The 72,089-nt window shown below is 36.8% G+C and overlaps 4 protein-coding genes across 4 annotated transcripts; 3 read left to right on the top strand and 1 right to left on the bottom strand.

The window, feature by feature from the left end:
- Positions 1 to 17,628: 17,628 nt before the first annotated feature.
- LOC130879592 (olfactory receptor 478) lies at positions 17,629 to 18,573 on the bottom strand. Its single transcript, XM_057778272.1, has one exon. It carries the CDS (start codon positions 18,571 to 18,573, stop codon positions 17,629 to 17,631), a length of 945 nt encoding a protein of 314 aa, XP_057634255.1.
- Positions 18,574 to 34,468: 15,895 nt separating this feature from the next.
- LOC130879023 (olfactory receptor 10T2-like) lies at positions 34,469 to 35,428 on the top strand. The gene has a single exon (XM_057777001.1). It carries the CDS (start codon positions 34,469 to 34,471, stop codon positions 35,426 to 35,428), a length of 960 nt encoding a protein of 319 aa, XP_057632984.1.
- An 8,848-nt stretch (positions 35,429 to 44,276) lies between these two features.
- On the top strand, positions 44,277 to 45,242 carry LOC130879928 (olfactory receptor 10T2-like). Its single transcript, XM_057778749.1, has one exon. It carries the CDS (start codon positions 44,277 to 44,279, stop codon positions 45,240 to 45,242), a length of 966 nt encoding a protein of 321 aa, XP_057634732.1.
- A 14,634-nt stretch (positions 45,243 to 59,876) lies between these two features.
- On the top strand, positions 59,877 to 60,815 carry LOC130879546 (olfactory receptor 481). Its single transcript, XM_057778184.1, has one exon. It carries the CDS (start codon positions 59,877 to 59,879, stop codon positions 60,813 to 60,815), a length of 939 nt encoding a protein of 312 aa, XP_057634167.1.
- Positions 60,816 to 72,089: the final 11,274 nt, after the last annotated feature.

Genomic DNA, 72,089 nt, shown 5'->3' with positions numbered 1-72,089 from the left:
GATTCCCCAGAGGTGCAGTTACTGGTGATTGTTGAGTTGTTAGAGATAAATGTTGGAAACAGAACATGGTCTTCTGAAAGAGAAGTAAATGTTCTAAATTACTGAGCCATAACTCCTGTCCAACGACACTCATCTTTTGACAAACACTTCTAATAGTGTATGGGAACATTGGCGGTCCATTTTGACTGCATGAGACATGGTGCTTTAGTTGTGTGAATCCCACTTCTCTAGGCATAAAGGCTATCAGAAAATCAGCGAAGGATGTACACAATCTCTGTACTGAAAACTCTAATATATTAATGAAAGAAAGTGAGAAAAACACTGACACAGAGACAGACGTTGCTATACATGAGCTCGAAGATTTCAGTCTTTAACATAGCCATACTCCACAAAACACTCTTCAGAATCAATGTAACTCCCATCATAACTCAATGCTTTTCCTACAGCAATGGTGAAAATAATGCTTAAATTTCTATGGATTCAGAAAGACACCAACTAGGGGAAAAAAATCTTAAGTGAGGGATAAAACTGGAGGCACACTTTTTCTGATTTCACATGGCTTTATTGAGTCATGACACAATGAACTGTGGATGCTCAGGTTTCTCAGGTGACAGTCATAAGTTGTTCTACTGAGCCGCAGTGAGGAAGAGGTTCAAACACCTTTTAAAATAACAGTTGTATATCTGAAAGACTCAAGGATCATTTTTCTATTTCTTCTGCAAATGGGCAATAAATCCAAGTACCAATTTCATTCTTTACTACTCTAGCCTTCTATCTCAAGGCTCCTTTTAAATTTGACTCAAAGGTTATTTTAATTAAGAAGTAATATCAGAACATTACCCCAAACTAACTAGATAAGCAATTAAGTTCAGTGGCAAATATTCTTCTGGGAGGACATGTGCTGTCTCTTTCACTTTCAGTAAACAAGTACAAATGAATTCCATTGGATGCTAAGACATGTGGGTGTCACCTGGGGAGGGCAAACTAGGACTTAATGAATCACCTGGTTCCATAAGTCACTTCTGTTCCAGAACCCCATTGACTTTTCTATTAATAGGCATGCATGCAGAAATGATCCCTAAAAGATTGCCTTGTTAGATTATAGCTTTTCCTCCCCTTAACATGCATACAAAGACACCCAACCTTGTATTTTCTTCAAGTGTGTGGCTATGCTTTTTGACCAGTGAGTGTATTGGTGGTTCACATTGCAGTTTTGAGATCCCCACTTTCTCTACAAAAATAAAATACATCCACTTCATAAAGTCCTCACTAGGTTTTATGTCAATATTGACTTTAAATGGTAAATGAAAGACTGATAGACTTCATTAGGATAGATTTTTAAATAACTGAAGAATAAATTGAAAATTAGTAATGTACTTTTGAAATCTTGACCTCTGTATAAACCATGTCCTCACCTAGAGATGCTGTGTAGTGGTTTCCTACATACATAGACTGGTTTTTCTAAGGTAGGTGGGTACTGCATGGATGGCTCGTGGCAACCATTATTGTTACTAGAGTTCAGGAACTGTGACAAGAAGAGAAAATCAGAAGCAACAACCTGATTTCAACTAGGTAAGGTTCATTGACCTTTCTCCTCTATTTCCCATTAATAGTGACAGATCCTTTGAGGAACAGGATTTTGAGTGCTCAGCATTCCTGATCTAAGCTGATAATCAGGAAAGCCAGTTGAGTCTCCAGCAGACACATGACTTCATCTACTCTCTCTCTATATCTTTTCCAGCCTGGTTACATTCTGTTAAGTCATTGACTGAAAGCAGCTTCTTTATTCATTAACCAGTAAAAGCACCACATATACAGAAGAACGTCCCACACCATTCCATTTTTCTGTTTAAATAAAAAGGAAGGTTTTAACATCAACATAATAAAATTACATATAACAAAACACGTATCAAGTGAGAATCACAGTTACAATATTTACAGTTACTTTACCTTTTATCATAATTAAGGAAAACTATAATTATAGCTATATATTCTTCAACTCTCTCAAAGACTACAGAAGGGTATAATGTTGCCTAAGAAAACAGGAAGTGCATTGTAAGCTCTATTAACCTGTATTTCTTGATTATTCATTACATTTTAAATAGCTGCACAAACACAATACCTCAATCAAGAACAGAAATATACATACAACAAAATTGATCTAAAATTGGTATCCATAGACCAAGATACATACCAATGCAAAGTATTCACATATATAGCATATCCCCATTTAAATGTCAACAAACATTTATAAACAATATTTGGGAATTAGTACATAGTTCTCCCTAAACTACTTCCTGCTGTTTATTTGGCAAAGTAATTTTTGGGGTGTTCATGGAAACCTTTTAGGTGGTCTTGGTCCATTAAACCACATTAGCCAGTAAGGAATCAACAGTTTTCTATCCTCTGTGGAAACAAAAGTAGGATCTCTTTTCCAAAGCAACATACCTTTAGACCCAAATTTTGAAGACAAGTTATCTTTAAAATATATATGTGGGTTTACAATGAAATGTCTCTCTGTACTTAGCTTATTCACGGTCAAAAAATTCAAAGGAAACATAATAGTATACATAATCCAGACTCTCTGTGTATATTCCATCTTTACATGGCTTATTTTTCTTACTCTACAACTTTTTCTACAAGTTTAATATTTATTTTATTATCTTTACTATTTTAACCTATGACTGTACTCTTTTATATTATAGCTGTCTATACTGTTCCCCCCCAATTATTTATTCAACAATGTTATCCATTTAGAGGTCTTTTTCATCTGAATCTGTCTTTTTTTGCATATCTGTAATCCTTTTCTGACCAGGACCACTTTATTATTATTATTTAAATCACTGCTTGGCCAATTGCTTAAGAGTATTGCTAGCTAGCTCTTATATCTTTGGTTAACCCATTTCTATTCATTTATATTTTTTATGAGACTTGTGCCTACCAGCAAGGTTCTGGCTGGAAGCTCGCTTCTTTCTCCTCTGGTGGATCCATGGCATCTCCCTGACTCTGCCTACTCTCTCTCTATTTCTCTTTCAGTGTGGCTTTATTTTGTCAAGCCATTGGCCGAAAGCAGCTTCTTTATTCATTAATCAACCAATAAAAGCAACACATAGATCAGCTCCACTGTCACAGTGGGTGGGTGCACCCTTCGTGGTCCTGACTTCCTTGCTCATGTTCTCTCTCCTTCTGATCCTCATTTGGACCTTGGGAGCTCAGTGTGATACTCAAATGTGGGTCTCTGTCTGTATCTTCATCCATCGCCAGATGAAGGTGCTAAGGTGATATGCAAGATATTCATCAGTATGGCTATAGGATAGGGTCATTTCAGGTTCCCACTCCTCATTTGCCCAAGGTACTAGCTGGGGACATCTCCCTGGACACCTGCGAGCCCCTCTAGAGTCAAGTCTCTTGCCAACCCTAAGATGGCTATATTGGGAGCTCACCAAGGCCAGCTGGACTGGGACTGAATAAGAATGGGATGAAACCAGACTCTCTGAATATGGCAGACTATGAAGGCTGATGAGAAGCCAAGGACAATGGCATTAGGTTTCGATCCTACTACATGAACTGGCTTTGTGGAAGCCTAGCCTGTTTGGATGTTCTACTTCCTGGACCTGGATAGAAGTGGGAGGACCTTGGACTTCTTGTAGGGCAGGGAATTTGGACTTCTCTTCAGTTTTGAGAGGGAGGGGGAATGGAGTTGGGGGAGGGGGAGAGGAGTGAGGAGACAGGGAGGGGAGTGAGGGGACGGGGAGAAGAGTGGGAAGAGGGAGAGGGAAATGGGAAACGGGGAGGAGGCAGAAATTTTTTTCAACAACAAAAATAAAAATAAAAAAAAGGTCTGAGCTCTTAAGGTCCAAATGAGGAGCAGAAGGAGAGAGAACATGAGCAAAAAATCAGGACCACGAGGGATGCACCCACCCACTGTGACAGTGGAACTGATTTACTGGGAGCCCACCAAGGCCAGCTGGTCTGGGACTGAATAAGCATGGGTTGATTCCGGACTCTCTGAGCATGGCGGTCAATGAAGGCTGATGAGAAGCCAAAGACAATGGCACTAGGTTTCGATCCTAATACATGAACTGGCTTTGTGGGAGCTTAGCCTGTTTGGACGCTCACCTTTCTGGACGTAGATAGAAGGACCTTGGTCTTCCTGTAGGGCAGGGAATTTGGACTGCTCTTCAGTATCGAGAGGGAGGGGGAATGGAGTGGGGGGAGGAGAAGAGGAGTGGGGATAGGGGGAGGGAAGTGGGGGAGGGGGCAATATTTGGGAGGAGGGGAGGGAAATGGGAAACGGGGAGCAGGTGGAAATTTTAATTAAAAAAGAATAAAAATTAAAAAAAAAAGGCAACACATATACAGGAGGACTTCCCACACCAGTGGTGCACTATGGCATCTCATAGACATTATGATGTGTCCTTGCTGCATAAAGGGCTAAAAAAATACTTAAAAGCAATTCATCATTTTTAGCCAGAGAGATGCAGATTAAATCTTCTTTGAAAGTCTATTTTAGAGCCGGGCGGTGGTGGCGTACACCTTTAATCCCAGCACTCGGGAGGCATAGGCAGGGGGATCTCTGTGAGTTCGAGGCCAGCTGGTCTAGAAGAGCTAGTTCCAGGACAGGAACCAAAAAACTACGGAGAAACCCTGTCTCAAAAAAAGAAAGAAAGAAAGAAAGAAAGAAAGAAAGAAAGAAAGAAAGAAAGAAAGAAAGAAAGTCTATCTTATCCTAGTCTACTGGGTTTCTATCTAGAAGAGAAATGTAAACAAATACTGGCTAGAATATGGAAAAAGGAACCATTATTCACTGTTTGTGGGAGGAAAATTGGTGTACCCATTACCAAAATCAGCTTGGTGGCTTCTCAAAAATCTAAACCTAGAACTGCCATACTACTTAACATCTGGAATATACCCCAAGGACTCTGTGTTCTATGACAGAGATGCTTACACATCTATGTTTATTACCATTTTATTCACTATACCTAGGAAATAAAATAAGCCCAGATAGCCATCAACAGGAGAGTGGATATAAAAGTGTGATACACACACACACACACACACACACACTAAAATTTAACAGGAAGAAATATACTCAAAATACATTGCATTTAAAAGAATTTGAGTTAAAAATAGTAAAAATTTTGCAGTAAAATAAAAGAATTTGGAAAATTTATTGAGTTAGCTAGATAAGAATAAAACATAAGAAATATGTTTTTTAATATTCCTAAGGGTTTTATTAGTAATATCCTGTGATGATTAATCTTTACTTTCAACTATATCGCATTTATTCATTAATTTATTTTTCTTTTTTGTTTTTATTGCACTATACATTTTTCTCTGCTCCCTTCTCTTCCTCCCCTCTTCCCTTCTACCCTTTCCCATGATGCCCCATGTTCCCAATTTACTTAGGAGATCTTGTCTTTTTCTCTTTCCTATGAGATCCATGTTTATCTCTCTCTGTTGTCTAGGTTCTCTGGGATTGTGGACTGTAGGCTGGTTTTTCTTTGCTTTATGTTTCTGATGTTGACTCTGGGAATGATGTTTTTCTGTTTTCACACCAGAAACTCAAAACCGGACTCTCGGAATGTGGCGGACAATGAGAGCTGACGAGAGGCCAAGGAGAATGGCACAGGAACTTTCAACTGGCGATAGATCGAGAGAGAGACAGAGACCCAAATTGGAGCAACGGTCTGAGCTCTTAAGGTCCAAATGAGGAGCAAAAGGAGGGAGAACATGAGCAAGGAAATCAGGACCACGAGGCGTGCACCCACCCACTGTGACAGTGGAACTGATCTATTGGGAGCTCTTCAAGGCCAGCTGGACTGGGACTGAATAAGCATGGGTTGAAACTGGACTCTCTGAACATGGCGGACAATGAAGGCTGATGAGAAGCCAAGGACAATGGCACTAGGTTTCGATCCTAATACATGAACTGGCTTTGTGGGAACTTAGCCTGTTTTGATGCTCACCTTCCTGGGCCTGGATGGAAGTGGGAGGACCTTGGTCTTCCTGTAGGGCAGGGAATTTGGACTGCTCTTCAGTATCGAGAGGGAGGGGGAATGGACTGGGGGGAGGAGAAGAGGAGTGGGGATGGGGGAGGGGAGTGGGGGGAGGGGGCAATGTGTGGGAGGAGGGGAGGGAAATGGGAAACGGGGAGCAGTTGGAAATTTTAATTAAAAAAGAATAAAAAAAAATCAAATACAAATATTAAACTAAAAATATTTTACACATCAAACAAAATAACATAGAAACAGGAAAGGCAGTGTACAGAATTCGGAGAAAATATTTGATAACTGCCGAGCAGTGGTGGCGCACGCCTTTAATCCCAGCACTTGGGAGGCAGAGGCAGGCGGATCTCTGTGAGTTCGAGACCAGCCTGGTCTACAGAGCTAGTTCCAGGACAGGCTCCAAAACCACAGAGAAACCCTGTCTTGAAAAACCAAAAAAAAAAAAATATTTGATAACTGATATATGATTATACTTAACATCTGAATAGGTGAGAAAATAACAGAACTCAGTAGCAAGAAAAGAAATAATTTGATCTGAAATTTACAGAAAGCTGAATAGACATTTTTCTACAAAAGACACAGAAATGGCAATGAGAATTCAGAATTTTTTAAAATTTATTTATTTATTAAAAATTTCCACCTCCTTCCCTCCTCCCATTTCCCTCCCACTCTCCCTTCTCCCTCCCATGAGAATTCAGAAATTTTTAATCTGTGTTCATAGTCATCAGGAATAGTGAAGCCAATATAAAGCTATTGTTAAAACCTGCAGTGGAGGCTGAGGAGTTCCTTGCGGATGGGCGAGTGTGTGCTATCCAGGGGCAGACTGTCCCGGAAGAGAGCACAAACCCCCCTCCCCCAGCTCCTGCTGCAGAACCCTTTTTCTTACACACGACCCAGCCCCACAGCTCCCCCCCCCCCCAAGCCTGCCCTGCTGTCTGCTAGGTCCTCTGCTCAAGAACAATTTTCCAGTTTCTACACTAAGGCTACCCACCCAGAGCGGTGAGTGCCTGCCTACTGCGCAGGCCTCAAGGTCCCCTGCAAGGGAGCGTGGGCACCTTCAACTTGGGCTGCAGGGTCTGCTGTGCTCTTCAGGACCCCACCCTGCCAGCCACATTCTTCCTTTTGTCCCTGGCTCATTGGGCTACCAAGCATCCCTGTTTAGGTGCTGAGGAGTTCCATCTGGATGGGTGAGTGTGTGCTATCTAGGGGCTGACTGTCCCGAAAGAGAGCACAAACCCCCCTCCCCCAGCTCCTGCTGCAGGGCTTTCTTTCCTACACACGACCCTCCCCCCCCCAAAGCCTGCCTTGTCTGCAAGGTCCTTTGCTGAGGAACAGCTTCCTGCTCCTACACTAAGGCTACCCACTCAGAGTGGTGAGTGCCTGCCTACTGGGCAGGCCTCAAGGACCCACAAAAGGGAGCACAGCACCTTCAGCTTGTGCTGCAGGGTCTCCTGTTTTCTACTCAACCCCACCCTACCCCCCACATTTGCCCTTTTGTCTGCGGGTCATTGGACTACCAGGCATCCACGTTTTGGTGCTGAGGAGTCCATATGGAAGGGAAAGGTTCCTCCTCCTACACTGAGGAGATATACCCAGGGAGTTAGTCACAGCAAAGACTGGACCAAGACACCAGGACTCTCCTGGCTCCATTTGAATGAAGAAATGGGCAGGCACCAATGCAAGAATTCTTCCAACAACCTGAAAGGCAACATGACATCACCAGAATCCAGGAATCCAGAAATAAGAAGAATTGTACACCCTATTCCAGAAGATTTAGAAGAATTCAACTCAAAAGTGACTTATATGAAAATAATAGAGGACCTTAAACAGGAGGTGAAAAATTGCCATAATCAATTAGAGATTACAAACAAAAAGGTAGAGGAAATGAATAAATCTCTCAAAGATACTCAAGAAAACCAAGAGAAACAAGAAAAAGCATTCAAACAGGTAAGGGAAACGGTTCAAGACTTGAAGAATGAAATAGAAGTAATGAAGAAAACACAAACCAAGGGAAGGATGGAGATGGAAAATCTGGGTAAACAAACAGGAACTACAGAGACAAGTACTACCAACAGATTGCAAGAGATAGAAGAAAGAATCTCAGACACTGAAGATACCATAGAGAAAATAAACACACTGATCAAAGAAAACAGCAAAACCAACAAATTCTCATCACAAAACATTCAGGAAATCTGGGACACAATAAAAAGACCAAACCTAAGAATAATAGGGATAGAAGAAGGAGAAGAAGTAGAGCTCAATGGTCCAGAAAATATATTTAATAAAATTATAGGAGAAAACTTTCCCAACCTTAAGAAAGATATTGCTTTCAAGTTCCAAGAAGCATACAGAACACCGAATAGACTGTAGACTGGATCAAAAAAAAAAAATCTCCTCGCCATATAATAATCAAAACACAAAACATACAGAATAAAGAAAGAATATTAAGAGCTGCAAAGGAAAAAGGTCAAGTTACTTATAAAGGTAAACCTATCAGACTTACACCTGACTTCTCTATGGAAACCATGAAAGCCAAAAAGTTCTGGATAGATGTACTACAGAAACTAAGAGACCATGGTTGCAAGCCCAGACTACTATACCCAGCCAAGCTTTCATTCACTATAAATAGAGAAAACAAAATTTTACAGGATAAAAACAAATTTAAACAATATGTAGCCACAAATCCAGCCTTACAGAAAGTAATTGAAGGAAAATCACAAACCAAGGAGTGCAACAATGCCCACAATAACTCAAACATCTAATGACCCTTCACCAGCACAACTCTAAGAAGGGAATCACACAAACTCTACTACCAAAAAAAAAAAGAAAGAAAGAAAGAAAGAAAAATGACCGGAGTTAACAACCACTGGTCATTAATATCACTTAATATCAATGGACTCAACTCACCTATAAAGAGGCACAGGCTAAGAGATTGGATATAAAATCAGGATCCAGTATTCTGCTGTTTACAAGAAACACACCTCAACCACAAAGACAGACATCTACTCAGAGTAGAGGGCTGGGAAAAGGTTTATCAAGTAAATGGACCTAAGAAACAAGCAGGTGTGGCCATACTAATTTCTAACAAAGTTGACTTCAAACTAAAATCAATCAGAAGAGATGAGAGGGACATTTTTTACTCATATCAAGAACAATTCATCAGGACAAAGTCTCAATCCTGAATATTTATGCCCCTAATATAAAAGCACCCACTTATGTAAAAGAAACATTACTAAAACTCAAGGCAGTCACCAAACCACACACACTAATAGTAGGAGATTTCAACGCTCCTCTCTCACCAATGGACAGGTAAATCAGACAGAAACCTAACAGAGAAATAAGAGGATTAAGGGAGGTAATGGATCAAATGGACTTAACAGACATCTATAGGACATTCCACCCAAATAGGAAAGAATATACCTTCTTCTCTGCAGCTCATGGAACCTTCTCGAAAATTGACCACATACTCGGTAACAAAGCAAACTTACACAGTTACAAAAAATTATTAGTAACCACCTGTGTCTTATCAGATCACCATGGATTAAAGTTAGAATTCAACAACAATGCTACCCCCAGAAAGCCTACAAATTCATGGAAACTGGACAGTCAACTACTGAACCACACCTGGATCAAGGAAGAAATAAAGAAAGAAATGAAAGTCTTTCTTGAATTCAATGAAAACAAAGACTCAACATACTCAAACCTATGGGACACTATGAAAGCAGTGCCAAGAGGAAAGTTCATAGCACTAAGTGCCCACTTAAAGAAAACAGAGAAAGCACACATTGGAGACTTAACAGCCCATCTGAAGGCTCTAGAAAAAAAGAAGCAGACTCACCAAGGAGGAGTAGAAGACTGGAAATAATCAAACTGAGGGCTGAAATCAACAAAATAGAAACACAGAAAACAATCCAAAGAATTAATGAAACAAAAAGCTGGTTCTTGGAGAAAATCAACAAGATTGATAAACCTCTATCCAAAAAAATCAAACAGAGGAGAGAGAATAAGCAAATTAACAAGATCAGAAATGAAAAGGGAGACATAACCACAGACACAGAGGAAATTCAGAGAATCATAAGGTCTTACTACAAAAGCCTCTATGCCACAAAATTGGAAAATGTAAAAGAAATGGACACTTTTTAGATAAGTACCATATACCAAAGTTAAACCAGGACCAAGTGAACAATCTAAATGGACCTGTTAATCGCGAAGAATTAGAAGTTGTTATAAAAAACCTTCCTACCCCTCATGGTCCTGACTTCTTTGCTCATGTTCTCCCTCCTTCTGCTCCTCATTTGGACCTTAAAAGCTCAGTCTGTTGCTCCAAATTGGGTCTCTGTCTCTATCTCGATCCATCACCAGATGAAGGTTCTAAGGTGATATGCAAGATATTCATCAGTATAGGATAGGGTCATTTCAGGTTCCCTCTCCTCAGTTGCCCAAGGAACTAGCTGGGGACATCTCCCTGAACATCTGCGAGCCCCTCTAGAGTCAAGTCTCTTGCCAACCCTAAGATGGCTCTCTTAATTGGGATATATATTTCTCTGCTCCCGTATCCACCCTTCCTATATCCCAACCATCCCATTCTGATCTATTGGGAGCCCACCAAGGCCAGCTGGACTGGGACTGAATAAGCACGGGTTGAAACAGGACTCTCTGAACATGGTGGACAATGAAGGCTGATGAGAAGCCAAGGACAATGGCACTAGGTTTCGGTTCTAATACATGAACTGGCTTTGTGGAAGTTTAGCCTGTTTGGATGCTCACCTTCCTGGACCTGGATAGAAATGGGAGGACCTTGGTCTTCCCGCAGGGCAGGGAATTTGGACTGCTCTTCAGTATCAAGAGGGAGGGGGAATGGAGTGGGGGGAGGGGAAGAAGAGTGGGGATAGAGGGAGGGGAGTGGGGGGAGGGGACAATATGTGGGAGGAGGGAGAGGGAAATGGGAAATGGGGAGGAGGAGGAAATTTTAATTAAAAAAGAATAAAATTATATATATATATATATATATATATATATATATATATATATATATATCCCTACCAAAAAAGCCCAGGTCCAGACGGTTTCAATGCACCTATACTCCTTAATGTATTTCACAATATAGAAACAGAGAAGTCATTGCCAAATTCCTTTTATGAAGCTGCAGTTACTCTGATACCAAAACCACACAAAGACACAACCAAGAAAGAGAACTACAGGCCAATCTCACTCATGAGCATCGATGAGAAAATCCTCAGTAAAATACTGGCAAACCGAATCCAAGAACACATTAGAAAAATTATCCATTATGATCAAGTAGGCTTCATCCAAGGGATGCAGGGATGGCTCAACATACGTAAATCTATCAATGTAATCCATCATATAAATAAACTGAAAGAAAATAACCATATGATCATTTCATTAGATACTGAAAAAGCATTTGACAAAATTCAACATCCCTTTATGATAAAGGTCTTAGAGAGATTAGGGACACAAGGGTCGTACCTAACTATAATAAAAGCTATCTATAGCAAGCCGACAGTTAACATCAAATTAATTGGAGAGAAACTCAAAGCCATCCCACTAAAATCAGGAACACGACAAGGCTGTCCACTCTCTCCATACCTCTTCAATATAGTCCTTGAAGTTCTAGAGATAGCAATAAGACAACATAAGGGGATCAAAGGGATTTGTATTGGAAAGGAAGAAGTTAAACTTTCATTATTTGCAGATGATATGATAGTGTACATAAGCGACCCCAAAAACTCCAGCAAAGAACTCCTACAGCTGATAAACACCTTTAGTAACATGGCAGGATACAAGATAAATTCCAAAAAATCAGTTGCCCTCCTATACACAAAGGATAAGGAAGCAGAGAGGGAAATCAGAGAAGCATCACCCTTCATGATAGCCACAAATAGCATAAAATATCTTGGGGTAACTCTAACCAAGGAAGTGAAGGATCTATTTGACAAGAACTTTAAGTCTTTGAAGAAAATTGAGGAGGATAGCAGAAAATGGAAGGATCTCTCTTGCTCTTGGATTGGGAGGATCAACATAGTAAAAATGGCAATTCTACCAAGGGCAATTTATAGATTCAATGCAATCCCCATTAAAATCCCATCAAAATTCTTCACAGATCTTGAGAGGACATTAATCAACTTTATATGGAAAAACAAAAACCCCAGGATAGCCAAAACATTCTTATACAATAAAGGAACTTCTGGAGGTATTACCATCCCTGACTTCAAACTCTATTACAGAGCTACAGTATTGAAAACAGCTTGGTATTGGCATAAAAATAGAGAAGTTGACCAATGGAATCGTATAGAAGACCCGGATTTTAACCCACAAACCTATGAACACCTCATTTTCGATAAAGGAACTAAAAGTATACAATGGAAGAAAGAAAGCATCTTCAACAAATGGTGCTGGCAGAACTTGTTGTCAACCCGTAGAAGAATGAAAATAGATCCATATCTATCACCATGTACAAAACTTAAGTCCAAATGGATTAAAGACCTTGATATCAGTCTGTACACACTGAACCTGATAGAAGAAAAAGTGGGAAGTACTCTACAATATATGGGCAGAGGAGATCACTTCCTATGTATATCCCCAGCAGCACAGACATTAAGGACAACATTGAATAAATGGGACCTCCTGAAACTGAGAAGCTTCTGTAAAGCAAAGGACACTGTCACTAAGACAAAAAGGCAACCCACTGACCAACCCTGCAACAGACAAAGGTCTGATCTCTAAAATATATAAAGAACTCGAGAAACTAGACTTTAAAATGCTAATTAACCCAATTAAAAAATGGGGCACTGAACTGAACAGAGAATTCTCAACAGAAGAAATTCAAATGGCCCAAAGACACTTAAAGTCATGCTCCACTTCCTTAGTGATAAGGGAAATGCAAATTAAAACAACTTTGAGATACCATCTTACACCTGTCAGAATGGCTAAAATCAAAAACACCAATGATAGCTTTTTCTGGAGAGGTTGTGGAGGAAGGGGCACACTCATCCATTGCTGGTGGGAATGCAAACTTGTGCAACCACTTTGGAAATCAGTGTGGCGATTTCTCGGGAAATTTGGGATCAACCTACCCCAAGATCCAGCAATAGCACTCTTGGGAATATACCCAAGAGATGCCCTAGCATATGACAAAAGCATTTGTCCAACTATGTTCATAGCAGCATTGTGTGTAATAGCCAGAACCTGGAAACAACCTAGATGCCCTTCAATGGAAGAATGGATGAAGAAAGTGTGGAATATATACATATTAGCGGTAAAAAACAATTACATCGTGAATTTTGCATGCAAATGGATGGAAATAGAAAACACTATCCTGAGTGAGGTATCCCAGACCCAAAAAGAGGAACATGGGATGTACTCACTCATAATTGGTTTCTAGCCATAAATAAAGGACATTGAGAATATAATTTGTGATCCTAGAGAAGCTAAATAAGAAGCTGAACCCAAAGAAAAACATATAGTCATCCGCCTGGATAGGAGAAGTAGACAAGATTGCCGGGCAAAAACTGGGAACTTGCGGGTGAGGTGGCATGGGGCTAAGGGGAAATGGGGTGAGAAACGTGAGAAGGGAAGGATGGGGGGAGCTTGAGGGAATGGGATGGTTGGGATATAGGAAGGGTGGATACGGGAGCAGAGAAATATATATCCTAATTAAGGCAGCCAACTTAGGGTTGGCAAGAGACTTGACTCTAGAGGGGCTCGCAGGTGTCCAGGGAGAGGTCCCCAGCTAGTACCTTTGGCAACTGAGGAGAGGGAACCTGAAATGACCCTATCCTATACTGATGAATATCTTGCATATCACCTTAGAACCTTCATCTGGCGTTGGATCGAGATAGAGACAGAGACCCAATTTGGAGCAGTGGACTGAGCTCTTAAGGTTCAAATGAGGAGCAGAAGGAGGGAGAACATGAGCAAGGAAGTCAGGACCACGATGGGTGCACCCACCCACTGTGATAGTGGAACTGATCTATTGGGAGCTCAACAAGTCCAGCTGGACTGGGACTGAATAAGCAAGGGATGATACCTGACTCTCTGAACATGGTGGACAATGAAGGCTGATGAGAAGCCAAGGACAATGGCACTAGGTTTCGGTCCTAATACATGTACTGGCTTGTTTTGGAATTCTCTAAATGGTGATAACTTTTCTTTCTTTCTTTCTTTCTTTCTTTCTTTCTTTCTTTCTTTCTTTCTTTCTTTCTTTCTTTCTTTCTTTCTTTTTTTTTTAAAAATTCTTTATTATGTATACAATATTCTGTCTGCGTGTATGTCTGCAGGCCAGAAGAGGGCACCAGACACCATTACAGATGGTTGTGAGCCACCATGTGGTTGCTGGGAATTGAACTCAGGACCTTTGGAAGAGCAGTCAGTGCTCTTAACCTCTAAGCCATCTCTCCAGCCCCTGGTGATATCTTTTCAATAGTGAAGCAGCCTATCAGAAACAGATCTTATGCTGTGGCTTAAGATCCAGGCCTCTGAGAAAACTGTCCCACTCTGCCCCCTAAAAGCCTCAGATTGCCCACCAGTAGATACAGTTCCTTGAAGAGTCATGACTCAGAGTGGTCACCATTTAAAGCAAGCTTCCTCCTGCTTCCTCACTTGTGAAGATGAAGAGATTCCTTTATTGTGGCTTTTTGGATACATTTTTTGTTTTGTTTTGTTTTTGAGACAGGGTTTCTCTGTCTGGAACTCACTCTAGACCAGGCTGGCCTTGAACTCAGAGATCCGCCTGCCTCTCTGCCTCCCTAGTGCTAGGATTTAAAGGCATGTGCTACCATCACCAGACCTGAAAAGTTCTTCAGCAATAACAACTGAGCCCTCTTCCCTTAATTATTTCCTGGCAAATTAATCTTCTAAAAGAAGGGCACAAGCACTTAAATACCATGTATCTTATTACTGATGAAAAAAACTTCAGACATTTGGAACCTAACTTTAAAGACACTGGCTCCTATAAAAATGTACTTCTATATACACTATGGAGAATTCACCAGAACACACGTCACCTTCTGCTGAGAAACAAGAGTATGTGGAGACACTATGAAGAGATCTATACTTGTCTGCGTTCCACCCTCCACATCCAGAGCTTACCACAAACTGTTCAAATCAGCTAATAAGTCTGATAGGCACTGAAAAGCATTGTTCAGCATCAAACCTCAGCACACACATACAGACACTAGCGACTGTTTGTAACAAGCAGTAACATTGAAGTTGTTGCTTTGCGGGAACTGAAGAACTCAGCACCCGGCCCAGCAATAACTGACCCAGTTCTCCGCGGTTCTTTCTCGGGGAACTATCCCACCTAGCACAGAAGCCCAAGTGGTAGATCCTCATGCCTTCTTGGAGATTCTCTACAGGGAATCGTAGGACAGACTCAGAAAGAAAACCAGAATCACATGCTCTGTCTTGTTTCCTCCAATTGTTTAGATCAGCTAAGATCGTCAGGCTCATCCTCTGATGTCAGTGTGAGCGGTGCCTCTGGCCTAGCACCACAGGGCTCTGATCACCGCAACAGCTTCAGATTCAGTTTTCCACTCTGACCAGATGGTTGTTGTCCTCTGTGCTTGAAATTCTTTGGAATTTTTTCTTTGTTGATGACTGTGGCTTATATAAGTTTTGGTTTTGCCCAACCACTGGGCATGCTTTAGTGAAACCTTTCACTATTAGGATAAGAATTTGTGCTGTAGCAAGCTGATGGCAGAACATGCTGGCCTTTCAGGGGAAGAGGCTAAAACCTGGTTTTAGCCTATGGAAAAATGATCTGCCATAAATCAAACAATGAAGGGAAAGCTATATAGTACACACTGTAAGTAAAGCATAGGTCTCTGAACAAATGAAGATAGGTTTCGTCTGTATCCCAGAATCTAAACAATATTTATATGTATAATTTAGCTGTTGTTTGGTTTAAATGGGCTTTATTGGGAAATGTTATCATTTTTACTATTTTCTACAGAGAAAATATTTTCCAGTTTCAGATAACTCTGGATTTTGAATTATACCTGTTTTTCTGTTCAGGCTGTCTGTGTATTGTACATAAACTGTTTGTACCTTCAGATGACTCACTGTATAAAGTACTGCATTATGCCATAATAAAGATACTAATGCTAAAAAAACAAAAAACAAAAAAAAAAACCAAACAAACAAGCAAACAAAAAAAAAAAAACCAAATACATGTACTGGCTTTGTGGGAGCCTAGCCTGTTTGGACGCTCACCTTCCTGGACCTGCATAGAAGTGGGAGGACCTTGGACTTCCCACAGGGCAGGGAATTTGGACTGCTCTTTAGTATTGAGAGGGAGGGGGAATGGATTTGGGGGAGGGGAAGAGGAGTGGGGAGAGGAGGAGGGGAGTGGGGGGAAGGGGCAATGTGTGGGAGGGGGGGAATGTGAAACGGGGAGGAGGCGGAAATTTTAATTAAAAAAATAAAATAAATTAATTAACTAAAAAAAACCTGCAGTGGACTTGCTAGAAGGAAGGTGACTGGTGAACACTATGATGCTTTCTGGGACTCATTATCATCTTCCTCTCCTGCCCAACTGCCTGAAAATGATTCATCATTCCCAGGAGCTGCTTCAGACTGCAGCACTCAGTGAAAACATGCTCTTGTTCACATTTTCATACTTCCTCCTCCTGTTCAAATATCCTTCGGAAAGGGAGCTGGAATTTGATCAACTATTGTTGTGTAGTTCTCTTATGAGTTTAAAAGTAGAAACCAATTTTGACACACCAAAGAAGATACAAAGGGGCATGTGTGATGAGAGTTTGTATGGTATAAAAAAGCCCTTTTACATTGCTGCCATACACATAATTGACATGGTCATTATGTGAAGTGTATGGAACTCTTCAAAAAGCAAAAGTAGAACCTTCATATGTCCTAGAGATATGGAGTAGCAATCCCATTTATAAGTATACATCTAGATGAAATTAAGTCAGTCATTCATGAAGATACCTCATCTACCACAACAATTTCATTCAAGACCATCAAGATACAGAAGCAACTTAAGTGACTGACAGTGATCATTGGAGTACACACACATAAATACACCCCATACATACACTAACTTTGTTCAGCCTCAATAGTTTCCTTTCATCTGCAGCAATATGGATGGAATTTGAGCTTTTTGTGCTATTTAAAATAATACTTATGCAGAAAGAAAAACATTTCAGAATCTCAGTTGCATGTGAAATATTTTAAAAATCAAACTCATAGAAAGATGACACTGTTGGTAATTGGATAGGAGATGTGGAGAAAGGGATACACAGGACAGAGAGGACAAAACTGCAATTAAATAAAAATAAATGTGTGGTGACTTACAGAACAAGAAGAGATAGTTAATCATATTTTACTTTGTTATAGATTTTTTGAAGAGTAGGCTACAAATATTTCTAATGTAAAAAGAAGTGAGATGAAAGCTGTATTAATTTCTGTGACTTGATATTTCTTAGGTGAAGGGAAAAGTACATTTTAGGTAGAGTTACCTCAGGCAAAGCAGTCTTGAGGCAGTGAAGAATGTTGGTGTATTAAAGATTCAAAGGAAAAATATTTAATTTTAGAGCTTGTATATATTATCACAGTAACACATTCCACAGAATAACATGTGTCTCTAAGAAAATATTTTCCTATCAAGCTGTCTCTTCAGAGCACCCTTAATCTCATTATTCCTAAGGCTGTAGATGAGGGGGTTCAACATGGGGATCACCACCATGTAGAACACAGACACCACCTTGTTCTGGTCTGTGGAGTAGCTGGACTTGGGCATCACATAGATGAACGTGATGGTTCCATAGAACAGAGTGACTGCAGTGAGATGGGAGGTGCAGGTGGAGAAGGCCTTGTGGCGGCCTTCAGTAGAGCTCATCTTCAGGATAGTGATGAGGATGTAAATGTAGGAGATGGCTATGACAAACACTGTCACCACAATGATGGAGCCAGCCGTGAATGAGGGAACAACTGCAGGGACACTGACATCAGAACAGGAGAGTTCTACTAATGGAGAAAAATCACAGAAAAAGTGATTGACTCCATTGGGGCCACAGAAGACTAATGAATAGAAACATGCAGTAAAAGACCAGGAGTTAAGAAAACCACCTATGTAAGCAACTAGGAGCAACTGGACACAGACTTGTGTGGACATTTTGGTTGAATAAAGCAGTGGGTTGCAGATTGCCATGAAGCGATCATAAGCCATGGCAGCCAGAATGAAGCACTCAGTTGATCCAAAGAAGACAACAGAACCAAGTTGGATGGCACATCCAAAGTAGGAGATGGTATTTTTCTCCACCATAAAGTTGACAAGCATATTAGGCGTGACAGAAGATGAATAACCTATGTCAGCGAAAGCCAAGTGACTGAGAAAAAAGTACATGGGATGATGGAGCTGGGAAGAGACCCTGATGAGAAGGATGGTGCTGAGGTTCCCAGACACAGTCACCAGGTAGATGCACAGGATGATGATGAAGAGGACAACTCTAAGGACTGGGTCTTTTGTTAAGCCCAATAAAATGAACTCTGTCACTGCAGTGTTGTTCCCGTACTCCAGGAGAGCCATGGACAGTGTAATTGCTGTCAGATCAAGGCTGTGAGGGAGACATTACACAGGTATTCATAAATATACTGTATTTATTATTTCATAGATGGAAATTTTATAAACAAATAAGTTATTAAAAACCACTTAGAACTTTATTTTATTTTGTAGTAAGAATTGTGTTCCAATGTTTATGTTGTGTGTAATGAATCTCTATAGTTCAAAAGTTTTTGCTGAAGCAACAGGAATCAGGCTTCAAGTACTGTGAGTTTTCATAGATATGCATTAACTGAAATGATTAAAAAATGAAGCTTTTGAGAATATTTAAAATTGTCTTGGCATAGCAAAAATATCTTGTGTGTCTAGGATGGGACACTGGAACCTGAGAAGCAGCTAATATTTATGCTATGCTTACTAGATGATAGGCATAGACTTACCATTTTATATCTAACTCTATTCAAATATTCATGAAATTATTTAAGTCTTTTTATTATTCCTAACTTATAGTTGAGGAAATTAGTTTGGAGAATGCCCAGTAACTTACCTAAGACTATTTATGTAGTAATGAAATCACAATGTAAATCTTCAGGTTTAATTTTGTTAATTCCTTTTGAAACTATTCCTCAAATGAAATTAGTTAGTAGTTGTAATAGAGTTGGATATATTGTAAATGAAAAAAAAAATAGATTGTCAGTTCTGATGGCCAATGTATAAAAAGATCCCTAGTCATTTATATAGTTTACAATGTCTGCCCGTTTAACAAGACTTTGAAAAAAATCAACAAAGTTGTACAATCTTATCAAAATGATAATGAAGAAATAGAAAGAAATTTGAAATTAAGTCTTTGCATAATATTACCATTCTAAATAATACCAATTAAGTCATTACTTTATTTTCCCACTTGAAATATCAATCTATTCATTACACAAAATATCACATGAATATTTAGACTAGTATTTTTGACGCTGTTTATTTTTCTGCATAAAAATCTTTTCCTAGTACGAAAATAGTCTCTAACTGCAGCATATGGAAATAAAATAAGGTAAGTTTCAGCATAGTTACTAAGGAATACATTTTGGTATTAAACAATTAGAGTGGACTAAGGTTCACATAGCTAGGAGCCAGGGTGACACACTTCCTAAGATTTTTGCCTTTGTATCTTAGTCATTATTCAAAGTGTCTAGTGTTTACAATGCTAGGGGGACTCAGTAATACTCAAAAATGCCTTTTCAGACATAGAATTGTCAAATCATTTCAAAGACTAATTTTTTAAACATTATGTTTGAGTGCTAAGTTTAGATGTGGTTAAATGTATGTAGAATTCTGGTATTATACTTGTATAAATGAGAACTATTGGCAAACTGAATTATGCCTACCTAACTACAATAATTTAATTTGATTCAAGCTAATATGAAGAAAATTTTAACTCAATCAAAGATGCCAACTGACTAATTGATTATGTCTATTTCTAAATGTTAGCTTGTGGACACAATTTTGAGAGTACATATACATATTTTCAAACAGCAAAGAGAAATAAATAAACCAGACTCATTCACAAAAGCCTAAATCTCACCTCATAAAAATGAGAATCAGTTCAGATTGCAGGCAGAATTCTGAAGTTATTAAAATATACGACTCTAAGCTTTCTTTTATTGTTGTTTTCATTGTTATAGGATCTCTCTGATGACTCTAGAGAGTCAAATGTGACTTGAAACACACCAGGGATCATTATCACATTCTCTAGAGTCTATTGAGCAGTATGTTTCCCAGAAGTATAATAATCTTCACGGATGCTGTCAATCCTTATTCTTGCTTTTGTCTAAATACAAGTGCACTTCCATTTGTTAATTATAAGATATAAAAAATTATCTGACAGACTGAACAGTTTTATGTATACATCAGTATTTCAGATTAATGAGTACTCACTGCATATACAAAAGAATAGCATTGGCTTTCTTTCATTTACTATCTCTAACTTTTATAAATAATTATTTTTATTAATTATTTGAGAATTTTACATAACATATTTTAGTCAGTCACCCCATCTCCTCCCACATCAACACCACCTCTTCCTACACACCCAACTATGTATTATTATCTTTTTATAAAACCATAAATCTAATTTATATTTCCCCTGACATCATTTGTGTGTGTGTGTGTATCTATCCTTGTACGGAATCATGCCATTAAAGAAAATTGGTTTTTCTTACCTCAGCAGCTAATAATTTCTAATAGACTTCAGCAAGGGGTGGGAATTCACCCCCATCTCTCCTGTCCATGCTAAGGTTTCATCTGGCTTGAGCTTGCACAGGCCTTGTGCATGCTATCACAGTCACTGTGGATTTACATGTACAATACAGGATCTAAGCTACTAATTGCACAAGGGTTTACATGCCTCAGGAATGACCAGAATTTCCAACATTGCTTCTGGTCTCCCCACTGTGGCAAAAAGGCCCTAAAAGACCCAGATCCTTTAAAGTGACCACATCTAATGTCACTAGCCATTGCTTAGGAAGCTGATTGACATCTCAGGGACCCACCAGCTTACTTGCCATAGACATGTCCAGTTGATCTTGGTTCCCATATTCCTTTAAACTATACAGCACTCCAACTTTACATTGTAATCATTTTCTTAATTGATTTTCCTATGTTTTAGATACCTTTTTACATGAAAGACAAAGTTACTAAAGCACTTTAAATTACACATTTTGTTTCCATCAACTAATTCTATGTAGTTGAATGTCTCATATAAGAAACACAATAGTCTTACCTGTTAAGCAATCTCTCTAGTCAACTGAATATCAACATGTAGAAGAATGTAAATAGATCCATATCTATCACCACACACAAAACTCAAGTCCAAATGGATCAATGACCTCAACATAAAACCAACCATACTAAACTTCATAGAAGATAAAGAGAAAAGTAAACTTGAATGCACTGGCACAGGAGACCACTTCTAAATATAACCCCAGTAGCACAGACCCTGAACAAAACTATTAATATATGGGACCTCTTGAAACCGAGATGCTTCTGTAAGGCAAAAGACATGGTCAACACGACAAAACAGCAGCCTTCATATTGGGAAAAGATCTTCACTAACCCAACATTGAACAGAGGACTAATCTTTAATATATACAAAGAACTCAAGAAACTTCACATCAAGAGAATAAATAATCCAATAAAACATGGGGTACAGGCCTAAACAGAGAACTCTCAACAGATGAATCTCAAAGGGCCAAAACACACTTCAGGAAATGCTCAATAAACTTAGTCACCAGAAAAATGCAAGTCAATATGACTCTGAGATTCCATCTTACACCTGGAAGAATGGCCAAGATAAAAAACACTGATGATAGTTTATACTGGAAAGGATATGAAGTAAGGGGAACACTCCTTCATTGCTGGTGGGAGTGTAAAGTTGTACAGTCACTTTGGAAATCAGTATGATGATTTTTCAGAAAATTAGGAAACAATCTACTTCAAGACCCAGTAATACCACTGTTGGGTATATACCTAAAGACACTCAATCATACCACAAGGATATGTGGTCAACTATGTTCATAGTAGCACTAATTGTAAGAGCAAGAACCTGGAAACAACCTAGATACCCCTCAACTGAAGAATGGATTAAGAAAATGTGGCACATTTACACAATGGAGTACTATGTAATAGTAAAAAAAAATGTCATTTTGAATTTTGCAGGCAAATGGATAGATTTAAAAAAAAAAAACATATTGAGGGAGGTAACCCAGACCCAGAAAGACAAATATGATATATACCCATTCTTAAGTGGTTTTTAGACATAAAACATAGAAAAACCAATCTACAATTCACCATTCTGTAAAACATAGACAACAAAGAGAACCCCAAGAGAGACATACATGGATCTACATATGAAGGTGAAAAAGACAAAACCTCCTGAGCTAATTGCTAGCATGGGAATCACAGGAAAGGGCAGAAGGAGAGAGGGGAGGAAGGAAGCAGAGTGGAGAAAAATGTATAGCTCAATAAAAACAAACAAAAAGAAACACAACAATGGTCTGGTAACCTATATACTTCAATTTTTTTCTCTTTACATAACTGTTTATGTATCTTATTTTAATTTTGATGTGTCACAGCCACCTAGAAATTCATTTCTTTTCAATTTTTCAGTTAAATGAAATGTAACCTTTCAAAGTTCTTCTATTTTCTGAATTTCATTACTATCTATTGTAATGTCTTTCTTTTCATCTCTAATTTTATTAAGATGTATTTTCTCAACCTATTTTAGTTACTTTGATAGTATCTGACTATCTTGTTTATCCTTTTGAAGAAACAATTCTTTGTTTCATTGGTTTTTAAATTTGTTTTTAATTTCCATTTTATTAATTCATTGATGATTTCAATTATCTTTCAATATACTCATTTTGGTTTGGCTTTTCTTGTCTTACTAAGGCTTTAATATGTACCATCAAATTATTAATTTGATATATTGCTTTTTTTTCTTATTCTATAAAGCCGAAAAATGAAAAAAATCATCAAATTCTTTTTATGGAGCCAACATTATCTTGATACCCAATCAGATAAAGACCTAACAAAAATAGAAAGCTATAGGGCAAAATCTCTGATAGACACAGGCACAAAAATTCTGTAACACGAGGAGGGCCTGCTTGTTGGGGTTTCTGTCCTGCTCAGTTCCAGCAGCCAGTGAGCCCCAAAGAAAATCACACAGAGAGTCTGAATTAATTTTAAACAGATTGGCCCATTAGCTCAGGCTTCTTATTAACTCTTATAACTTGTATTAACCCATTATTCTTATCTATGTTAGCCATATGGCTCAGTGCCTTTTTTAGTGGGACAGATCACATCCTGCTTCTTTGGTGGTCTGGAAACGACTGCAGAGAGAGCTTCTTTCTTTCCAGAACACTCCTGTTCTCATTGTTCCACCTCTACTTCCTGTCTGGTTATCCTGCCTATACTTCTTACCTGGCTATCAGCCAATCAGCGTTTGTTTATTTAAAATATAATTGACAGAAGATAGAATTGTACCACATCAAAATTCTAAGAAAAAAACACTTGCAAATCAAACTCAAGAACATATTAAAAAGATTATCCACATTGATCAAGTAAACTTCATCCTTGAGATGTAGGGAGGTTTCAACATATCTAAATCATTAAATGTATCTTTTCACATAAATAAACTAAAGGACAGAAACAACACATTAGATGCAGAATAAGCCTTTGATAAATTTAAACTCCCTTTATGATAAAAGTATGAGACAATCTAAGGTTACAGGGAACACATCTCAACACATAGTAAAAACAATACACTACAATCCTACAGCCAACATCATGCTAATTGGAAAACTCAAATCATTCATATTAAAACCAGTGACAAGACAAGGGTGTCCATTCTCTCCTCTCCTGTTTAATATAGTGCTTAAAGTCTTATCCTGAGCAATAAAACAATTGAGAAAGAAAAAAGAGATATAAATAGGAAGGGAAAAATTATACGATTCCTCTTTGATTTGATATGATTCTAATGACTTCAACAGTATTTCCTCTAACTGGGAAAGTAGCAGAGTACAAAATTAACATTAACATACAAAAATCAGTAACCTTTTTTATACAAATGATAAAAAGCTTTATTTATGCAAACAAAAGGGGTTATGGGAATAATTGCCATTCACAATGACCTTAAAATCCCTTGAAATAATTCTATTCAAAGGAATAAATCTAAACAAAATGCTTATTCCATTTTATGAATGAATATCAACTAAACTGTAAAATTCCCTTGATATTTCTGGGTTTTAAACATAATTATCAATTTCTCTCTTAGAACTCATTTTATTGTATCCCACAGATTTAGTTGTATTTGGGTTTTATTTAAATTTAGTTTTGGAAAATTTCAAATTTCTTTCTTGGTTTCTTCAATCACATATTCATCATTAAAAAATGTGGTCTTCAAACTCCATGACTTAATGTGTTTTCTGTCATTGATTTATAGATTTATTCTGTTGTGGCCAGACAGAATAGAAGAAGTTCATTCAAGTTCCCTATATTTTTAATGACTTTATTTGTGTCTTATTGTGTTATAGAGAAAATTTAATGGACTCCTGAGAAGAGTGTGCATTCTAGTGTTTGGAGGGAAAGTTCTGTAGATATCTGCTAGGTTCATTTGATCTATGATGTCGTTTAAATCAAATGCTTCTTTGCATTTTGTTGGGATGATCTGTCTCATGGTAAGAATGGAATATTAAAGTCATCCTCTATTACTCTGTTAAGGATACTATATATCCAAATATATAGTATTGTTTTGTGAAATTGGGTGCACTGATGTAAAATGCATATCTGTTAAAGAGTGATACTATCTTCTGATGGATTTTTTTTTTACACCAAAGGACACCATTCTGTGAAGACGCAGGCTATAGAATGGAAAAAAAAAAACTTTACCAGGTGTACATTTACAGTGGCTTACTGAACATCAAGAATATAGACAACACAATTAAAAGTAGGGCATGAAACTGAATAGAAAGTTCTCAAAAGATTAAATGCAAATTAATGATGAATAATTTTAAAATTATACAGCATACTTCACCATTATGGAAATAAAAGTCAAAAGTACTTTGAGATTTCATCTTACCATAGTTAGAATGGCAAAGATTAAGAATAATGATAACTAATGTTGCCATGGAAGTAAGGAAAAGGGACATTTATTCATTGCTGGTGGGAATATAAACTGCTTCAGTCACATTGAAATCAGTTTGGCGGTTTCTCACAAAGCTAGCAATATATGATCCAGCTATATCACTCTTAGGAATATGCTTAAAAGACTCTATATCCTACTCCAGAGATACTTGTTCACCTAGTTCATTGCTACTTTATTCACAATCTCTATAAAATGACATCAGCTAAGATGTCCATCAAATGAACAAGCATATGATGAAAACAAGGTACATTTACAAAATGAAGTACTATTCATCTGTTAACAGTGAAATTACTCACAAGTATGTGGGTAGAATTATTTTGAGTGAGATAACACAGACCTGGAAAAACAAATCTTGCATATTTTCTATCATATGTAGATGCCAGATTTTAATCTTTAGATGTGTTTTTCAGTTGTGTTACCTGATAAAGGCCAAGGTCAAGAAATTATTGAAAGGCAATGGGGATATTCAAATATGTTATAAATGTAAAAAAAAGCCAAACTAAACCACCACACAGATATAAACAGTGAAGATAGAGTAAAAATTAATGGAATAGAAATCGAAACATTACAAAGAATGATTAAATAAAATGGTTGGTTCCTAAAAACATAATAAAACAAGCCATTAGCCAAACTAACCGAAAACAAAGATGAAATTAGAGAAGAAAAGAGATACATAACTACAGACATGAAGGATATCAAGATAATAATTAGGGAATAGTTTGAAAACTTAACATTATAATAGAAAGAAAATTCTCAATGACATATTACCCACCAAAATTAAACCAAAGGATATAAAAATAATTTGGAAATATGTCTATGTATAACAATGAAACAGTAATAATAAAAAGATGTGAGGATATGGCTCAGATGGGAAGCACACTTTTTCTGCAAACATGTGTACCCAAGTTTGATTCTGTACCATCCATATGAAATTCTAGCAAGGCTGTGCATGTCTGTAACCCCAGCACTGGGGAGTGGGAACAGACAGATTCTGAGATCTTGCTTGTCGGCCAGCATAGCTGAAATGTGAACTGCCAGTTCAGTTTGCGAAGTATATATCCTATCTAAGGGAGCCATCTTAGGGTTGGCAAGAGACTTGACTCTTGAGGGGTTCGCAGGTGTCCAGGAATATGTCCCCAGCTGGTACCTTGGGCAACTAAGGAGAGGGAACCTGAAATGACCCTATCCTATACTGATGAATATCTTGCATATCACCTTAGAACCTTCATCTGGCGATGGATCGAGGTAGAGACAGAGTCTCAATTTGGAGCAACGGTCTGAGCTCTTAAGGTCCAAATGAGGAGCAGAAGGAGGGAGAACATGAGCAAAAAATCAGGACCACGAGGGATGCACCCACCCACTGTGACAGTGGAACTGATTTATTGGGAGCCCACCAAGGCCAGCTGGTCTGGGACTGAATAAGCATGGGTTGATTCCGGACTCTCTGAGCATGGCGGTCAATGAAGACTGATGAGAAGCCAAGGACAATGGCACTAGGTTTCGATCCTAATACATGAACTGGCTTTGTGGGAGCTTAGCCTGTTTGGACGCTCACCTTTCTGGACGTAGATAGAAGGACCTTGGTCTTCCCGCAGGGCAGGGAATTTGGACTGCTCTTCAGTATCGAGAGGGAGGGGGAATGGAGTGGGGGGAGGAGAAGAGGAGTGGGGATAGGGGGAGGGAAGTGGGGGGAGGGCAATATTTGGGAGGAGGGGAGGGAAATGGGAAATGGGGAGCAGGTGGAAATTTTAATTAAAAAAGAATAAAAATAAATAAATAAGTAAAAAAAAAAAAAAGTAAAAAAAAAAAAAAAAAAGACCCTACCTCAAAGCATCAACGTAGAGAGCAGTAGAAGAAAGCATCTTATATTATGCTCAGTCTTCCACATGTATGTACATGGACATGCAAGCCTATATACTCACAGGAATGCAACATACACACACACACACGTGCACGTGCACACACACACACACACACACTCACCACCCAACTGAAAAAAACCAAGGTTCATATTGATTCAAACATGAATTTTTGCAGACCATTGAAAAAATAACTGACAAAGTCAAACTTCCAAAAGTATTCTGCCAAATTCATTTATAGATGTTGTAGTTATATTCATAACAAAACTGACAAAGTACAAACAAAAGAAACTGACAGAGCAATATTTCTGATGAAGATGGATGTAAAGTTTTTCAATAAAATGCTTACAAATCCAACACAACTACAGGTTGTGGAATATTTATTTTAAGACGTGTTACATTTATTTATGCAATGGAACATTTGTTTAATGATGCAAAGATGTACTGCATTCTTTTATGCTGCATTTAACTCTGTGAAGCCTGTTTAAAGTACTCGAGTGCTCTTATAAAGAGCCGAACAGCCAATAGCTGGGCAGGAGAAAGGACAGGTAGGGTTGGCAGACAGACAGAATAAATGGGAGGATAAGTTTGGGAAGAAAAGACCGAGGAGCAAGAAAAGGAGGAGGACATGAGGGGCCAGTCACACAGGTATACAGCAAGCCATGGAATAAGAAGTAATAAAAGCTATATATAATCGAAAATGATAAAAGCCCACAGACAAAAGATAGACGGGCTAATTTAAGTTAAGAAAAGCTAACTAGAAATAAACCAACCTAAGGTCGGACATTCAGAACAAAGAACAAGCCTCCATGTGGTTTATTTGGGAGCTGGGTTGTGGGCCCCCAAAAGAGCCAAAGAGAAAAATATAACAACTATAACTAACATAAGAAAGATCATTCATAAGGGCCAAGTGGACTAATTTGAATGATACACAAATGCTTCAACATAGGCAAATCAGCAAACAATACATCACATTAACGAACTCATGGACAAAAGAAATCACATAATAATAGTAATTCAATATTCTTCCTTTAATATTACTTTTTAAATAAATGTTCTAAAGAAATTAGGGATCAAAGGAAAACATGCTAATATAATAAATGATACATAGGAAAAAGTTATAGCCAAAAGTGTACCAAGTGGGGAGTATTTTCACTGAAATCAGACATTAGAAGAGGTGCACTTGAGTCTTACTCATTGCTGTCCTTGAAATCCCAGCTTGTACCAGTGCACAGTATAGAGAAATAGAATAGAGATAGAGAAGGAAGAAGTAAAATTATCACTATTTGCAGACAATGTGATCAGACATGAGAGACAGCAAAAACAAAACCAGAAATCTTTTAGAACTTCATCCAGGAGCAGCACACAAAATTGACAAATAGAAATCATATTTTATTCATTTGGTTGTATTAATATTTTATTTATTTATTTATTTATTAATTTATTCATTTATGTATTTTGCTTTTTCGAGACAAGGTTTCTCTGTGGTTTTGGAGCCTGTCCTGGAACTAGCTCTTGTAGACCAGGCTGGTCTCGAACTCACAGAGATCCGCCTGCCTCTGCCTCCCAAGTGCTGGGATTAAAGGCATGCGCCACCACCGCCCTGCTGTATTAATATTTTAAAATATTACTGTGGTTCTCCCAATTCCTTATAGAAACATGAAACATATGGACACAGAGCGAGACAAAATTAAGCAGGAGACTAGGATAAGGGAGAAGAGAGGAAGGGGAAAAGCTAGCAGGAGAAAAGAGAGAGGAAGAGGAAAGTAAGGGAGGAAATGGTATTGGGTGAATCTGGTAGAAATGTATGATAAGCTTGAAAGAAACCTCTAAGGTTTCACAACCTTTAAGGTTTCATAAGTTCTTTGAAACCTGTTGCTATGTGTAATGAATATACACCAAAAGAAGGGAAAATCTTGTAGGAGTTCTAGATCGTTGTTATATACACCTGTGCATCAGATGCAGTGTCTGTTTCCAGTGAGGTTTTGATACTCAGTGAAGGCCACCCCAAGTGCTCCTTCCTAATAGATTGTCTTTTTAAGTTGTAGACTTCCTACCGAAGGACTATGCTTTCTGTCTCTGTTGTTTTGTATTATGCAAACTGAAGTTTCTTGGATGAAGTGTGATTTGTTCTGAACCAAAAAAGGAAAAAGACAGTGATCAAACATTTGTAACGATTTATAGCCACAAAAAATTGTGTAGCTAGAAAAGGGGATTTTCAAAAAGAAGAAATGCAGAGAGGAACAAAGGAAATGGAGAATTTAAAACAGAGTGTCAAATGGTCAGCAATAGTATTAATATTATAACAGTAGACACTGGGGGTCAGACTGGAAAGAAAATTGAGGCCACGTGTTAAGACAGTAAAGATGCTGAGGGGAAAACATGTGAGTCAGGAAAAGGGAAGCTCTTCTGGGAACTAAGGATAGAGTGCCATCACTGGGGACTGGGGCAAAGATGGTCTTCCCCTTCAGCAAAGTCACTCTTATGAAAAGCAATCACAGTGATCACATTGTAGAGTGGTTTTTTTTAAATGCATGCTTTGTTTGCTTCCCCAGGCATTTCCCTCTCAGGGCACCTCAGTCCAAGAGACCCGAGAGATTTGCAAATTTTCGGAATTTTAAAATGAAAACAGTGGTATCATGTAAAAGCAAACTATGCCTGTGGGAACCATGTACATTCCAAAATACATTTTCACTATATTGAATTTAAATTATTTCTAATATTATTCAGATGAATCACAAGAAGTATGAATGAAAACTCCCCATGGTGTTGAAGATGAAAAGCATTTTTTTATGGGCATCACATTGTACAATGCTGAGTACAACTCTGCTTGCATCTAGAAGCAAAGGTCTCAAGATAATGGTCCTCTGTGACCTCAGGACTCTCATTAAAAAGTCCATTGCACTGAACCCTATTGACAATAAATGAACACAGAACTTCCATTTATGGAATTTAAATTCATAAGAGATTTAAGCAGACATCTAAAAGGGAACATACTTAAAACTTACCCCCAAATTAAGATAGATAAAACCAAAAAGTCTTGTTAAAAGGCACCCCTATGTTGAGAGACTAAATTCTTCTTGGAGCTTACTTATTTCATTATTTTTAAAGACTGGACAGTGAGTCTTCTTTGCCACCAGGTGTCAATTTCAGAACAGTTTTGTTCTTACAGAATAACATTCTAATGATCAAGTGCTTGTGTGGTTTTATAGTTTGTTAGGAATTATCAAAGAAATTCTGTGCACAGATGGCTGGAAGTTAATAATGCTATCCGTCATTTATTTTTGGTGGAGCAGAAAACCATGCATAGAAAGCACTGATGATATAAAATAAATAGGAGTATAACTCTCAAAGCAAAAGAGAGATGTATGTATAAAGAGGATTGGGTCTGGTAAAACAAACATGAGAGCAGATCCAGTGTTTCAGGTGTATTTTCCTCAGTGGCTTCAGGGTCATTAATAAAAATGGAAATAATGTCACATATTTGCATCTCCAGTAATTACACCTGAATAATATGAGGACATCAGAACCTACCATGGACATATATGGAAACCACTGTAATCAGCTCTATCAATTAAAGCTAACAACTAAAGTCGCTGAGAAACTTTGTCAAGCTGCATCTCACCTGGTATGGATTAGAAACTTTCCTAAAATGTGTGGTATGGAGCATGTGTGAGAGGGAGATGGGGGGTGTAGCATATTGATAATCCCTTCTAACAATTCTAAAATCCCTATAGGAAGATCATTTAGGGCTTGAGTGGGAATTGATACTATTGCAAATATTGATCTCTCCCAAATAAGAAATGATGATAGTGCTTTTCTCTTGGATGCTCTATTACACAGTTGGTATTTTAAGAGGGGTCTGCTTGCTTTTATTGTCACACAGTCGTTAAATTAAGCAAGCATTTATAAAGCACAGGTTTTTAAGACTTCATTTTCAAGACATGATTTTTAAAATCTGTTGAGAGAGCAAGCGACTATTTCAGTGCACATTTTAATACTTGCAAATGGATTAAATAATATAATTGGGAAGAAACTAGTAAGGGAAATGGTGTATCACATGTGGAGAACTTTCTTCAGATTATGGGGTTTTCATTTTTTCTACAGTAATTCAAAAAGCAGTACTCCAAAACCACATTCATTCAACATAGGCTGAAAGTTGGTGCACATGAAAGTTGACACAAGCCGCTGTCTTGTTTAAGAATCAATCTTGGGGAAAAGTTCTTATCAACATAAAAGTTATATTAATCCAGAGGTGGAAAACAATAGAGATTGATAACCAGGATGACTTAGTAGGACTTCTAAGAGTAAGTGGTATTCAAATTGTCTTTTCAAGAAAACTGTTTTTTGTTTGTTTTTGCAAAAAGAGCAAATAGACATTTGTTTTAATTCAGAAAAAAATGTGTAAAGTAGAAAAGTCAAAAAAGAATGTGCTACATTTTAGAAATAGTACATGTTACTGATGTGGCTGACAAGAAATGAAGATGGATTGTTGAGACTTCAAACTCATACTAGAGCTTGTGTGTTTAGAAGGAGGCTTTGTAGTCAGAGAGCAAATAAATTGTTCTCTGTCCTCACAACCTCTTTCTATAAAGTACAATCCAGATAGACATGCCACCTTTGGAAAATCAAACACCCAAGCTGTAGTTTCTTCATGATAACAAGGTCATTCCAGTAGTTGTTCTTATAGCATCATTGAGGACACATGAGCTGTTACCCGAAACATTAGGGACTGGAAGTTATTACCACCATCTCCTTTTTAAAAAACAAGGCTAAAACTCACCCTTTTAAATAACAAGATAAAAAGCAACTATAATTAAGACATAGCATGGGTACAGATACGACATTTAAGAAGCCAGAAGGAGGTATGCCACAGGAGTGGGAAGTGGAGGTTCCTGCATTCATTCAGTGTGGTAGACATGAGGGAATAGCAGACGATAGGGTTTCACATAGAGACTAAGATGTCAGTAGAGCTCTGTAATTTTTAAAGGGACTTACCAGGATGAAACATGCGAAAGAAAAAACTTTTATTCAAAGGATTGTGACATTAAAGATGTACCAGAAAAAGCTACAGTGTATTTGTTTCTGAAACAGGGTTCTGTTAGTACAGCCTGCTCTTGGACTTACTAAGTATCCACGACTGCCATTGAATTCTGATCTGCTTGTCTCCCCCCAAGTGCTAGGATTACAGACATGTGCCCCTAAAGTCCAGCTAAGAGCATTTCTATAAGAGAGGGAAGAGGGCATCGTATGGAGTAAACTGAAGTTCAATCAGTAAGAAAGGAAAAAGGATTTTCCTTTAGAGGTAAATTGACTGGAAACTGTCAGAGAAAAAAATCGCTGTGGGTGAACTTGAACTCTAGGAGTCCGAGTGAAGGCTGTACGAGTAGTTCTATTGCTTGGTGTATTGGTTATTCCTATGCTACTGATGTTCTCTTTGCCAGGCCTCACATGTTGTATGCAGTTTGTCATTCTCATCTGCATCTTAAAATGTCACCTCTTCAGAGATGATTTCCCTCACTGATTAAACAGCCATGTACTGCCACATAGTAGAACTCCACATGCATTTCTCATTTGACTTTAGGTGTCTGGAGCATCATGGGTGCTTAGTTAATATATATTGAATAAATTAATGATAACTATAGATACCTAAACATTCTGTACCTAAATCTTCTCTTTTTAAATCTAAATGCCAGCCTTAATATATGATTTGAGAAAATTTTATTAGATAGCACTATATAACCCCAATACATTCGTGACATATTTTTAGTGTGAAATATGAACCCATTTTCTGGCTTGGCTGCTATTGTATTCTGTACTTAAATTCACAATGCAAATAGGAAAATAGCAAATCTTCAAATAAGAACATAATTTTGACTTTCATCATTTTAATTTAATCTTTGTGAATCTTACTAGATAATATCTAGCTAGCATCTATCTCTAGTTCTCCTTCATGCCTTCATTTTCTATCCAACTTTCTTACAGTTTTTCTTCACCTTTAATAGTAGCTGAGATTAAAATGCAAAATTCTGTAGAGAGTCTTTCTGGAAATTTCCTGTTCTGTTTTCATCAGAAATTTCATGGCAAAGGAACAGACAAGATAGAAATATGACTGTGAAAGATTGGTTTGAGGAACTTCACTTGGTTCTTTCCATGTCTCCACTGCAAAGAGAAATGTTAAACTTCACCAGCTAGAAAAGGCACTGGAGGTTCTGCTAAAACTTCAAAAGTTTATCAGACCATAACAACAATTTGCTATTCTAGAAAGAGACTGTGTCTTTAAGATCATGTTCACTGCATGTGAGTTCCCTTATATCATCTATGCATTGGACAAGAGCTTTGATACTCCAAGTGAGTTTATTGTATCATCTATGCATTTCATGAGAGCTTTGATGAGACCTTTACTTCCTTAAGCACTTAAATTATGCAATTCTTACAGGACTAATACACAGAGATTTTTTTTATATGTGGCTTTTATTATTTCTCCATCTTCAATTACTATATTAAGATAGGAATCTGGAAATTGCACATGCTGAGTTAATTTATTCATCTTACCTGATTATTGCCGCAAAAATCATTCCTAGAATCACTGGGTGGTGGAGAATAAAACAGTAGCAGGACCACACTGAAAAAAGTGAAAGTTCCTTCAGAATTCTTTACCGATCTCTGCAGAATTTTTAAAAAATCTGTCGATTTGAAATGAAGTTATTCAGTTACTGTGTGAACTCCATTAATAGGTTAGTAAACAATGCTGAGGATGAGGGCATCATCTGAGGAGAAACATCACTTGAAAACTGTAACATATCAAAATCAAGCAATTGAGACATTTATATTCTCTGTTTTCTTCAGGGCAGATCCTGAATAGAGAAAAGAGTGTTAAGGAATGCTTTGTGAGTAGATTTCAAGAAGACACCCGGGGTCACTCTTTGAGTTTCCTGCAGAATCTGATACTAAAGTCATTTCCCTCAACTATTAGGCTCCTGGCTTGACTTCAGGTAGGTACACATTTGTGCCTACACATATATACTCATTTTCTTATTTATTTATTTGTGCGTGTGCTTGTATGTGTATGTGTGGGAACACATGCCATGTTACATGTGTGGGGGGTCAGTTTTCTCCTTCCAACATGTGGGTACTTGAGATTGTACTCATGCCGTCAGACTTAGCTACAAGCACATTTAGTTCCTAATTTACTTCACTGTCCTTACCTTTCCTTTCACAGGTTATTCCATGCAATTGTTTCATGGTAGCTCTGGTGGTCTTGATTAAATAACGGATGGCATCAGTACAGAAGCACCTCACAATCGTCTCAGAGTCCTGACCTCAAGCACATAATCGTCTCTTGAGCAAGATCACTGTCACCTGCAGAATGGGAAATCATACCACAGTGACCATGTTCCTCCTGTGGGGATTTTCCAGTTTCCCAGAGCTGCAGTATCTACTCTTCACTGTGATTCTCCTCTCCCATGTGACCATCCTCCTAGCAAATGCATCCATCATGGTGGCCATCAAACTCAGTCAAAACCTTCACACTCCCATGTACTTTTTCCTCTTTGCTTTGTCCTTTTCAGAAACCTGCACCACTATGGTTATCCTACCCCGAATGTTAGTGGACTTGCTGTCAGAGAGTAAGGCCATTTCTCTCCTGGAGTGTGCCACACAGATGTTTTTCTTCTTTGGACTGGCTGCCAACAACTGCTTCATCATGGCTGCCATGTCCTATGACCGTTACACTGCCATCCACAGCCCACTGCATTATCATATCCTTATGACCCAAAAGGTCTGTGTTCAGCTTGTGATGGCTTCTTGTGTGGTCGGGTTCCTCTGTTCTCTTGGTATCACCTTCACCATATTCAACTTGTCTTTCTGTGACTCCAACAATATCCAGCACTTTTTCTGTGACATTTCACCCTTGGTTCATCTTGCCTGCAATTATACTGTTCATCATTCGATGATTATTTTTATGATTTCTGCATTCGTGCTCATGGGCAGCTTTGTTTTAATCATGACTTCCTATATCTTCATAGTGTCCCTAGTTGTAAAAATGCCTTCTGCACAGGGGAGGTATAAGGCCTTCTCAACCTGCTCCTCCCACCTCACAGTTGTGTCTATGCACTATGGATTTGCTTGTTTTGTCTACTTGATACCCAAGAACAGTGACTCCTTCAGTGAAGACATGCTGATGGCTGTCACATATACAGTACTGACACCTCTGCTCAACCCCATTGTTTATAGCCTAAGAAACAAAGAAATGCAGACAGCCTTGAGGAAGGTATACTACACAGTGTTAACAATATTTTGCCTTGCCTGGCAAGTAAAAAGGCCCTGAACATTTAAGAACAACTATTGAACAATGACAACAAAAGTGGGGAATTGTGTGCTTCCATTAAAAAGACATTATTTAATGTACAAAGAAATTAGAATAATATATAACTGCCTGAATGTCCTGGTCTCACCACTATTCTAAAGCAATTATATCATGGTTTTCAGGCATTTATGTAAACATGTATACATTCAGTAGACATATCAGAATTCTTTGGAACTCTGTTTTTATGACCATGGTTGCTTTGGTGGAAAAGAATTGTTATATTAGTGAGAAAAGATAAAAGAAAAGAAATTAGGCAGAAACAAGAAAAAACAAAAAAATTAGGGATGTAGGTAGAGAAACAGAAGAGGAAGAGTTGGGGAGGGAAGAGGACAGTGAGTAGAAAATAGAAGTATGATTGACTGACAAAAGAGAAAGTACAGACACTTCAAGACTGATCTGAAAATGAGATTATGGTCATAATATTGAAAAATTTAAAGTCAACTTGAGAGGATGATTTGTTCTTATTAAAAATCCAGAGTTTAGGTACCAAAGACCATTCCAGTACTAGGAGCCCCAGGTAAGATACTACCCACTGCCTGCTAATACTCTTTAGAGCCTAATAACTCAGTAGTATTCTCTTTCCTCTGTTGGGGAAATCTTTCTGTAAGATGTGTCTTTGCTGTTCCTCAGTTTTCTAAAGCACCTTCTGATTGGTCTAATAAAGAGCTGAAAGACCAATAGCAATGCAGGAAGAAGATAGGTGGGGCTTATGGGCAGAGATAAGAGCTCTGGAAAAGAACTGTAGGCAGGGGATTCATCAGCCCCATAAGAGGAAGTCAGACATATGGTACTGAGGAGAGGTAATGAGCTACATGTCAGAATGTAGATTACTATAAATGGGCTAATTTAACTTTTAAGAGCTAGTTGGGAACAAGCCTAAGTGAAACCCTAGCTTTCATAATGAATAAAAATTTGTTCCATGTTATTATTTGGAAGCTGGTTGTCCAATTTGGTGCTCAACAAGCGGCATGAGTAAAGTAATATAGAAAGAACAAGCCACGTAAGGATGGCAAATACCCTAACACAGCATGCTTGGACTTTATATAGTGCCTTATTAACTTTAAAAATCTAATGTACAAAAAAATAGATAGATATTGCTGATAGATATTGTATTGTGGAAAAATCTGCTGAATTTAACCAGCCTATATATTTTAAGGATGTCTTAACTTTGGAATGGAAGTCAGGAAATCTGTTTGTTGGGAGAAGAGGTTGTGTCTTTGTTTCCATAGGAAACAAAAAGTTATAGATTCCTTCAAAATAAATAAAGTCCATATTTTCTAGGGGAGATATCCTGAAAATCTTGGATGCAGACATGAAGGAAGAAACCAAGAAAAACTACCAAGACAGGTAATGTATCTGTTGACCCATCTACAAGTGAACAGCTCTGAGCCTGGATGAGACTGATATATCTTGTTGGCCACAGAGCCCTCATGACTTACTATTACATGCCATTCTTTCACATGGCGTGGTTGGTAATTTATATTGTGGGTTGGTTATGTAGTACAAATGGACTTATAAAATTGAAAGATGCATATTCCCTGCTCAAGCAAAGAGCAGAGAATCATCTTTAGCTTATTTGTGCACACAGCAATTCCATACTCGTGTATGTATGAAATATGTATATATGCAAATATGTATGTTACCTTTAAAAATTTGCATGTTTTCAGAACAACAACAACAACAAAAAAAAAAAAAACAGACACCAATGACCACAACACAAATAACCCAGATAATCTAGCTTCGCAGAATGCCTCCACTGCTGTTTCCTCAAGATAACTTCTGCATTCAAGATAACTTCAAAGTCATGGCATCCAGCTGTTTCTGTCTTTTTTTTTTTTTGGAAATTGTTATGAACTTTCTGTTTACTCAAGTAATAGTATATCCTTCTCAGGTGTAGATGGAGTTGAAAACTAGATAGTTATATTTTTTTTCCTTGTTACCAAATTTAGAAAAGAAATTCACAAAAGAAGTGTAAATCATATAAAGTTGAAGACATAAAAAGATAGTTTTGGGTTGGTGATAAAAATTAAGATAGAAAGTGAATTTAGGTATAACACTTCGGACTCATTCACCAAAATAAAATAGATGATAGAGTATTTTCTCTGAATTTGCCAAATTCAAATGGACTGGAAATTGTTAATATAATTCTTACTGGTATATATTTGTATATAGTCATTATACTTATTATATATAGTTTTACTATGTTAGCGTTAGAATCTTTCCTTTTTATTTATACAATAGGAGGATATATGTGATATTTTGATTGCATTCTCTCAATAAAGTTTGTTTTGAATCAGAGGGTGGAATAAGCCACTACCTGACTAAAATTAACAATTGACAGAGGAAGTAGTAAGGTGGAACTTAGAGAGAATCTCCGTTCTTTTGGAGGAAGGAATAGAAAAAATAGGAAGTTACAGGTGGTTGCTCAGTTGCTTCTCTGATCTTTCAGGTTCTTAACCTGATATCTGATTCCCAATTTTTTTACTGGTAGTGAATAATTAGTTAAACACATCACATATCCTATTCAAACCATGACAAGTAGCAATAAACTTGTTCGAACAAGTTTCCTTGTGATGGGATGAAGTGAAGTGTCTTTTGGATACATTCTCGAAAGTTGTATCACTGCCTTTTAAGGTAGATTGATTCCCATCATTTTGAGGAATCACTGTATTGATTTCCATAATGGGTGTACAAGTTTGCACTCCCACCAGCAGTGAATGGAGCTCACTTTGCTCCACATCCTCCCCAGTATGAGCTATTACTTATGTTATTGACTTATCTTTCTGACAGGTGTAAAATGGAAACTCAAAGTATTTTTGATTTGCATTCCCTTGATGGCTATGGATGTTGAACATTTTGTCAAGTGTTTCACAGTCACTTGAGTTTCCTTTATTAAGAATTCTCTGTTTAGATCTGTACCCCATTTTAAAACTGGATTATTTGGCTTTGTAATATCTTAGTTCTTTGTATATTCTGGATTTGTTCTCTATTGGATGTGGAATTGGTAAAAATCTTTTACTACTCTGTAGGCTGCTGATTTGTCCAAATCATTGTGTCCTTCGTGAGGCTTTTCAGTTTCACGAGGTCCCATTCATTTATTGTTGATAATATGCCTGTGTCTTTGATGCTCTGTTCAGAAAGTCATCTTTTGTGCCAATGAGTTCAAGGGTAGCTCCCAATTTCTCTTCTATAAGGTTCAGTGTATCTAGTGTTTTCTACATACAGATATCCAGTAAAAGTAAGAGGAACATAAAAAGACTTTATGGCATCACTAGACTCTCATGGATGTTCACTTGTGGAATCAACACCTCATACCTCTGCAGAAAGGCTAAATATTCATTTCAGATTTCAAACACCAACTAGCATCAATACTAATACAAGAAAGTGAACATGTCTTTTATCTCCTATTATCTATGAATATGGCATAATTGTTTAAATTCAATCAGAACTGGAGTAGTACATTATGCACCACCATGTAGTAAAATCTAAGAAGTAAATATACTAACATCCTCAATGTAATTGCTGCAGTGTGACTTTATGCTTTAAAACTGTTACAATAGTTCATTACAAGACTTATGAATCAATGTGTAATACTTGATGACAGTGGGTTTTCTGTTTTAAAAAGGTCATTCCCCAAGAGTTGCCTCATGAGAGACCTGTCAAGACAGCCATACTCTCCATATGTTCTTTTTCTTTTCCAACTTCCTTCTACGTGAATTCTCAGGCTATAACTTTACCTGGTGAGAACTTTTCCTAGACATCTACACAGGACCTAAGACTCCCAAGCCTTGGTGAATTTTCAGAAATAAATAGACTGGTACTAAATAAGAAGTGAAATGCCCCTGAAAAACTAACTTATTTTCAAACATATTTCAACAAGTTGAATTTCAATTATTTTACTATTTTTTGATTGACAGAACAAAGAAAAAAAAATAATTCAAACAATGTCTTCTGGCCATCAGAAAGAATTATAGGTCCACAGGGTACAGTTCTGCTGGGGACATAACGCCCTAAGTGATGCAAGGGGTAATGGTCTCAGGTGGCCTGTGGATCTCATTATGGGTGCACCAAACTTAGCTCCAGTCACAGGATCTGAAAAGACACTGCCCTTTCGTCAAAAGAGAATTCAGGTTCAGGTAGAAGAAAATTCATCACAGACATGCACAGGGGAAAATGACTTAAAATTTTTCTCCAAATGATATTACAGAAAGAACTGCAGAAAACTGCATTACTTGTAAGGTTTACATATAGCAACTCTCCTATTTTAAAAGGATTGGATATTATCCTTCTTTGGTATGAAGTGGGAATTTAATTTGCTTTTCTATTTGCCATGAATATTTATTTTCAGCATCCACTAATAGCCAGGACATTGTGGGTGTTAATAAGGAGAATATGCTAAGCGTAATAAAGGTACAACTGGGCTGGAAGGGAGAATGTTGTGGTTCTCCTACTTATGGTATATCTAGCTGACAGGTAGACAATGAGAGGATCCTGGAAGACTATAAACTGAGAAGGCAAAACGAAATTGGAAACTCCAGACTATATGGGAGTAAGCTGTGAATATCTACTGGAGTATATCAGCAGAATCTAGTATAATATAGCAAATACTTTGTGGGCATGAAAGTATATATAAGCACTGACAAAGAAAAGTTATCTGTAGGTCATGTGATATCTTAGTCAATGTTAATGCAATTAGCAAGTATTTAATACTTATTGTCTCATAGCCCTCTTTGGGCCAAAAAGATACGTAGTTACAAGGAGGAAAATAGTTTAAGGGGTATAAATTACTTGCATGTTTATAGTGAAAGAACTTGGATTTGAATATGTTTTTTTTGAATTTTCTAAATTCATTATTTCATAAAAATAGATTCTAGTGAAACTACATGTTTAATGTCAAATCTAATTACATGAATCATGGTATCAAAAGAATTAGCAGAAATGATTAAATATAAATATGAAAATATATTTTCAAATACACCTAAATATATAATGATCAAGTTCATATGGATATATGTGTATTTGAAAATGTATTTGTCTATATTTATGAATGAAATGGTTCTTCTATTTTCATTGTTCCACCCATGGTTTAGCTGCACTATAAATCACGGGCAGCTGACTTCTCCTTGTGTTTTCCTTGTTTGTCATTTCACTACTCAGTCATTGTGATCATTTTTATCTCATCACTATGGGATTATGATTGATAACCTCAACAAGCATTCTTATGGTTCAATGAAAGGAAATATATATATGAAACCTAGAAATTCAACTCCAGATAGAAAATAATAAAACAAAATCCATGGATCTTTATATTTTATTATATTTCCTACTACCTTTAACTGAATAAAACATAGCTTCAAATTTTCCAGATTATTAAAATATCAGTAACTGTTATGCATCAGTTGAAGTCAAATTAGGTTTGAAGAAAGCTAAGTGTACTTTCCCAAAAATTGGAAACAAATAGTCACTATATTTTAGCACAGAAATTCACTCAATAAGGAGGAATTAGTTGTACCTGCAGGGAATGTTCAGCAGTACATTCTGGTGGGCAATAGTCCTAACCTGACCAAGATTTTAAACACCGCTTTTCAGTCCACTGGGTAATAGCACCCTTGAGTTTTGAAATGCTGAAGGCCAAAATAACTTAAAGTAAAGAATAAGGGTAAAATCCCTGTAGATGTCCTTGCTGTTTCAAATAAATATGTCATATCAACTCTTCTAGATCTCACTGCAAAAGTGGGGTCTGAAAAAAATGGGGCTAGGGTTTTGGGGAATGAAGATTGTTTCCCTTTCCAAATGCAGAATTGGTCTATCACAAACTGTGACAAAATAATATTTCTCAGATTTAAATAATGATTTTTAGGTTTAAAATGTTTGTGTGTATTTGTGCACATGAGCAGAGGTGCTGGTGGAGGCCAGAAGGAGTCAGATCTCCTGGAGCTGGAGCTATCGGTGCCTGTGAGCCACTCACATAGGTGCTGTGAACGAATTCTGGTACTTTCCAAAGCATTATGTACTCTTATACTTTCCTGAGATCACTAGCTCACTTCCATTCTTGGCTGTTTCTTTTGTTTTTTTTTTCATAATATTTATTAATTTACTAGCATTAAGGTAACTGAAAAGGAGACTGCTGTGTAAGAGAATAAGTACTTCTTTAGGCACATTTTTAAAAGTCACATGTGCAGTATTAGAAAACATTAAACTTGGAGCTGAATGACTATAATGTCTTTATTCTTAGGCAAATCATCTTTTTTTTTTTTAATCCTGGCCATGTGTTTCTCATGCCACCTGTCTACAGAGCACAGGAGCCTGTGCTGTATGAACCCATATCTGTATCTCAGCCTCTTAAGAACTGTTTCCCAGACACTCTGGGCTTTCTCATTGACTCTCTGACCTCCATGCTTACTTAGAAAATGTGACTTTTTCTGCATACCTCTTTCTGTTAATTTCAGGGTATTTTAGCTTGCTGTCCAGTTGACATCAGGGAGGAGATACAAAATGATAAAGCCTTCCTCTGCCATGATTCTTGTAGGAACTGATCATGTACAATGTCATCATAATAAAATCAGATGTCAATGTATAAAAATTCATTAACTCGGTTACAGTGATCAGTATGCTTTCTAAATAGACAGTGTTTGAATTGGACTGGAAGAATAGGCTATGCTTTAAGAGCCAAAGGAGAATGAGGAGAGAGAAGAGTAGGGCAAGTAGTAAGAGGAGCAAGGACAGAAAAAGACAGGTTTGGTGGACATCAGCATATTCCCCAAAGAAAGAAGGTTGTTGTGAGATGATTATGGGGGCATTCTCTTGAGTGTCACTCTACGACATTAGTATTTACAGGGACATCTTCTCTGTCTAGAGGAACATCACCTGTGTGTGAACACCATATCCATCCATAACAAATTATACTGCCTTCCCAAATTACGCTACTGCACTCTTACCTCAAGCATGAGCACAATACTGTTACTCTCAGAAGCTGTTCAAGAGGATACAACCCAATTACATCGAGTTCATGGTATTCCTTGAATATGAGCAATGAGCAGCTCTTTTCAATGACGAGGATTTTTACTGGTTTTTTTTTTTTTTTTTTTTTTTTTTTTTTATGTCTGGCACACTTTCTTCCAGGCTTTTAATTGGTGAGCAGCTAACCATAGTCCATAACAACATGAGTGTGGACTCCATCAGAAGGGAATTCTTGACTCCACAGTAAATGGTAGTATATTCTTCCATCACTTTGAATTATTTATCTAATGGTATCTTTCTCTATCATAGGCAGGGTAACTGATTGAAATGGCATTCCATAGCATTTTTCCTCACCAAACGAAGGACTGACAACTCATAGATATCAAACTATTGTTGGAATCAGTGCATCCAGTTTTGATAGTTTCATATGCAACCTATGCCTTGGTTTCAATTTCTGTGTTATCAGGGTTGAAATACCACACACAATGGTTGGGGAAGCTGAATGAAGAAATTGTATCGAATATACAGTCTGAATAATTCACTAATTCTAGAGATAAGAAAATACTGACTATTGGAGTGCCTCATATAAATTTTATTTTTGAAAATTCAGGATATAACAGATATTTAAAAATAATTTCCTTTTTGTTTTCTTTCTTTTCTGTTTTCCTTTTTATAAATTTGCCCAAGCTGACCATGAATTCTCAGACTGAAGAACTCCCCCATCTCAGATTTTGGAGTAACTGGGATTACAGTTTCGTGTTAACATGTTCCACTTAAAAATGTATTGTCACTTGTGATCTCTCAGCTTTGTGGGTTCTTTCAGAAGACCACCCAGTGAACCCCTTTTATCCTAACCTCATGCCCCATACATGTTTTCCCATTGCCTTTCTTTTCTTCCCTAATACTTTCTTATAATTAAACCCTATGTTGTATAAAAATATTCTTTTTTGTTACTTTTGCTCAGTCATTTTATGTAGTGTGCTTATTTCAAAAACTAATGGAAACAGGGTAAATAGCCTGAAGAACATGAGCTAATTTTTATCACACCTGCATTTAAAGCAATCTTCACCACAAAAAAGTCATAAAATATCTTGCAAATTTTCTTAAAAACTCAAAAATGGACCAGGACATCATGATCGTATTACAAATAAACCACTAGAAAGAAACAAACGCTTCACAACCCAATGATACTCCTATTTCAGAGACAGTTATTCCAAGCCCTCAGCCTTATTTTAATGATATAGAGAAGACTCTTGTGTATATTTCAATGTGGTAAATTTATTTATCAGACTTGCTTATTGGTACAACTTCAAACACACAGTCACTGTATTCTGGCAGCACATGGAACAGGATGGTTTTAAAAGAATGTTTATAAATCTGCAGATAATTTTCCCACACTCATTTGATTGTAGAGTCAATACTGGAAAGTCCCATGTTACTGGGTTTAGACAAATCATGCAAGCACACTTCAGAGATGTTATTCTTGTATTTGGTGGATAAGAACATGAGCACTCTTTAAGTATTGTCTTCTCTTGTGAAGTTTTGACTGACAAGGAGAAAGAGGTAAGGTAAGGAGAAGTGGAGGGGACTGTCACACAATGTTTAAAACTACACATAATTTACAAATTCATGACTTAAAATTACTCTCCTTGCAATGTTAGCTTCTGACACTGAATGCAGTCACAGGTATTTAATCCACCCTCTACAGGCTCTCGCTTTAGAAAATTCCTTGACCACTGAACTGGAGCCCTTGATTAAAGACCAGCTGACATCAGCACTTAGGCATTTATCTCAACCTTGACAACAAGTACTTATTAACCTCCAGGACAAAATAGCTACCACCAGGAGGATGGGCAATCACACCACAGTGACCGTGTTCCTTCTGTGGGGATTTTCCAGTTTCCCAGAATTGCAGCATCTACTCTTTATTGTGATTCTCCTCTCCTATGTGACCATCCTCCTAGCAAATGCATCCATCATGGTGGCCATTAAGCTCAACCACAACCTTCATACCCCTATGTACTTTTTCCTCTTTGCTCTGTCCTTTTCAGAAACCTGCACCACTATGGTGATTCTACCCCGTCTGTTGGTGGACTTGCTATCAGAGAACAAGGACATTTCTCTCCATGAGTGTGCCACACAGATGTTTTTCTTCTTTGGATTGGCAGCCAACAACTGTTTCATCTTGTCTGCTATGTCCTATGACCGGTACACTGCTATCTATAACCCCCTGCATTATCCCATCTTTATGACTAGAAAGATCTGCTTCCAGCTCATCATGGCCTCTGGGGTGGTTGGTTTCTCAGTTTCTCTGTGCATTGTCATCATAATATTCAACTTGTCTTTTTGTAACTCCAACATCATTCAGCACTTTTTTTGTGACATTGCACCTGTGGTTGCCCTTTCCTGTAACTGCTCTTTTCTTCAGAAAATGATTCTCTTTGCATTAACTGTGTTTGTGCTGGTGGGCAGCTTTATTTTGATCATGGTTTCTTATGTCTTCATTGTGTCCATACTTGTGAAGATGCCCTCTGCCAAGGGAAGGTATAAGACCTTTTCAACTTGCTCCTCCCACTTCACTGTGGTGTTCATACATTATGGATTTGCTTGCTTTGTCTATCTGAGACCCAAGAATGGTGACACCTTCAGAGATGACACACTGATGGCAGTGACATACACTGTTCTGACACCTCTGCTCAATCCCATCATTTACAGTTTAAGGAACAAAGACATGCAGACAGCTCTGAGAAAAATACTGGGTCATGTAATTAAGGGCTTCCCTCAAATGTTAAATAAAAGAGCTGGGAACACTTGAAAAGATGAAATGATTTTGTTAAATTAATGTGAAAAAGTGGAGTACTTCCAATGAAATAATAACAGTGCCCAAAGAAATGGAAGTGTGTAGTGGGAGCTGCGGGCCTGCTTTTCGTCCTGCCCGACTCCCGCACGGCTAGCTTTACACCAGAAATAACAACACACAAGCTGTATTCTTTTAAACATTGCCTGGCCCATTTCTATTCATGTGTGTAGCACATTGAGGTGCGCTTACCAGAAAGATTCTAGCCTATGTCCATCCTGGGTCGGAGCTTCATCGCATCTGCTCTGGAGCACAGCAGCATGGCGTCTGCCCCAGAGAGGAAAGGAAATGGCGTCTGAGCTCACTTCCTCTTCCTCCCCGCATTCTGTTCTGTTTACTCCACCCACCTATGTTCTAACCTATGAGGGCCAAGCAGTTTATTATTTAACCAATGACCTTCCTCCATCAGAAGTGCCCAATTGCCTGATAAATTTTAATCTCATATTTATCTTACTACAAAGCCAGTAGGCAACCATGAAAACATACATATGAATACAAATCCAAATGAGCAAATTGGATTTATTTATTTAGAAATATTCATGTATGTAACAACGATTAATGCAAAAAGAGGCTATGAACTTGAAAGAAAGTAATGAAAGATACATGGAAGAATTCAGAGGAAGAGTAGAGTAGCAAGAAATGATGTAATTATAATCTCAAAAAATAAAAGGAGCAATTAAGAAACAAGATTAGAATTTCAAAGATTAGAATATTATTACATATTTACATTCATATAGAGAGAGAGAGCATATAGCATGAATTTTTTTAAAAGCTTGTTTAAAAGTCCATGTTTTCATAACATTTGCCTTTTAACAAGAAAAAATATTTAAACAAACAGTAAGAGAGAGAAAGAAAGAAACAAACAGAAGGAAAGTAAGAATAAAATTACATTCAAAAGAAGCATGGCAAGCCCACATGTTTAGAACTGACTTGAAGAAATAACCACAATGCAGAGAAATAGCAAAGAATTTTAAGAAAATATTCTGGTGAACTTTATTCAAGCATAGAGAAGAGGGTTGAATTTTTAAAAAAAAATATAAGAAAGCTGATGAAAGTGATTCCACAATAAATATGTATTTTACCATAGCATTATTCCAAACAACTAAATCATGACAATGTTTATGTCACTAAAATTAAGTCATTACATACATAACTGTAAGCAACACTTAATTCATGAAACCAACAGAGCTGAAAGGTCCTGTTTGAAGCTACACTCTGAGTGAAACCATGGTGATCTGGGACAGAGAATCCTGTGAGAAGGCTTAAGCCTTTTCAAGTCATACTGCATAATGGCTCTCCAGATGGTGAATAGCACTGCCAGTTTTGCAATAGGAATGAACAAGGAAAAATAACAAGGTGTTCCTGTCAAAGTTTTTCACAAATGAAGAAAATAATTACTTATTATTATGAAGAGGAAAATAATTACTTAGTAAGACTCTAAAAATAAAGATATATTGGTATACACCTGTACAATACAGGTAATAATAAATGAAACATTTTGGGTAAAGATTACCAAGAAATTATATTGTCCAGATTTTCTAGGTACAGCTTAGACAAGACCTAAATAATGACAAGACCAATGGCAGAAATTTCACAGGGTTTCACACCTAATGATAAACTATTGACAATTAATATCAGCTGGATGGGGGAGAAACAATCAGTTTCAGGGATGAGCTTCCTGATAGGTTATCCATCAAAAGTAGTCTATTTAAACATATAAACATATGAGCCACAATAACTGGACTAAGAAATATATATGTACTTAAATATATCTATTATAAATATATATTTACATATATATGCAAATATTGCTGAATTAAAGGGGAAGAGGAGTGGAAATGATAGCAATACTATATACATGTAGGAACTTTTCAAAAATATATTTCAACTCCACATAGGATGAAGGGTTGATCTCCAAAATATACAAAGAACTCAATAAATTTGTCATCAAAAGAACACATAAGCCAAGGAAAAATGGGTACATATCTAAACAAAGAACTCTCAACAGAGGAATCTAAATGGCTAAAAGACACTTAAGGAAATGATCAACATCCTTAGCCATCAGAGAAATGCAAATCAAAACAACTCTGAGATTCCATCTTATACCTGTCAGATTGGCCAAGATTAAAAACACCAATGACAGCTTATGCTGGAAAGGATGTGTGGTAGGAGGCACATTCCTCTATTGCTGGTGAAAGTACAATCTGGTATAGCCGTTTTGGAAATCAGCATGGTGATTTCTTAGAAAATTAGGAAATAACCTACCTCAAGACCCAGCAATACTGCTGTTGGGTATATACCCAAAGGATGCTCAATCATACCACAAGGACATGTGCTCAACTATGTTCATAGCAACATTATTTATAAAAAAATCATTTATCAAAAAGAGAACTTACACATTGCTCAAATTTTAATGAAAGAATAACTTTCTTCAGAGTCCACATAAAATTTTATATAATGATGGTCCTCACATTTAATTTAAATGTCATAAACAGGGGCCTAAAACTGTAAAATAATGCAATTTCTTGTACACATCTCCACCCCTGAGTAAAAGAGGATTTTGATGCATTGTTTATGTAAATACAAGCATACATTCCAGTAGTAAAACTCCTGAAAAATCCATTAGGTTCCTGATGAGCTATTCTTAGCATTACCTTCACAATTTAGTTCATAAAAGGAATCGGCAGTTTCACCATAGTTCATTGTGAAATACTAAAGCTTTGTACACACAGTCAAAGACATCACACAAATACATTTTCACGCTGGAGCTTCTTCTACCTCCAAACAGAACTTAATAAAAGAAAAAAAAACATTCAAAGAGATTGTACATTTTAAACTCTAGTCAGATACTACAATAACAAATTCAAATTAAACTACTTGAGTAGTTTAAATTAGCTGCTTCTATGTTCACATTCCTATAATCTATGTTACTTGAGTTGAATGTTGGCAGAAGAATCAGACTTTTAGAAGATAAGCATTATATAATAGTTTATAATTGCAGGAGAAAAATAAACAAACACTAACAGCTGTATGCACTGGAAACAACGCCCCTTTGGACATTGCCCTTAGTTTCCTCTGATGTTGAGTGAAAGGGTTACTAGGAGTACTTTCTTTTAAGAATAATTTATCCAGAGAAATTCATGTATACCTAATTACTATGGTTTAAAATCTGAGTGTTGTATAATAAATAGCTTTATAGAAAGAATCAGTAGGCCTATCAGAATATCCATCGTCTTAATGTAACTAATACTTAGAGAACAATGGACGTATGGATTATGAAGCAGGTTAGCAGTGTTCCAAACTGAAAAGCAAACACCTTTAAGTATTACCTTCCTGTGATGCTCATCAAATACTCCTAGACCCGTTTTCATCTTTTTCAACCAGCTATGAGACTTCAACACAGGAATTACAAATTTGTCTGTCTGTTGCGTTCAGAAACCTGAACCTTCAGAACAGTGCTTTATTAACCTGTATGTCATAACCTTTTTTGGAGATCAAACTCTTTTCACCAGGCTTACACATAAAAAAAAAATCTGACATCAAATATTTACATTATGATTAATAACAGTATCAAATTACAGTTATGAAGTAGCAAGAAAAATAATTTTATGGTTGGGGGGTCACCACAACATGAGAAATTGTATGTAAGTTTTGTAGAATTAGGATAGTTGAGAAATACTGCTTTAGATGACTCAGTGATTATATTTTATGGCTAGAATATGCTTAAAGATGTAAAAACTTTGTAAACCATTCATATAATTATTATCTTAGCTTAAGTTACTATGGCTATGGTAAAACACCATTTCCAAACTCAAGCTGGGACCAGAGACTTCTGCCCAGACACTTCTGCCAGAGCAGGCCCGAGGCAGCAACCTCCACAGTAGCAGGTACAAGGGAGTGACCACTGAGAGACCAGGCTTGAGTCAGAGACCTCTACTGGACCCAGCCCTAGCCACGGATCTCTGTGGGAGCAGGCCCAATCCATGGACATTTGTGGGAACAGGTATGAGCAAGTGACCTCCCCTGGAGCAAGCCAGGGCCAGTGACCAAAACCAGAGCAGGCCCAAGGCAGTGACCTCCATAGAAGAAGGATTGAGCCAGTAGCCTCCATAGGAACATGCCTGAGGCAGCAACCTTTACAGGAGCATGTGCAAGGGAGCCACTTCTGAGGGAGCAGGCATGGTTCAGAAAACTCTGTAGGACTGGGCTTGAGTCAGCAAGCTCTGCCAGAGCTGGTCTGAGTCAGTGACATCTTCCAGGGCAGGCCCAAGACAGGGACCCCAGTGGGCACAGACCCAAGCAAGGAACCTCTGTGGGAGCAGGCCTCAATGACATGCAGGATTGCAGAGCAACCCCTGGGAGTGCTGAGTGACTTCTAGGAATACTGAGTGACCTTTTTTTGTGACTGGAACAGTGGCCCTTACTGCACCATGAGGAACAACCATCTGAGCCTTGGATTCACTGGCACCTAAAAGATTTCATATCAGAGACTCAGTCCCAACTAAAACAATGAGTAGAAAAGTTGGGGAGACAAGGTAAGAACACACTTAACACCCCAAAAAGCAACACAACAACAATAAAAACTAGTCACTCTACAAGAACAAAACTTGAACACACAAATATAGATGAAGAAGAAAATGACCATAAAAATAACTTTAGCATAATACTTGAGGCCCATAAAGAGGAAATGGAGGAAAAAACTAACAAAAATTGGAATAAATCAACAAATCCCTTTAAAAAATCAAAAAAAAAAGCAACCAAACAGATGAAAGAAATGATTCGAGACTTGAGAACCAAAATAGAGAAAATAAAGAAAACAGAAACCAAGGGAATTATAGCAATGGAAATGATAAGAAAACGATCAGGAACCAAAAATGTAAGCATAAACAGTAGGAAACAAGAGCTAGACAATATAGTAGAGGAAATAAAAAGAAAATATTGAATCTAACAAAAGCTTAACACAAAATATACATCACAAAAAGACCAAACCTAAGCAAAACAAGGATAGAAAAAGAGAAGTTCAACTCAAGAGCATAGAAAATATGTTTAATAAAATCAGAAGAAAACTAAAAATTTCCCAACCTAAAGAAAGCTATATGGAGATACAAGAAGAACAGAATACTAAATAGACTAGATTAAAAAAATAAAGTTACCTTGTCACATAATAATCAAAATACTAAACATGCAGTATAAAGAAAGAATATTAAGAGCTGCAAAAATAAAGGCCAGGTAACTTATAAAGACAGACCTATCAGACTTACACCTGATTTCTCAATGGAAACAATGAAAGCCAGAAAGTACTGGTCAAGTGTTATACAGACATTAAGAGACCAATGATGCTATCACAGACTACTATACCCAGCAAACCTTTCAATCACCATAGAAGAACAAAACAAAATATTCCATGACAAAACCAGATTTAACCAATACCTAACCACAAACCCAGACATATACAAAATACTAGAAGGAAACTCCAACCCAAGGAAATTGTCTACATCAACAAAAACACAGACAATTGATGATCTTATAGCAGCAAATCCCAAAGAAGGAAAAACACAAAAAATAACATCACCAACAACGAAAACTAAACTAACAGGAGATAGCAATTATTGGTCACTAATATCCCTTAATATAAATGGACTCAACTCACCTAAAAAAATTAACACAGGCTAACAGATTGGATATGAAAACAGAATCCATCCTTCTGCTACATACAAGTAATGCCCCTAAACCTCAAAGAGAGACATTGCCTCAGAGTAAAGGGTTGGGAATAATTTTTCCAATCAAATGGACCTAAGAAACAAGCGGGTGTAGCTATTCTAATATCTAGCAAAATAGACTTTAAACTAAAATCAATCAAAAGAGACAAAGAAGGGCATCATATTAGTCATAGAAAAATCCAACAAGAGGAAAATCTCAACAATGAACATTTATGCCACCAATAAAAGGGCACCCTCATATGTAAAAAAAAACACTTCTGAAGGTTAAATCATACATTAAACCCCACACACTAATAGTGGGAGACTTTAACACTCCACTCTCATGACTGGACAGGTAGATCAAACAAAAATTGAACAGAGAAATAGGGGAAATAACAGCTGTTTTGACTCAAATGGAATTAACAGACATTTATAGAATACTCTATCCAAACATAAAAGAATATATCTTCTTCTGAGCACCTATTCGAACCTTTTCAAAAAATGACCCACATATGAGGTAACAAAGTAAACCTCAACATATGCAAAAAATTGGAATAACCCATGTATCTTGTCGGATCACCATGGCTGAAAACTAGCATTCAACAGCAACACTAATTTTAAAAAGCCCATAAATACGTGGAAATTAAACAATGCTCACCCTAATTAACAATAGGTCAAGGAAGAAATAAAGGAAAAAGTTAAAGACATCCTAAAATTCAATGAAAATTACCATAAAACATATCCAAATTAATGGGACACAAAAAAAGCAGTGTTAAGAGGAAAGATCACAGCACTAAATGCCTACAAAAAGAAGTTGGAAAAATCTCACACTAGTGAATTTACAGAACATTTAAAAACTTTAGAACAAAAAGAAGCAAACTCTCTCAAGAGAACTAGATGGTAAGAAATAATCAAATTGAGAGCTGAAATCAACAAAATAGAAACAAAGAAAATAATACAAAGAATCAATGAGACAAAGAGTTGGTTCTTCGCGAAAATTAACAAAATAGACAAACCTTTATCCACACTAACCAAAAGGAAGAGAGAATATCCAAATTAAGAAAATTAGAAACGAAAAGGGGGACATAACAACAGACATGGAGGAAATATAGAGAATCATAAGGTCATATTTCAAAAACCTGTGCTCCACAAAATTGGAAAACTTAAAGGAAATGGAGAACTTTCTGGATAAATATCACTTACCAAAATTAAATTAAGACCAGATAAACAAATTAAATAGACCCTTTACTGCTAAAGAAATAGAAACATCATCAAAAATTTCCTAGCCAAACAAAAGCCCAGGACCAGATAGTTTCAGCTCAGAATTCTACAAAAATTTCAAAGAAGAACTAATACTCTTCAAATTGTTCCACACAACAGAAAGAGAAGAAACATTGCCAAACCATTTTTATGAAGCTAAAATTACCCTGATATCATAACCACATAAAGACATTCTTAAGAAAGAATTACAGACCAATCTCACTCACGAATATTGATGCAAAAATACTAAATAAAATACTAACAAATTGAATCCAAGAAAACATCAGAACCATCATCCATCATGATCAAGTTGGCTTCATCCCAGAGATGCAGGGATGGTTCAACATATGAAAATATGTCAATGTAATTCACCATATAAACAACTGAAAAATAAAAACCACATGATCATCTCATTAGATGATGAAAAAGCTCTCAACAAAATATAACTTCCCTTGATGATAAAGTTCTTGGAGAGGGCAAGAATATAAAGAACATACCTAAACATAATAAAGGCAAAATACAGCAAGTCAACAGCCAATATCAAACTAAATGGAGAGAAACTTGCAGTGATCCCACTGAAATCAGGAATAAGACAAGGTTGTCCACTTTCTCCATATCTATTCAGTATAGTTCTTGAGGTTCTAGCTAGAGCAATAAGACAAAAACAACAACAACAAAGATCAAGGGGATACAAATTGGAAAAGAGTTCAAACTCTCATTATTTGCTGATGATATGATAGTTTATATAAGTGATCTCAAAAATTATACCAAGTAACTTCTAAAACTTATAAACACTTTCTACTGAAAGTATTATATTTTGTAGCAGGATTCAAGATTAACCCCAAAAAATCACTCTTCACAATAGCCACAAATAAGATAAAATATCTTGGAGTAACTATAACCAAACAAGTGGAAGTACTGTATGACAAGAACTTTAAATCTTTGAAGAAACAAATTGAAGAAGATACTAGAAAGTGAAAAGATCTCCCATGTTCTTGGGTAGGTAGAATTAATATAGTAAAAATGGCAATCGTACACAAAGCAATCTACAGACTCAATGTAATGCCCATCAAAATCCCGGAAAAATTCTTCACAGACCTCGAAAGAGTGTTACTTAAATTCTTAGGAAAAGCAAAAACCCAGGATAGCTGAAACAATCTGGTACAATTAAGGAACTTCTGGAGGCATCTCAAACCCTGACTTCAAATACTACTACAAAGCTACAGGACTGAAAACAGCCTGGTATTGGCATAAAAAAACAGACAGGAGGACCAATGGAACTGATTGAAGACCCAGACATTAATCCACATACCTAAAAACACCTGATATTTGTCAAAGAAGCAAAAATATAAAATGGAAAAAAGAAAGCATATTTAACAAATGATGCTGTCATAACTGGATTTCAACATGTAGAAGAATAAATATAGATTCGTATCTATCACCATGCACAAAAGTCAAATCTGAATGGATCAAAGACCTCAACATAAAGTTAACCATACTGAACATCATAGAAGAGAAAGTGGGAAGTACATTTGAATGCATTGGCACAGGAGACCACCTCCTAAATATAATCCTAGCAGCACAGACACTGAGAGAAAAAAATAATAACAAGTCCTTCTGAAACTGAAAAGTTTCTGTAAAGCAAAGAACACAGTCAACAAGACAAAACAATAGTCTACAAGATGGGAAAAGATCTTCACCAACCCCACCTCAGACAGAGGACTGATCTCCAGAATATACAAAGAACTTAAGAAACTGGTCATCAAAAGAACAAATAATACAATAAAAATGTAATACAGACCTAAAGAGAGAACTCTCAACAGAGGAATCTAAAATGGCTAATGGACACTTAAGGAAATACTCAACGTCATTAGCTCAAAAACAATTCTGAGATTCCCTCTTACACCTATAAAAATGTCCAAGATCAAAAATCCTGTTGACAAATTATGCTGGAGAGGATGTGGGGTAAAGGGCACACTCCTCCATTGCTGATGGAAGTGCAAATGGCTCAGTGCCTTTGGATATCAGTATGGTGGCTTCTCAGAAAATTAGGAAACAACCTACTTCAAGACTCAGAAATACCATTTTTCGGTATATACCCAAAGGATGCTTAATTGTACCACAAGGACATGTGCTCAACTATGTTCATAGAAGCATTGTTTGTAATAGCCAGAATCTGAAAACAACTTAAATGCCCCTTGACTGAAGAATGGATAAAGAAAATGTGGTACATTTATACAATGAAATTTACACAGCAAAAACCTGACATCCTGAAATTTGCAAGCAAATGGATGAATCTAGACAACATCATATTGAATGAGGTAACCCAGACCCCGTAAGACAAATATCGTATGTACTCATTCATAAGTTGACAGCTTCAAGAGGGTAATGAACAAAACTGAAAAAGAGGTAACATATGGTATGGCCTCTTCGTTTCATGCATAAAACAAACTTAATATTGCTAAAATGTCCATAATATACAATGTGATTATAGAGCCACCTGAGCTCTGGCAAAATCTTTCTCTATATAAGAAAAAATATCAACTCAAACTTTTATATTCACTCACAGAACCCTCAAAATCATCAAGTTTATCACAGTTGGTATTTCTAAAACATGATTTGTTTTGGTTGTAATCCAAGTCTTTAATGCCTGAGCCATCTTTCTAGCACTCTAGAATATATTTCAGTAACCTATTAATTAAGACATTTGTGGTATTGTATTAAAGACAAACACAGAGAACAGTAAAAATAAGTTAATAATCTTAGATTGAAGCTCTCATCTATATTCTGAGTGATCTTTGAAGATGTACATAGTAGATAATGAAATTTTTCATTGACAAGTATTTGGAAAAGCTAAGTGGCTTAATGCAAAAGGGTGAAATTTAATCTCAATCTTGCACCATAAAAATAACTGACAAAATGGATTAGTGTCAGACCTGTAACTCTAAATATCCTAGAATCATACATATGCGGCTACTCTATGATATTCATATGGGCAGTAATTTCTTACATATGAACTTTAAAGATACAAGTAACAAAAATAAAAGCAAATAAGAAAATTCCATCAAAACTGAAAGGCTGTCCAGAGCACAGAGAAGACTCAAGAGGATGAAGAGGTAGCTATTGGAACTTGAAAATATGTTTATATCACGTATATGAAAAAGAGTTGCTTTGCAAAATTAAGCAAAGAATTCCTTAAACTGAAGCAGACACGATTTACAAATGGATTAGGGCTGAAGAGATGAATCAACAGTTAAGAGCCATGGGTTTGATTCATAGCACCCACATGGCAGTTCACAACTGCCCAGTAACTCTAGTTCTGGGGGATATGACATTTTTTTCTGGCCTCCAGATGTACACCCAGCTAAAATACAATAAATAAATAAATATGAGCTAAGAAATAGAACAGATGTGTAAGTGACCAGTGGATATATTATTGAAAGATGTTTAGAGTGACTAATCATAGCTGAAATGTTAGTTAAGACCACAATTATATATTTTTTTATACTTTTTAGGATTGCTTTTGCAAAAAAGAGAAAGCGTTGCTTCATTAATGTGAAATATAAAATTCTATGTTATAGATAAGAGTGTACAACAGTATAACCTCTGCAGAAAATAGTATGCAGTTCGTTTTTAAAAATCAAGAATAAAACTACCATGTGAGCCAACAATCTTCTTCTCAATATTTATTTAAAAGAAATGAAATATTTATTTCAAAGCATTATTAATATTTCCTGTCAGTTACAGTACTTATAATAATAATACAATTTGAAACACAAAGCGAATCAGCAGATGAATGGATGAAGAAAATGTGGTATGTTCATACAACAGGCTATATCATTCAGTCTTAAAAGAGAAGAAAACTGCAATATGTCCCAGCATGCACAGTTCCTGAGGACACCACTCTGAGTGAAATAAACCTATTACAAAAGAGCAGTAGTTGTATGATCCCAAATAATATGATCTTTGAAACAGTGAAGTTCACAAACACGGAAAGTGGAATCATGGACCATGAGCATGAGGGGAGAAAAAATATTTATATTTAAATTACTAATACATGAGTAAAAAGTTTCAGTTCAGTACAATTAATGAATTTTACAGATCTACTACATGACCTTACATCTGTAGTTATTATGCTTCCTTAAACACTCAAGATTGATTAAAAGGGTAGATCACCATAATAAAATAAAAACTCTAAATTCATTTGATAGTGACAGTACTCTGTGCATAGCAATCTGTGTGTTCTAAGAACTAAGCAGATGAGAGGCTTCCCTTAGCATAGCTGTAGAACACTACAAGCTTGGTAAGTACAAAAATTTTTCGAAGTTCTCTGAAACTGCTCATTAGTAGAAAATGTCTTAGCACAAGATGTCGGGAAAGTCATAAACGAAAAAGTTATTTAAATCTGAGATATAAGTTGACTACAGTTAGTCATCCATAAGTACTGAGGAAGGCCATACTTACAGTATGACTTACAGTTAAGTAACAATAAAGATGTAGAAGTTTATATCATTATTTAACCATGGCACACTAATATATGAAAAGATTTTTGAGCAAGTTAGCATGAATTCAACAAACATCTATTTAACTCTTCCTATATTCTAGAAATTAAATATGCATATAAAAGTCACAGATATTGAACATACAGATCAACTGGTGTGAACAAAATACTAGTGAGAAGACAGATATGAAATTAATTCAATTCTCCCATGCAGTTTGGGATATTTTTAACTGGATTGTTGGCCAGCTGCTAACACCATCCTTCATCCTCTATACTTCCTTACGAGCTAAATGAACTGTATGTTTATAGACTAGATGAAGCTTTGTAGGCTGTTTCTTAGTTAGCTGGATATGGACTTGGACCACTTAAAGTTCTGCATCCTCTGAATATGGGTTTTCAGGCTGAGCATTTTACTAAAGAAGCATAATAAATGGACTACTTAACCCAAGATGAAAAGACCCCAACTTTTAAACTAGGGAAAGTGAAGCCTCAATTTAAGATCACTGAAAATCATCATGGCTAGGACAATCTAACAGTCACTGTGCCGCTGTGCATGGCAGAGTCATTAAAATGTTAGTATAAGTTTGATTATTCTATTGTAAGTCATAAATGTTAATAGGCAATAGAGAATGGGGAGAATGTCTGCCCACAGGTGTAGCTCGTATCTCGTCTTCTATAACAAACTTAGAATATGTGGGACATGAACATGTTTTCATTATTGGAATGTGATGAAGGAGAGTCTTCTGTTTTGTGTTAATTTCATTGGTTAAATAAAGAGACTGCCTTGGCCCTTTAATAGGACAGAAAATTAGGTAGGCGGAGTAGACTGAACAGAATTCTTGGAGAAAGAAGCTTAGTCAGGCAGTTGCCATGATTCTCCGACCCCAGACTGATGTAGGCTAGAATCCTTCCTGGTAAGCCACACCTCATGGGGCTACACAGATTATTAAAAATGGGTTAATCGATATGTGAGAATTAGCCAATAAGAGGCTGGAACTAAAGGGCCAGGCAATGTTCAAAAGAATACAGTTTCCGTGTAATTATTTCAGGGCATAAGCTAGCCAGGCGGCCGGGAGCTGGGGCAGCAGGAACGCAGCCCGCAGCTCCTACAACAGGAATGATATTTCTGATCTGTTGGATACATAGCTGCAAACTAATTTCTTCTGAGGAGTCCAGTTCATCTCTGAATAGATAATGTGAAACCTGGACCACAAAATGCAACCATATTTCAGAAGTAGCTCAATTAAATTACAGCCAAATGTTGTCATTTACTTTCACAAATCAGTCAAATAAAAACAAATTAAACCCATGGGTAATTAAAATCTTTAGTCTATACACTTGTATCTAATTCTTACTCATGCGCATTTTGTTTTTCTCTCCCAGTAGGTGAGTAATTGTAAATTCTCTATCCCACAGGATTCTCAGTACAATTTTCTAAAAGAAAGAGGTAATTAACTTGTAATTTTAAGGGAAGTAAACTATTTGGGGCTGTGTCCCAAATGATCAAAAACTCACTTAAAAGTGGGTTTGCTGTGCAGTGACAATTCCTCTGAGCCCTCCTGGGTGTTGTAATAGATATGTCACTGACTTATGCATCTTGCTTTTCAAGGAAAGAGGAATACTTAAATTTCCTAAGTGTCTCATAGCCATTTGTCTTGAGTAAAGTTTAAGAGTTTGGGACAATTTTGTTATTATTTTTATGGTTTGAACAGTGCTCAGTGTCTTTACTCACATTTATAAATAAACACAGGGCTCACATGTGGTACGTATGTTCTCCTTTGTACAGGTAGGAAACAGGAGGTTTAAGGTCCTTGTCATTTGTCCGTGGTTCTATGCACTAGAGGAGGTCCTCACTTTGTGTGGCTCCTCACTCCCTTACATTTCTGTATATTGCTTTGTGTTCTTTCAGGCAGCCACATCCCACCTTGAAAACATTTATGTATTTCATGCATTTATTTTCTTTAACAAAGTTTATCTCTGGTGTGGATCTTTGTATAGAACCCATGGTAAATGAGGAATCGTGACTCACAGGACTATATATACTTTATTCTAATACAGCTTCATAAATTCGAATAAAAATGCAGTTTCTGGTAGCTACATATGTATTGCTGATCGCTATAAATGTGCCGTTTCTTAGACCTCAGAAATTTTTGCAGCAAAAGTGAATAATTGCTTTGGAGTTGTGAAAATGCGTGAAGAGGACCAACATTTTCCTTGTCCTGCTTCATGCTTTATAGCTTCAACAAAGGGACCATAATTTTGAAATTAGAATTGGCCTTTATTATAATTTGTTAGCTATTATAGCTTCCCACTTCCATTTTGACCACTCCAAGTCTCCCACTTTATGCCAAATGCACCCCTTTTTCTTTAATGACCACTGCTTTTCAGAACATGGTATATAAAAGAATGTCTAACGAAAGCTCCAAATGTTTCTGTTTATTTACTTGTTAAGACATAGTGATATCTAGACTCTTATCACTTCCTCCCGTTCCATAAAGGAGGAGAGTCTAGAAACAATTTGTGAAATGTGTAGTATGTTCATACCACAGAAATAATTAGAATTTTGATGAGTCTTTTTATCTTGAGCATAGAAAACATCCAGCTCTTGGTACTGATTTTTCTTTAAACTAAGAATTTGGCTTATGTTGTTCTAGCAGGTCATATAAATAAAATATGTCTAATTTAGCTCTATTGTTATTAGCCAGTCACTCACACAATTGGAGACTATATTTACTAGAGGAGAGAACACTGGGGTAGAGGCATGTTTGCAAGGGGCATGGGAAAAACTTAGAATCAAAACTGACATTAATATTATGTTACTCACAGTATGTGCTAAAAATAAATGTCATAAGGATCCCCTTGTATACATCTCCTGTATATACAGGGAATAAATTTGTTGTATCATGTGTTAGTAGCAACTATGTAGTTGAATCCTAAAGTAATTGAAGCTACTACTAAAATATCTTATGGAATTCAAGAAGAAAATTTGCAAAGCAGTCTATGACTATAAAAATTGCCATTTTAAATTTTAATTATAAGATTATATTTAAGTGCATATATTAATTGTAGGGTCATTTCAGCCAATGACTTTCCTCTAATTCTGGTTCCATTAGGCAGCAACTGAGTGAATGAATGGAAACTGAAAATGACACCATGGTGACAGAATTCATTATTCTGGGACTAACGGATAGTCCTACACTACGTGCCATCTTATTTGTGTTTTTTCTACCAGTTTATATAGTGACTTTATTGGGAAATATCAGTATAATCCTTTTAATTCGAAGCAGCCCACAGCTTCACACTCCTATGTATCTGTTCCTCAGCCATCTAGCCTTTGTGGACATTGGCTACTCCACATCGGTCACACCCATCATGCTCATCAGTTTCTTAAGAGAAAAGACTACTCTCCCTCTCTCTGGTTGTGCAGCCCAGCTTGGCTCTGATGTAGCTTTTGGAACCACAGAATGCTTCCTGCTGGCTACCATGGCTTATGACCGTTATGTGGCCATCTGCTCTCCTCTGCTCTACTCCACTCAAATGTCCCCAGCAATCTGCTTCTTCCTGTTGGGGGCCTCCTACTTGGGTGGATGCATGAATGCCTCATCGTTCACAGGCTGTTTTGTGAACCTAAACTTCTGTGGCCCAAACAAAATCAACCATTTTTTCTGTGACCTCTTCCCACTTGTGAAACTCTCTTGTGGCCATGCTTATATTGCTGAAATATCTCCCTCCATATCTTCGGCATCTGTTCTAGTGAGCACACTATCTACCATAATTGTGTCCTATGTTTATATCCTACTGTCAATCATAAGGATGCGTTCTACTGAGGGAAGGAACAAGGCATTCTCCACCTGCACTTCCCACCTCACTGCGGTCACTTTGTTTTATGGAACAGTTTTATTTGTATATGTGATGCCAAAGTCAAGCTATTCAGCCGATCAGGTCAAAGTGGCTTCTGTGATCTACACAGTGGTGATCCCCATGTTGAACCCTCTCATCTACAGTCTGAGGAACAAGGAGGTTAAAGAGGCTATGAAAAAATTAATGGCCAGAACACATTGGTTCCCTTGAAGTAAATCAGACAAAACTCCATGGCTAATAAAATAACTGACATGAGGAACATAGGCGAGTGATATTTTCATAATTTTATCCATACCCTGGACACTTATATAGTTAGAAGCTCCTGTACATATAGAAATTTGATATTTATTTCCATTAATAATTTTAAAAGTGTCATTTACACGGACACCCGTGCCATCAAAGTGAGATATGGATTTTCTTAAAGGTAAGAATATTTTAGAGGATAGTTTTTAACTTTAAATATTTCCTATTTGCTAATTTTGTAGTATTTTTGTATAGACATATTTCAAAGGGTGAAACACTTTCAATTTTTCCTATTTAAAATAACACTTATGAATGAAATTTCCAGTAGATGTGTAACAAATGGTATTCTGACCAGTTAGGGTTTCAGGTCAGCCCCCTCTAATGGTGAATGACTCTTACCCCTTATATGATGAATGACCCTTTTAACTTCTGAAAACAGTAAACATAGTGACTCAGAAAAATTATGTTTATTTTCTTATTTAATTTGGTACAGAATGAAAAAGAATCATGATCCCTCTATTTTGCCATTACAAGGCACAAACCAAGTAATAGAAGAAATTGAATAAATCTCACCCAGATCTGCTGACTGAGGTCTGCATACGTAGGTATTAGAGTATGATTTAGAAGTAAACATTGTTCTAGATGACGACAATAGGAGGGTGAAACTGTCTTTGTATTCTAGCAAATAGATAGGAAATCATGACTTAGAGAACGTCCTTGTCATTCTCTTCTAACCTCTCAGGAGATATCTATGGTCACCGATAACCCAAATCATGATCACTTTGTCTGTGGCAGTTCCTCTCTGTAGCTCTTCTAACAGTGATTTCTGGTTAACATTTTGGTGAATGCAATTTTATTAGCACAGTTGTAGTGTTGGACAAATTCTGTGAAGATATGGAGTCACCAAAGCACAAACTGACTTGTCCTTGGACTTTTCACTTGCCAGATCTAGTAGACAGATGTCCTTGTCTCCTGGAAGCTGCCTTATAATTTCACTGCTTATTGTTCTGAAATTTGTTCATTTATACCTCTCTTCTTATATCATTATGGACCTAGACATTCACCAGTGCAGTAATTCTAGGGCAGAAGCCTGCACAAACATAGATGGCCTGTGGCACTCCAGGGTTGATTTCAACCTGGGAAAAGACTTTCAGCATCATGGTGGAAATTTGAACTCCGCTGGATGAAGAATTTTGTTGTTTGTTTCTGGTTATCCTCATCTTTCTGCCCACACTTTGCTCTCGGAGGCAATAGTATTTCTGTTCTCAAATGTAATCTTCCTTAGATTACAGACAGACTTCTTCATTGATCTTTGCTGCAAGACTTTCAAACCCAGTGTGTTTTATTGAACTGACTATCTCTCACTAATGTTCCTTTTCATTTCTATTCTTAAGATATACCATCTCTTTGTAAAATGACATCTGTTTTTGTCATTGCTTTGACCAAGTATATGAAAGAAACAACGGAAGGGAGTGGGAGTTATTTTGATTCACAAGTCCATGCTAGCAGGAAAGCAGGACCACTTCACTGTCTGGTCTGTGGTCCCAAGAGCTTATGACTTATTGTGTCATGGTGAGACAGGAAGCAGAGATTTTAGGGCACAAGGAGAAGCTAATATCACCTTGAAGGTGTGCACCCAACAAAAGCTAGGTTACAGTCCAAGGATTTCATAGCCTTCTCTCCAACACGATTTCACCAGCTGGGAATAAGTATTCAAACACATAAGCTCCGGATGTGGGGGAAATGGAACATAGCATTTTACATGCAAACTATAAAAGTCCTGGTACTCTTATAGACGTGGATGAATCTTACTGCATGGCTAATCTACCTCTATCCTTTTACTTCATTTAAAACAAAGATATGTGACATACTTATCTCATTGGTATCTGAGTCTTTTTTGTTTGGAAGATTAAAATTGTCTCAACTTATTATTATAATTTTATACAGAGATATGACTCATGTGTTTAAACTCTAAGGATTTAAGCTTTAATTAACCTAGCTCTAAGGGGTGTGGATAGAGCTGGCATTGATAGGCCTTTACAGAAGTGGGCAGATTCATGTTTTTCTTCCTTGTTCGGATTAATTGTGAAAGAGGAAGACATTACCTGTGCAAACAGAAGAACTGATGCTACAAAATGCAGTTTGTTAGTTGGTCACTTGTTTTCATATGTTTTATTTTGGTTTTGATTTGTTGCTGGAGAGTCAGCCAAAAGTCTTGTGGATGCTACCTAAGCACTCTACAACCGAGTCAAATCCCCAACCCTGTTTTTACTCTCTGAGATACAGACTTTGATCCTCACCTTCTACTACTGTACAGACATTTGGGCATTCCAAAAGAAAATTATGTCTTTATTCCTTTCCTTAACATCTGACCCAAAGCAGCCAGGAGTGCCAAAAGTGTGCACACTTTCAAGAGAAAGACAGTGATTGATTATGGTGCAAGTTGGGGATGAATTGTTCCTAAAATATGAATGGAGGACTTATAATTCTCAGGATTATCGAATGTTGCTTTATTTGGGAACAGATTAATTGCAGAAAGTTTTTAAAGAACAATAGCTACTATTGTAAACTAGATACCCCATCCAGTATGATTAGGGTTCTGGTTTTGGATGCAAACACCCCAAAGGATAAAACCATGTTAAAAGAAGTCACAGATCTGGATGTCGCTGCTATATGCCAATGAACGCCAAGGATTAAAATTCAAAAAGGTAGGGGAAAGACATGGAGCAGATTCTCCCTCAGTACCCTAAGAAGAACCAGCCCTAACAATGCCTCACTCTTGGACTCCAAGCATCCGGAAAGACAAGAATGTATATTATAAGACACCTAGCTCATGGCACTTGGCTGTAGTAGCCCTAACAAACAAATACAGTTGCATGTTTAGTTTATGCTGAAGTTTCACTGTCAACTATTTACTCCTGGAAGAGAGAGGAATGGAGGCTTGAATAGTACCAGGAACACATTCTTAAAAGTTGCTTTCTTTGAAAATAAATGGCAAAACTAAAAAGACTATCAGTAGCAATGAAAAAAATTTTACCCAAACAGACTGAGTCAATAAATAAGAATCAAAGATAATAATTCTACTCCCATTGAGAGCAATAAAAACTTCCCGCATTGTGTGTGTGTATGTGTGTATGTGTGTGTATGTCTGTCTGTCTGCCTGTCTGTGTGAGAAATCTCTATTATGATTTGTAAGATTTCTAGTTAGAAGATAGGGATTCAAATTAGGAATTATTTGAAATCTTTTCTTGTTTTCCCTGTTTTTCTTTTCAAAACTTCCTGGCCTATATAAATTTCAGTAAAATTTCCCTCTCTTAAAATTGATAGGTACATAAAATTTCTCAAGTTTCTTTAAATATAGCAGTGGGTTAATGCTTAAAAGTTTAAGGGATGGAGATAAATTCCTAGGGTTGACAAAATCCTTGTATATTATAATTGGAGCAATAGTGATAGCAGGGCATGCAGTGCTCAAAACCACAAGTCTGCATTTTCAGGTTTATGTGTGTGATCATGTAATCATTTCAGTAAAGACTTGCATAAAAATTTATATTTTTTCTCATTTTAACTTGACTCTACAAGCTTGTTTGCAAAGGTGTCAGCTACTAATCCACACAAGGAAAATTGCTAACCATTTCTCAAAATGTCTACTACTCTCTCTTAAACCTCAGTGAGTTTACTATATATGAATTCTAGAGTTTGCAATCCACTGCTTTCTTTAATTGATTTTTTATTTAAAAATACTGTTTTTTCAATAATGTAAGTTTATTGATAATGAATTTTTAACAAATTTTTTATCAAAAATTCCTGTTTGCATCCTTAATTTGGAGTATTTTGAATTTTTGAACATTTTGTTTGGACTAGAATGCTGTGTTAGCAGCTAAAATATTTTCACACAAAATTTCACTGAAGACTAGTTTCTATCATTTATTTTCATTGTAACCTATCATTTTTAAAAAATTTTATTTAGTATAGAGAGTTCATATTTCATCTTCTGCAAGCTTTTGTCTCTCTTGTTGTCTCTGTCTCTTTCTCCTACTGCTTTTTTTTTTTATAACACTGACATTTAAATTTAGCTGCTAAGTGAAAATTCTACTACTGAACTTTAATATCTGCCCACATTCCTGTTTTGGTTTCCTGTAGTTTCTACAATTTTCCTAAATGTAAACTGTTCTCATACTTACCATGTTTTAATTTTTCAGACTTTAAAAATTTTCTCACCTCATGTTCTTTTACTAATTTGGAGATTTACTTGTGACTGTCTTCAAACATGCCTTCTACCTCATGACCTCCCATTTTGAACTTCAACTGTCTATGTGTTAGATCACTTCACATCTCTTAGAAAGCTCTTGGACTACTCGATTTTCATCCTGTAATATTTATTTATTTTTCTATTGACACATCTTTCACCTACAAATCCCAATTTCTGTTCTTTTTGATTGAGTAACACAGCTATCAAATTCCTCAAATATGCTTCATTCCTCAGATTCAGCTTCACTCTTTTCTTTTTCTTTCAACCCCATTTTATTCTTCTTTTGCTCTCCCCTGCTTTGTCTTCCCTTCCTTCCATTTTCAGCATGTGTATATTTGAAATGTGTTTTCTTTATTACCTCTATTTCAGTCTTCAAGTGTTAAACTGTTCCCTTCACCTGTTTGATTGATTTTTCTTTGTTTTCTTTGAGGGATGTATTAGCTGTATATAAAAGTATGTAAATCAAGACTGTATATCAATGTATCTAAACTTGACTAAAACTTTGCCAGATTAAACTGGTAATTTTTTGAATGATATACTTATCTGCTAAATCTTCATGTTTGAGTTAATGAAAATTAAGGCATTTATAAAACTTTTTCTTAAATGTCTTCATCACAGCCTTGATCTAGCAGCAGCAACACTATCCAATTACTTTCCTGAAGGATGGGAACTACAATGCAGTGACAGAGTTCATTTTATATGGTTTAACAGATAACCCCATCCTTAGATAAGCTTCCCTGGTTTGTTACACTTTCTTTGAATGCTTACAAAATGCTTATTCTGTCAGCTATCATTAATGTTGAAGATACACAATTTATCATGTGTTCCTGTTGAGTGCACCACAGTGTTAATTAAAATAAACAGCTCTGTCATTATTTCAACAGAAGCCTCAATGGTATAAAACATGCACATGAGGGCAATATTGCACTCACATAACTAATAAGCATAGATGGTGCCTTGTTTCACATGAATGTTCTCACACCATGCAATTCGTTATCAGGTAGTAGGTTATCAGTGACACCAGTGTTGTTGGCTTGTTTCTAGCACATCACACATGACTTTGGTTTTTGTTTTTGATTTTTGTTTTATCACCAGTACTCAAGTTCTTTTGATAGTCTAAGCCACTTCTCTTTAGTTTTATTGTCAAGATCCTATATTACAGGATAGATACCATACTTGCCAGTTTTCATTTGTAACCCCATCCACTGGACTAGACCAACATCTAAAATATGAGAATCACTGGACACCATTCTAGAGTGTATGAATATGTAAGAGAATGAATAAACACATCAGTGCCATGGGATCTATTGGCAAGAAGATGGGATTTGTTTCTGAAACAATAAGGTAGTTGGGGAATGGGAAGTAAACATGTTCATCATCTACATGTGAAAGTTGATTGCATCTATTCTAAAGATAGTTACAGTTTCAAATGAATATAGCCATGTTGGCTCCCATGTGCACATGAGGATGAGGTTTATGACCGTGAAGTCTTTGTAAGAATTTCTTCTTCAAGCCTTACTGTCAAACTTAGAAACTTGACTATCTTCCAGGAATCTATTTCTGTTGCTGTTGTTGTTTACTTGTTTTCCTCGGTCATTACAAGCTCAGGAATCTGACTCAATTTAAATTAGGAATTCAACTTTTGATCCCAACAGGAATTCAGACTAATCAGAGATGGGTTCCCTGTTCTTTTCTATGAATGTCCTAATTACATCATTATCAAATGCTTATACCATACCTTAGATTCTTATGGGTTCACAAAACCCATACATCAGAGGCAAGTTTTGTTTAAAAGAACATTTCCACCAAATTCAACCCCTAATTACACCCTGTCATTTCTCTTACCGAATACAGAGATAACCATAGTTTTTAGGTTTATCTCAGAATAAGCTGTTATTTATCCTGCCACATCCTGAAGCCTTGTGAAAGATGTCAGTAAGTTTACCATTGTTAGAACAAATACCCAATGGCACAGAGTATAAAGGTTTATTCTTAGCTCAATATTTTTGAGATCTCTATCCCTTATGAAGTATCTCTGTTCATGTGTATCTGTACTTTGACATCACCAAAGGAACACATGGTATAACAAAACCCTTTACTTTGTGATCAATAAAGAGAAGAGACAAAGAATATTCTGAGTACCAGTGTCTCCTTTATGCCATGTCTCTTGTAAACTAAAGAGGGCTCACTAGGTTCCACCTCTCTGATTCTAGATCTTTCTCAACAGCACTAGGGGACAGATATTTAACAAACACATGAGATTTGGGGGACAGTTAAGATGCAATCTCTAACAAGTTAATGATAAAATATTTGAAAAAATATAACAATGACTCCAAATTATTTTCAGCAGATTGTTTTATATGAATTAATATATACTGTTAATTAAAAACTTTATTTGATTTTATTAAAAAGGAACTTACTATGACCCTGTTTTTTATATGAGAGGATTCAACATGCTGATCACCACACAGATGAGTGTGACAGTCCCATAGTAGAGAGTGACTGCAGTGAGGTGGGAGGTGCAGGTGGAAAAGGCCTTCTGACGGCCCTCAGTGGAGCACATCTTCAGGATGGTGATGAGGATGTAGGTGTAGGAGATGGCTATGACAAGCCCTGTCACCACTATGACAAATTCAACTGTGAATGATAAAACCACTACAATGACACTGACATTGGAACATAATAATTTTAATAATGGAGCCAAATCACAAAAAAATGATTAACTTCATTTATGATATATACATATATGATATAGCAAGATATAAAATGTGGTAGTAAATTTGTAGGTGAGTAGTGATACATACTAAGTATTCATATAGTAAGCTATACTTAAAAAGTCTCAGGCATAATCAAAAAATTCTTCCACGATAATCATATAATAAAAATTATTTTTCAGTTGTATTTATATTTTAAAGTAATTGCCTACTTTGAAGAGACAATTGATTGTGTAATTTTTAAAACCTGTATCCATTTTCAATAATAACTACCCCTTAAGTGTGTACAATCACTATAGTTGGAATCTAGTGCATGTAGAGAGAAAAATGACAAGTTGGAGCTGACAATAAAACTGCTGGAGAAATTTTTATTGTAGAAGAAACATTTATTCAGATGGGAGTTTCACTTTCATAGACATTAGATCTGTTTTTCAATCCTCTGATGTCAACTTTGACTGTTTCATGTGTAAGGAATAAGATATTGCTGGATAATATGCTGCCCTAGGAAATATTTGAATTATGAGAGTAAAATCCAGAGCCTTTGTAAAATTCATGTGCTCTATCTGTAAGTCATAGCCCCAATGACCCCTGAAAATCTTTACTAATGTTTGTATGCTGAGGATGACCATATTTGTTTACCTTTCTCACCCAACTTATTTCTTTACACTCAGAAACAGCATCATTGGATCAATTCATTTCTGCAGAAACATAAGAGTATCTTCCCTCTCTCTTCTTCTGTGGTTCTACTTTGCCAGAAAGTTTGTAGATTTGAGACTGTTCATTGTGTCTCTACTTCAGGCTGACCTCTTTCACAAGAGATAGTGCCAGTAAGATGGCAATTTTATGTGTCAATGTGGTTCTCAGATGTTTGATCCAATACCAATGCAAGTAAGCATTGGATGATGGGGAAGCAATTAGCAACTACTACTCACAGACGATATATATTATCTTACAATGTGAACAGATTTATCTGATCACTTCAAAGCTTTAAGCATTAGCACCACTGAAAAAAAAGTCTGCTTCCAGCATGGCCTTGGACTCCCTCAAAGCTGCAACATCATCTCCTGCTGGTATATTCACATTCATCACCAGCACCATGGATTTTAAACTGATAAGTTAAGCAATTTCACAAGAAAAGTTCCCTTTCCTTCTGGTGTAGGAGGTCCTTCTGTCTTTGTGTTGCTTTCATTGGTTAATAAAGAAACTGCTTTGGGCCTGTTGAAAGGGTAGAACTTAGGTAGGCAGAAAAGACAGAACTGTATGCTGGGAGAAAGAAGAACTGAATGAGAGATGCTATGAACTCACTTCCAAAGATAGACGTGCTGAAACTTGGCTGGAAGGCCACAACCTTGTGGTGATATACAGAATAATGAAGATGGGTTATATTAATATGTAAGAGTTGGCCAATAAGGAGTTAGAGCTAATGGGCCAAGCAGTGATTTGATTAATTTATTTTCCATGTAGTTTTTTCAGGGCTAAGCTAGCTGGGTGGCCAGGACAAACAAGCCACCCGTCCCTGCAACATCCTTCTGTTTCTCCTTGTGTATGGGAACTTTATGAAGCAGTTATAAAAATCTGTCAAGAGAGATTGCATGCATGATTGTGTGTCTGTGTATACATCTATATACATACACATATGTGTATTTATATATGGGTTTAGACTTACTTTTCTGGGGAAGCCTCATATCACAGTCTACTAGATTTTGATTTCTATTCCTCAAACCCTAATTCAGTCTATGTATATCATTCACAGGATGAATTTAAATGTATTACATTTTTTTCTAAGCCTCTAAACTTTTGGATTGGGTAATACTTTGTTTTCTTGATTGTTATTTTGAAAATATTTGTATATTCTGTTTATTAATCCTCTGTCATATGTATTGTTAACAAAGTTTTCTTTTACTTTCTGGGCTTTCTTTGCACTTGACTGATTGTTTCATTTGCTGTGAAGAATTCTTTTTAGATTTATAAGATTCAACTTGTCAGTTGTTGGTGTTAATTTATAGAAAAATGGAGTCCTATTTGGAAAGTCAGTGACAAAGTCATATTCTTATCCCAGGCCTGTGATCTGACATAATTCTCATTTCAGCTTTGATAATGTCACATACATATATTTATCTTCAAAAGGTTAAGTTTATCTACTAAATTTTAGAGCTCTCCCATCAATGTACAAGATAAGAAATATATTGGAGTTCAAACATGAATGTATATGGTTCACAACGTGGCTTGCTATTGCTCAGTCAATTAACATGCTACTATTAAGAGTTAGTAAGATTAACATATACATATATTATGTGGATATAGAATAGTTAGAAGGAGAAATGGAACTAATATGAAGAAAAATAAATACATGAGAGAGGGTAATTGAGTTGAGTATGATCAGAGTAGATGAGATAACTGAATATAACTGCTATGAAACCTATGGTTTTATGCAGCAAATATAATCTGATAATTTGTAAACAAAATGAAAATATAATGCTGTATATTACTGAACACATTCAAAGCTGGTATATGTGTGTCAAGTCCTGTGTTCTCATAGCCAAAATATACATAAAAATAGGTTCCAACAAACTTTATTGACAGTAGTTATTGTTAATAAAGGAGCCTTATAAGGAGGTAATATGTTTCCTCTAATAGCAGACTCAAAAAGTTGTAATTTACTGGTCTTCTGCTCTCATTTAACAGGCTACTAGAATTCTGTATTTACCATTTACCTTGGTTTCAACTAACATAAGATCATAGCCTTGGAAATTAACTGCTTATACAGGAAAAATATTTGGGTAGCTAAAACTAGCTTAAGAGAGAAAAATTCTCATCTGGGCACCATGCTGGAGTCAAAAGCATGGTCTTCAGAAGACATTCCTTTTAACTCAACCAGATAGACACTAATGTAAATCAAACCCACAGGTTAGTATAGCTCCCAATGCTGTGTTCCTAGCTGCAGGGTACTTCACAGCCTCATCCCTTCTGAGACATAAGGTGCCTACTTACCAGATCCACCAGTTTCTTGTGACTCTGTGAAAATACATACTTGATATTATTGTTACAGCCTATGGAATTATTAACTTGTCTATAGCCTATATAAACTGAAAGCTTTATGGAGATCATACCTTACCCTTAGTCTTATATAGAAAGGAGTGGCAGGCTGCATTCCTGCTGCCTGGCTCCTGGCCACCTGGCTAGCTTATGCCCCGAAATAATTACACAGAAACCATATTCATTTAAACACTGCCTGGCCCATTAGTTTTAGCCTCTTATTGGCTAATTCTCACATCTTGCTTTAACCCATATTAGTAATCTGTGTAGCACCACGAGGAGGTGGCTTACCAGCAAAGATCTTAACCTGCATCCATCTTGGAGAGGCATGCTATGTCGTCTGCCTCACTGCCTTCTTCCTCCCAGCATTCTCTTCTGTCTACTCCACCTATCTAAGCTGTTGTCTTATCAAAGGCCAAGGCAGTCTCTTTATTTGACCAATGAAATTAACACAAAACAGAAGACTCTCCCCCATCATTTCCCCCTTTTCTGTTTAAACAAAAAGGAAGACTTTAATTTCAGTATAGCAAAATTACATATAAAAAAAACAGTTATCAAGCAAGAATTACAGTTACAATATTTATATCTACTTTATCTTTTATCATAACTAAGGAAAACTATAACTATCTATATATTCTTCAAATCCATCAAAAACTCCATATGGATATAATACTACTTAAGTAAACAAGAAATAAGCAACTTCCAAACTCTAGAAATGACAGAGACATCTCACTGTCTGGACAGTCACCCAAAGTTCCTCTGTAGTGTTGGGGCATCTATCTTCAGCCTTCAGGCCCATAGTATCCAGCAGACTCTTCCATGAAGCAGGAAATTTCAAAGACAGTTTAGTCACTTTTTTTCTGTATCTTGCAGGACGTCTCCCAGACTCTTTCATGAAGCAGGAACCCCAAAGGATTATCGCACCTTTAGGCAAGTTTAGTAGTCCTCTCTCTGCGGGTTCTCTGTGTTCAGTTTATGCAACAGTCCAGGCAAGAGCAATTTCTTATCCAAATGGTTAACAAACTCCATAAGTAGCCTCTTCAATGCCCATCTTCCTCTTGAAGTAGATTGGTGTTGCCAGGAGCAGACATGTCTCATTGTCATGAAAAACCCTAAGTTATTAAAACATTTTAAATGCCATATTCTGCAGTCTTTGAAAGATATGAAGAATGCCTATCTAACTGAAATGTCTCTATATATAATCTAACTAACATGACTACAAGCTTTACTATTATCGATGAT

Source organism: Chionomys nivalis, chromosome 8, assembly GCF_950005125.1.
Source record: "Chionomys nivalis chromosome 8, mChiNiv1.1, whole genome shotgun sequence".
Taxonomy (NCBI): domain Eukaryota; kingdom Metazoa; phylum Chordata; class Mammalia; order Rodentia; family Cricetidae; genus Chionomys; species Chionomys nivalis.
This window is presented reverse-complemented; position numbering and strand designations above follow the sequence as displayed.

Coding starts and splice junctions, on each gene's coding strand:
- LOC130879592 (XM_057778272.1), bottom strand. CDS start 18,573: ATGGCTCTCCTGGAGTACGGGAACAACACTGCAGTGACAGAGTTCATT.
- LOC130879546 (XM_057778184.1), top strand. CDS start 59,877: ATGGAAACTGAAAATGACACCATGGTGACAGAATTCATTATTCTGGGA.
- LOC130879023 (XM_057777001.1), top strand. CDS start 34,469: ATGGGAAATCATACCACAGTGACCATGTTCCTCCTGTGGGGATTTTCC.
- LOC130879928 (XM_057778749.1), top strand. CDS start 44,277: ATGGGCAATCACACCACAGTGACCGTGTTCCTTCTGTGGGGATTTTCC.